This window comes from Panicum hallii, chromosome 5, assembly GCF_002211085.1.
Source record: "Panicum hallii strain FIL2 chromosome 5, PHallii_v3.1, whole genome shotgun sequence".
NCBI classification, from domain to species: Eukaryota; Viridiplantae; Streptophyta; class Magnoliopsida; order Poales; family Poaceae; genus Panicum; species Panicum hallii.
In genome coordinates, this window is record NC_038046.1 from 9,104,960 (window position 1) to 9,160,597 (window position 55,638).

The 55,638-nt window shown below is 50.6% G+C and overlaps 7 protein-coding genes across 11 annotated transcripts; 4 read left to right on the forward strand and 3 right to left on the reverse strand.

Annotated features, from left to right (window-relative positions):
* Nucleotides 1-3,931: 3,931 nt before the first annotated feature.
* Nucleotides 3,932-7,439, forward strand: LOC112896035 (CBL-interacting protein kinase 19-like). Its single transcript, XM_025964067.1, has 2 exons — nucleotides 3,932-5,605; nucleotides 7,057-7,439. Exon 1 carries the CDS (start codon nucleotides 4,071-4,073, stop codon nucleotides 5,595-5,597), a length of 1,527 nt encoding a protein of 508 aa, XP_025819852.1. The 5' UTR covers nucleotides 3,932-4,070; the 3' UTR covers nucleotides 5,598-5,605; nucleotides 7,057-7,439.
* An 11,682-nt stretch (nucleotides 7,440-19,121) lies between these two features.
* Nucleotides 19,122-20,638, forward strand: LOC112892377 (CBL-interacting protein kinase 30-like). The gene is made up of 2 exons (XM_025959557.1): nucleotides 19,122-19,688; nucleotides 19,784-20,638. The coding sequence occupies exons 1-2, from the start codon at nucleotides 19,122-19,124 to the stop codon at nucleotides 20,636-20,638; spliced, it is 1,422 nt and encodes a 473-aa protein (XP_025815342.1).
* Nucleotides 20,639-22,144: 1,506 nt separating this feature from the next.
* LOC112892378 (protein DOG1-like 3) lies at nucleotides 22,145-23,810 on the reverse strand. Its single transcript, XM_025959558.1, has one exon. It carries the CDS (start codon nucleotides 22,961-22,963, stop codon nucleotides 22,145-22,147), a length of 819 nt encoding a protein of 272 aa, XP_025815343.1. The 5' UTR covers nucleotides 22,964-23,810.
* A 3,305-nt stretch (nucleotides 23,811-27,115) lies between these two features.
* On the forward strand, nucleotides 27,116-30,309 carry LOC112895012 (tubby-like F-box protein 9). Of its 2 annotated transcripts, none has more exons than XM_025962871.1 (4): nucleotides 27,116-27,634; nucleotides 28,191-28,278; nucleotides 28,742-28,865; nucleotides 29,447-30,309. In XM_025962871.1, the coding sequence occupies exons 1-4, from the start codon at nucleotides 27,299-27,301 to the stop codon at nucleotides 29,997-29,999; spliced, it is 1,101 nt and encodes a 366-aa protein (XP_025818656.1). In that variant the 5' UTR covers nucleotides 27,116-27,298; the 3' UTR covers nucleotides 30,000-30,309. The 2 variants fall into 2 exon arrangements, with proteins under 2 accessions (XP_025818656.1, XP_025818657.1); XM_025962872.1 differs by having other exon boundaries at nucleotides 27,119-27,634; nucleotides 28,745-28,865.
* A 195-nt stretch (nucleotides 30,310-30,504) lies between these two features.
* Nucleotides 30,505-33,152, reverse strand: LOC112895013 (translation initiation factor IF-2-like). 3 transcript variants are annotated; one of them, XM_025962875.1, is made up of 3 exons: nucleotides 32,495-33,152; nucleotides 30,929-31,723; nucleotides 30,505-30,820 (listed from the first exon to the last, which is right to left on the reverse strand). In XM_025962875.1, the coding sequence occupies exons 2-3, from the start codon at nucleotides 31,637-31,639 to the stop codon at nucleotides 30,749-30,751; spliced, it is 783 nt and encodes a 260-aa protein (XP_025818660.1). In that variant the 5' UTR covers nucleotides 31,640-31,723; nucleotides 32,495-33,152; the 3' UTR covers nucleotides 30,505-30,748. The 3 variants fall into 3 exon arrangements, with proteins under 3 accessions (XP_025818660.1, XP_025818659.1, XP_025818658.1); XM_025962874.1 differs by having other exon boundaries at nucleotides 30,686-31,723; nucleotides 32,552-33,152; XM_025962873.1 differs by having other exon boundaries at nucleotides 30,686-31,723.
* Nucleotides 33,153-35,448: 2,296 nt separating this feature from the next.
* LOC112894346 (plant cysteine oxidase 4-like) lies at nucleotides 35,449-40,476 on the forward strand. Of its 2 annotated transcripts, none has more exons than XM_025962019.1 (6): nucleotides 35,449-36,017; nucleotides 37,203-37,437; nucleotides 37,721-37,884; nucleotides 38,018-38,168; nucleotides 39,675-39,875; nucleotides 39,968-40,476. In XM_025962019.1, exons 2-6 carry the CDS (start codon nucleotides 37,338-37,340, stop codon nucleotides 40,090-40,092), a joined length of 741 nt encoding a protein of 246 aa, XP_025817804.1. In that variant the 5' UTR covers nucleotides 35,449-36,017; nucleotides 37,203-37,337; the 3' UTR covers nucleotides 40,093-40,476. The 2 variants fall into 2 exon arrangements, with proteins under 2 accessions (XP_025817804.1, XP_025817805.1); XM_025962020.1 differs by having other exon boundaries at nucleotides 35,449-35,767.
* Nucleotides 40,477-42,085: 1,609 nt separating this feature from the next.
* Nucleotides 42,086-45,235, reverse strand: LOC112895246. Its single transcript, XM_025963186.1, has 3 exons — nucleotides 43,650-45,235; nucleotides 42,652-43,533; nucleotides 42,086-42,536 (listed from the first exon to the last, which is right to left on the reverse strand). Exons 1-3 carry the CDS (start codon nucleotides 45,198-45,200, stop codon nucleotides 42,498-42,500), a joined length of 2,472 nt encoding a protein of 823 aa, XP_025818971.1. The 5' UTR covers nucleotides 45,201-45,235; the 3' UTR covers nucleotides 42,086-42,497.
* Nucleotides 45,236-55,638: the final 10,403 nt, after the last annotated feature.

Below are 55,638 nucleotides of genomic sequence, written 5' to 3' on the forward strand. Positions count from 1 at the left end.
TGTGTAAGAGCTAACCCTGGCAATGATTCTGTTGCCATGTCCTTAAATAAAGAAGCAAGCACGATAACCAGTTGGTTCTGTTGCCACGCCGTACCTTATGCGCAACACAACTTCTTGAACTTGTGTTCGTGTCTTAAAAAGGAGCAGTTTGTAGGCTAAATATAATCCAAGCAATCACGAATAAGGTGCACCCAGATCCAAACTCATGAAGCATGGATGGTTACCAAGGCACCCCATATATATATTGTTACTCCTGAAGCACCCGGTGCCCGGACATTTTTTATGAAGTCAGACCAAGCACCTCGCAACTGAAAGTTACTGTGCACGGGAAGCTTTGAGTAGTGAACTTGATGGTAGACACACGGGCCTAGTTCTTCCAATCTTCCTCGCATAGTTTGTGGCTGTGAGCTGCGGAATAAACAAGATGTGGCACCAGCGTTTCCTAATAGGCAACCTGTCCATCACCCGTCATCCCAGCACGGTTCGGTTTTGTTTGCTCCTCCTATTGCATCATCAGCATGATCGGAATCCGGTACGGGCTGCCGAGAGGTTGGGCTCCCACTTGCTTAATTCTGCACCACTATACTAGCGCGGCATCTTCGCCATAAGCCATGTGGGCTTCCCATAACAGGCCGGCTCCAACGTCCAAACTTTCCTTTTAAACGAGGAAACCGCTCCAGGTCACACGGTCAGCTCCGAACTGGCAACCCTAGTGTGTGGCTCCGCCAGCTTCCCCTCTGCTGCCGCCACAAGCAGCTAGCTGTTGGGCGCTTGGAGCTCCCTCCTTTTCCCGTTAGGCGAGGCCTGTCCGTCCCCGCCAACACGTCACGGGCTCACGGCGAGAGGATCCGATCGGCCGCGCCGGAGACGGGCGGATTCGGCCGCGATCGAGATGTGCCCGCCGTCCCTTTCGCCGCGTATCTTTCCTGAACCGCGACGCCTTGCTCGGCCGTGGGCATGGCGGCGACACGCTCGGCGTGTGCCCGACTCGTTGCGTGGACGGGCGGGAGACATCGCTGTTCTCCTGCGGGGCATCATGCGCTGCATGCAGCGGGATGTTGCGCGCGTCACCAGGCGGGAGATATTTTTTTTTTCTGGCTGGTTGCTCGTCCTGGAGCGTTGTTTCCGTATGTAGCCTCGGCGAGTCGGCGTAGACCGGAGTGGTCACGCGCCCGTAACGGAGAGCTGGTTCGCTGAACTGCTGACGTCGTCGAAACGTTCTCGCGCCTGTCTGTCGTGAGCTGGAAGCCTACCTGTAACCGTAACGCTCGCAGTCGCAGGGCTGCCGCTTGCCGCCAGGCTTGTGCTTCTTCTCTCAGGCGCCGGGCTCCCCCACGCGAACCCCACGAGCTCGGTCACGACTTCACCACGCGATCCCCGCGGTCGCGCGCGCGCCGGCCCCCAAAGTCCCCCCAGGTCCCCGGTGTGGCGCCGCGCCGCGCGGCGCCACACGACGCGACGCCCATTTGTTTACGCACTTGCGCGGCGCGACGCGACGCCCCGATTTGTTTACGCGCTAGTAGTGCACAGGCTAGGTATGGCAGGAGGAGATAAATCAACGGCCACACCGGCCTGCCTGGGCGGCTGGGCGACCTGCCCTCCCGCCTCCCCACCCGGCGGCGTGGAGACGCACTAGCCGGAGCCGCGGGGCGCGGCACCTGTCCGCCGGTCTCGCCAGCTCCGCGACCGCGCGCGCTCCACGTACGCCGGCACGCCGCGGCGTCGCCACCTCGCCCGCTGCAGCGTCGCGCCTCCTTGTCTCTTTCCTATTTCTCCCCTCGAAAGCAACCTTACTATTGCCTGCCAAAAATTGTAGAGGTGGCGGTGGTGCCAGTTCTCGATTGCTTCAGGAAAAAGAACGGTCGGGAAGGAAAGAAGAAGGGAGAGAGGGGGCCGGATTAGCAGCACGCTCACGGCTTGCGCCCGACGCGTGCGCCAAGGTAAGAACGGGGCTGGGAGCGCGTGAGCACCACCTGGGATACGGCTGGCATCAGGTTAAGGCCTCTTGTAGCGTAGCACGCCGTTGAGCGGTGGAGTAATCGCGTGAAAGGGGCCGGGCTCTCGAAACAACGGCACCGGCTTTTGCTTGCTCGGAAACGTGAGTGGGAAATGGAGTCTTCGCATAAAAGTAAGGGATGCGCCGACTGTTGCTTGGCGAACTTTGATTCGTAGTTGGAAGAGCCATTGTGCTAGCATTAACGAATTGGCGAATATTGCGTTGTGGTTGGTTTTTTTCCGAATAGTGCATTTGCTTTAGGCAAAAGCCACTGTGCTCAACTACTCTTTATATTCGATCGGAAAGGGTAGAGCTTGAAAACATATGGGCAAATGGGAAAGTTCTCGGCAGCTCTTTTTGTGTGATTGGTTTCACTTTGATAGTGGGGGGATTTTGCTCACTAGTCAATGGCTACACAATCATTTAACCATATGTTGAACCCTTTGAATGCATGAATAAGGCTCTCCACATAGGGTTCTATGATTATAATCAAATAATCAACTTTATCTAATATGTTTATATATATAACTTGAGTTTTGACTCGAGGACTTGCTGAAGCTTTTTGAATCCAAATTTTCTATAAATTGCAAAACTTGAATTTAAAAGACCTACCTCTAATAGCGCATCTCAAAGGCATGGAAGTCAGGGAAGGTAGAAGTTTAGTTTCCACACACAAAAAATACTTTTTACCTGGTCCTATAAGAGATTGCGACTTGAAATAGAAAAAAAAAGTGAAGTAAGCAAGACAGAAGTTTAATTTTGACACGAAAATAACTTTTAACTCATCGTATAAGAGATATCAACTTATAGAAAAAAGATAATGGTGCCGAAGCATGATTCAAAGGAAGAGAATAAGAATGTATGTGATAATGCCCAATGGTGCACCTTGAACATGTTTGGAGAGGCAGGGGCAAGGTAAGAGGTTACAGTAGATTTGATGTTTTTGTTAGCATTTAGATGGTGAAAAATGTTTAATGAAGAAACATTTTCAAACCTAGGAGAATCCATGGCCACCTTTAGCGTCAAGAAGCTCAACCTTGCCTCTCGCGCCGATAATAAAGGCGCCACTACACGGAGCATCAAATTAACGTGCTCGGGTAATGCAATGATCAGTCAATCTGTCACGGTATATAGAGATGAGACAATCCACAATGTGCATTAGTTGTCAGATACTCGGATAGGATGTTTCTATCGGTGGATCAACCGATCAGTTTCCTGATAAGAAGACGGTTGGTGGATCGGGAACCTTTGACGTCGTCCCGAAATTTTCAACAACCACGATACACTAGCGCAATCTGTTATTAAAAACCATTACAGCTTTTATCAATTCATTTTGTAAAAAGAAACTTCCACCTAACACTCATCCTAAAAAACTATTCTCTAGCCAACAAATTCTGGAATTAATGGCAAGTAGCCAACTTTCCCTCACATGATCTTTCGTCACTCCTAGAAGCATCAAAAAGTTGCTTGCAGCTGTAGCGCTTTATTGTCCCGCAAATGTAGTGATTTACCATTTTTCAATTAACAAGTACTCTCTCCCTTCTAAATTATATGTCGTTTTGGGATCTCAAAATATATAATTGTTGCTATGCATCTAGATATACCCTATATCTGCATATATAGAAAAATTATATATTTAAATTTATCAAAATGATCTAAATTTGGAACGGAGGGAGTATTTAACTTTTCCCTTGGTTAATAGCTTGTACCCTAACCAGTACAAAAACGCACTAGTCACGATCCTTAAACTAGGGCAAATCAGAGAAAAGCTGTACTACACCGGGAACCGCCATCCACGGCCGACGCGGACCCATCCCAGCAAAACACGGAAACGGCGAGGGCGTAAAGCAAAAGCACCCACTCCCCCCAGCAAAATTACAAACCAGCCCACGAAAAATCTCCACCCCCAGCCAGGTTGCAGGACCATAAGAACGCGAACGGCGACAGACTCTGGCCTGTGGGGAAGAGAGAGAGGAGAAGGGGGAGCAGCTGCCCGGAATTGTTTTCGCAGGGGGCGTTTGAGCTGCCGGCCGCACCACCTAATCGCCGCCGCGCTTGTTCACCCCACCGCCCGATGGCGGCTGCCACGCCGCCGCCGCAGGCGGCTCGCCCGGCCCCGTCCGCCGCCGCCGCGGCCAAGCGAGTATCGGGCGGCGCCGGGGGGCCGCTGATGGGGAAGTACGAGCTGGGGCGCCTGCTGGGGCACGGCACCTTCGCCAAGGTGTACCACGCGCGGCACGTCGGGACGGGGGAGAGCGTTGCCATCAAGGTGCTCGACAAGGAGAAGGCCGTGAAGAGCGGGCTCGTCTCGCACATCAAGCGCGAGATCGCCGTGCTCCGCCGCGTGCGCCACCCGAACATCGTGCACCTGTTCGAGGTCATGGCCACCAAGTCGAAGATCTACTTCGTCATGGAGCTCGTCCGCGGCGGCGAGCTCTTCTCCCGCGTCTCCAAGGGCCGCCTCAGGGAGGACACCGCCCGCCGCTACTTCCAGCAGCTCATCTCCGCCGTGGCGTTCTGCCACGCCCGCGGTGTCTTCCACCGGGACCTCAAGCCAGAGAACCTCCTCGTCGACGAGCACGGCAACCTCAAGGTGTCGGACTTTGGGCTCTCCGCCGTCGCCGACCAGTTCCGCCCCGACGGCCTGCTCCACACCTTCTGCGGCACGCCGGCCTATGTCGCCCCCGAAGTGCTCGGCCGCCGCGGGTACGACGGCGCCAAGGCGGACGTCTGGTCCTGCGGCGTCATCCTCTTTGTGCTCATGGCCGGGTATCTCCCTTTCCATGACAAAAACCTCATGGCCATGTACAAGAAGATTTACAAGGGCGACTTTCGCTGCGCGAGGTGGTTCTCCAAGGACCTTGCCAGCTTGCTGATGCGTATTCTTGACACCAATCCAAACACTAGGATCACTTTGCCTGAGATAATGGAATCTCGCTGGTTCAAGAAAGGATTCAAGCCGGTAAAGTTCTACATCGAGGATGACAAGCTGCACAGCGTGATAGATGATGAAGATGGCCTGCTGGACATGGGACCTGCTGATCCACTTCCTCCTCCATTGCCACCACCACCACCACCTCTACCTCAACAGAAGTTTGATGGTGATGATTCGGGGTCGGAATCGGACTCATCGGTCTCATCCTGCCCTGCTTCGGTGTTATCTGATGAGAGCCAGAGGCCCCGTGGGTCCCTCCCTCGCCCAGCAAGCCTTAATGCATTTGATATCATATCATTCTCAAGGGGATTTAACTTATCAGGGTTGTTTGAGGAGAAAGGGGATGAGGTGAGGTTCGTCTCGGCTGAGCCCATGTCGGATATCATAACGAAATTGGAGGACATTGCAAAATTGAAGAGTTTCAAGTTGCGGAGGAAGGACTGGCGGATGTGCCTGGAAGGTACTAGGGAGGGAGTTAAGGGACCACTAACAATTGCCGCGGAGATATTTGAACTCACACCGCCCCTTGTAATGGTGGAGGTAAAAAAGAAGGCGGGGGATAATGAAGAGTATGAGGACTTTCTCAACAAGGAACTGAAGCCAGGGATGCAGCACCTTGTCCACCATATGGTTCGAACTCCAAGTATGACTACAGATGCCGAGTAGGTCAAAAGGTAATAATTTAAAATCATATGTTCTACTCTTGCTGATTCTGCCATGATGTTTGCATTGCTACCATGTGAGCATTAATGATTGTTCTGATCCAAATATTCTCTTTCTGACATGAGCAAGGTAGTTTCGGTAATTGCATGTTGCATTAAAAAAATTAAACACATGCTAAGGATACACATGAGGTCTGAAATTGGCTGTTGACGGATTTTAGCCCGATCAAAAGAAAAGTTAGATTTCAAGCGTTGTTCTAATTGTTCTAGTTAGTGGCTCTGCAACTGATTACTTGTTGAAAATACAGGTTGAGTCAATGACTTTAATCTCTGTGTACGACTCCATGTTACATACTGTTGTTGAATGTAGCTGTGAGCAATTCACACCTTTTTTTTGTTTTTCTTTCATTGATGTTATCACCACACATGGTAATGTGGTGTAAAGTGGAAAAAAATAGGGATTTCTTCCATTTTATTTTCATCGGAAAACTGTTCCCAAAAGCTTTTGAGCATATACTTGGTCCAAGTTGGGAATTTTGGGATAAAATGGCATCTCTCCGTAGACATATAATTTAGGTTTACGTGATGTATGGCTTTTCCCCTCTATCATAAATTATGAAAATGTTATGATTTGTTCTCCCATTGAAGTTGTTCAGGTTTACTTGTGTGATGATGACAGTAAGTTGTGTTTGCCATTTATTGTATGCTGCAAATTGACTTGTGGGGTTCATATGTTGGTGGCTTACTGGCTTTATGCTTAGTTTCCTTTGTGGTAACGTACTATTCCATCTCTGATTGTTGCATTATTAATCCGTAACCATCATCTGTTTCCTAATGATAGCATCTACCTTATTGAATTCATATTGAGCACTTTAATTTGATAAACACATTAGTCATAATTATAGTGAAAAACATGGAGCACATTAACACTTACCCAGATCTCACTCACATATTGAGAGTCGCACAATCAGGAGTTGCTGCTTTATGGGTTGGTTGAATGAATGATTAGATTGCTTGTAATCCTGTCAGACATGCAAAAAAAATGTTATTTTAGGTACTTTTTTTGTTGCTTGCCTTTTTGTAAACCTGAAGATGTCAAGATATCTTCTTACATCAGTCTACCTAATGTTCCTTCAAATGATAAAGTAGATCTTGTAGCATACTATCATCCAATAAGACTATATACTTCTTGGCAGTTCGCACATGAAATGTTTTTTATTGTTCACCTGTAGGTGTTTCTTTGTGGCCAATAGGGCATGGATCTTAGAGCTCTGCATGGTGATGTGATGTGTTGAGACATAGAAATTGTCTGATATTGGTCCTAAATAATTTGGTTTAGTTCTCACCAATCAGAATGGAACTGATGTTTATTGCGTCTACTATAACTTGTGATAGTACTGCGAGTAGGCGAGTAGCTGGATGGACTGCTGAACCCATCTGACAATTGCCTTCACTCGCTGCAGGCTCTCAAGGTAACAGCGGAACTTCACTTGGAGCTAATGGGCGCAGCAGAAGGCAACATTCGGAGCAGCAATGAGGCTAGTGACCGAGTTCAGCGCAGCTGACCGGTAGAGATCATGTAGTCAGACAAAAAAGGTTGACAGTTTTCGCGCTACCGTAGTTCCGCCGCCGTTGATGAGCTCCTCACCCCACCCTCATGACTGAATAAGTCTGTTCCTCCTCGAGGGAGGAAGGGAGGTTGTGGCTGTACATACTCCGGATGGTCGGTTGGTACGTATCTGAGAATAGGTGGTTGTTGAATGTACTATCGCAGGTGGTGCACGCCTGCTATTGGTTTTACGAGCAAATCCAATAATTTTGGTTAATCATATGCTTTCCTGGACCATCTGCTGTGTCCCTCCTGATTTCTGAATCGGGCGCATCCTGGGCTGCACATGCTCCGGTCGATCGGATTCCGGATCTTCCATTTCTGATGCCGCCCAATTGTATGGAGGAGCCCGGATTTGGGCAGGCGCTGATGTTTCGGACTGTCCAGGGGTCGTCGAAGGACGGGGGCGCGCCAGGAGGTGCGGCCGCGGTCGACCACGTGAGCCCAGCCGGCGGCGGGTGGCCTACCTACCACCCACGGCGCGCGTGGGTCGCCGGGCCCGGGCACGAAAGCGCCGCGTGCGGCTGCGCGGGGCTCGCAGCTGGCGGCGCGCGTCAGCGGGTCGGACCCCCCGCTGCTGTGCTGTTGCGCGCTCGCTGAGGAAAGATCGCATTGTCAATGGGTCTCGTGTCGCCGTCGTCTCCGTGGCCGTCTTCTTTTTTCCAGATTCGCCGATGGCCACAGGTGGGGGCCGGCGAGCGATGGGGAAAGGGACGGCGATGGGCGCGGTGTGTCCTCCTCAACGCTTAGCTTGGATGCTAGTATACACTATGTACATGGCATGGTAGATTTGCCTGCGGAGAAATGTTTTCAAACAAACATGTCTCTACGCTAGTTCCTTGGAACATGTTACAGAAGACAGTAAAGTTGCTTTCGAGAGACTGCCAACGTAACATCTGCAGAGTGAAAGCAGGGTATTCACTGTGTCAAATGTTGACCGGAAAAGCTCTCACTGGAACCAACAGTACATGCTATGACAATTGGCATCTGGTGTTCGTCCTCATCCACAGAGCTCTCTTTGTTTTTTGAAATTGTAGTACCCAGCAGGATGTTGAACATCAGGTGTAGTATGCCACCAGATGGTTTTCCCCTCTTTGAAAGATGAGTAACAAGCTGGATAGCTTATTACATGGGCGAATTCAGGATCGCTCCCTACTCAGACATTTCATGATTTTACAGAGAGGTGAGACATTGTAGTACCCGTGAAGCCCCATCTCATTCTTCACCTAGAAACAAAATTTGCTACTATTTGTTACTATTCAATCTGTATATGTTTCCTTCGCAAAAAGTTACTGTCAACGGTGAAAGCAAAATTTTCCAAGGAACTTCTCAGTCCTGATTGAGAATGTGAAAACTGACCAGATTTTGAAGCATTTAATCTTATTATTTGGATTCATGAAGCCTTTTTGTATTTGCTACAGAATTGTAGTATAGTATTATCGGGGGAATGGCCCAGCCTACTGTAGTACATGGATCTCATGTAAAGGACTGAGGGTCTATTTATGAATATTGTACTCACCAGGGATCTATGGGCAAATTGACACCTCCCTTTCCTCCTCTATATAAATGATCCAAAGGGTTAAGAGGAGGGAACTCACTTGAGCACTTCCCACGAGCTTATGTATTTTGTGCCTTCGGAACTCTCTTTGGCGGAGTTACATCCCCGACAGTTTGGCGGGCCACCGCGTGTTTGGCTCGAGAAAAAAAAATTGAAGAGAGAAAAGAGACGTGAGAAGTACCTTCGAACAAGACCTTTGGTCGAGAGAATACTTTCGTAGATTTGCATCCTTCGGTCCCAGTAAGATTTATTGAGTGGGTTGGTGATTCCGAGTTGTTTTCATCTTTCGGTGGGACTTGATTTTTAGCTCTTCGGAATTAATTTTCACACTTCAATGGTGACTTGATGGTGACTCGAGGGACTGAAGATTGGTTTTCTAAACCCTTCGGCATTTGGTTTTTACATTTTTGGAGCTAACGCGGAGGTGGTCTACAACCTTCGATGGTGATTCAGAGCTGATTACGGCTTCGGTCATCACTGGTCATTGGCTACTTGGCTTATTTTTGGCTTCTGTCCATTGGATCAAGATTTCAATGCCCAGCAATCTGTCCTGGGCCGGATTTCACATGGTGTGGTTGCGCACCTTCGGTCCAACGTCAGCCTGCACGACACGCTGCTGCCATCTTCGGCCGAACAACAAAATTCGGCCCTCAGCACCTGGTTCGCCCGCCACGGGCTTCGGGCTGACATTAAGCATCACCAACCTCGGTCCGTAGCGAGCGCAGCAGCTTTCGGCACAGGTACGCTCACTTTTTCCACCAGTGCCCAAGCGGGATCGATCCCTAGTAGACTCGGAACTTCGGAGGTAACTCGTCAACCAACCCAGCCACTTCGCTTTCTTAGTGCATGCTGCTTTGCAATATTCAATATTAAGTCGACCCGGCCAGAACATTATGCTGGCTGCATCAGAAGTTTTACTCCTTCGGCTATGCACAAAATAACTTACAGATAGACTTGTCATGCTATTTTAAGTATTTTATTTTATAACCCAAGGCCTTCGGTTTTGACGCATAGGAAAAGCCCCAACCGAAGCATCTTCTGTTTTACTCTTGGATACACGTGACTTCTCCAGCTTGATTGTGCCCAGTTACCACACGTTGCGCCCTGCTCTATTTTCCATGCTCACGCGAAGGAGGCAGCAAAGGCCGCTGCTGCCTTCGTTAGCCTGCATCCACGAGATTTAAATCATCCTGCCTGCCTTTCTTTTGCCGTTAGCTTTCATGTCCTAATTTACTCTCCCTCGGGAGTTGCAAGTTGCATCCGGGCACCGAACAACGCGTTAGAGTGGAGGAACAGATTAATTCTCTCACGACCACCCAGCAGCAGGGGTCGTCGGCCTATACTATTTGGCTTCGGCGTGTACATGTTTATGGGCCTCATCGACGGAATTTTTGGGCTTCGGCATATCAGCAGTTCAACTCTCAGCATGGCTATTGTTTCTTGCTGAATTATACTCCGGAGGAGCAGTATATTGGGCTTCGGGCCGCATGCCAAAGTTTCTGGCCGACCCGGTTACTGGGCTTCGGGAATCGATCTCCAGGTAACAAAAATCAGGGTTTTTTTTAAAAAGGGGATAAAAAAAAACAAAATTCGAAAAAGGGGTGCCAGTTGGAGAAATTTAGGGAAATGGGTGCCTCCCGCCCGCTGGGAGGGCGGAAAGAAGCATCCCGCCCAACCATAGGGCGGGATGCTCAAAAAAAATTTCCAGGGACCTCTTCGCGAATAAGAAAACTTTTTTTATTCGCGAAGTGGTCCCTGAAGCAGGCCTCCCGCCCGGCCACTGGGCGGGATGCCTCCCGCCCGGCAACTGGGCGGGATGCCTCCCGGTGCACTGTTATTTCATGTGTATGTGTTTTCTGGCTTCCAAAATTCGTAACAATTCACAGAAAAATCCAAAAATAGCAAAACTAGTTTTGTTAGAAAGTAGATTTCAAACTCTATAACTTTTGTTAATGGAGTTTAGTTTGAAACAAAATACTTTTACTCCTATTTTAAAACTAAGATTAAGGAAAGTTTATGCATAACTTTAGGATTTCATGCTTTGTTGTTTATGAAGTTTGGTATGACTATTCTATAAACTCTAGGTACCTTTGTGCAAAGTTTCAAACTCAAATTTGATGTAAATTTAACTTCTTTTGTCTTGAATTTTTCAAATTTGAAATGTTAACTAAACCTAATTATAACCCTTTTCTAATTAAAATCTATTGTTATTCTCTAATGTGATATTATTTAATATCTAATATATAGTCAAAGTTCTAAAACCTATAAAGTTCTAAAACCTATAATCTTATGCTCCTGGTCCATTTTTGTTATATTTTTTCTTAGATTATTTGTTTCAGAAACTATTTGAAATTCAGAATTTTTTCAAATATAAGATTCATTCGCCATACTCTTATGTATGCACATAAAATTTTAATTCAATTTTCCAAAGAAGATTAAGGTATCTAAAACTCGTACGAAGATAGTTAAACGATAACGTTTGCAACGTAGAATCTAAATATTACGATAGTACAATACATGAAGCCATTTAAAATAAAATAATATGATAATGAACATTACAAATATTACAAATACATGAATCCAAATATTGTGTCTTCAGTCAATGCGGCAAATATTACAAATACGTATCTAGGTCTGATAGAATCTCAACGCAGCAAATATTACATATGAGCAAACAACGTTTAAATAAAATTACAACTAAATGATGCCTGATGACGTACTAGCACTCGATCGGCGACGTCTCCCACTTCTTGATGCAACCGGAGGTCTTCCATCTGTAGCATCACCTGTAGGGCCAGCTTCAGCACAACTGGGGCCAGCATCATTGGTTGGACAACGTTTATACGTGTGTCCAATCTGATTACATGCACTGCAGCGTTGTATTCTCGGACGGAGCTCTGACTCATCCATATCATTACGAATACGCCGTGACTGACGGCGTTCTCTCTTAACCCGTGATGATCTTGGGTCTGGAATATAGATAACAGGATTCGCTGTCTCAGTGAACGATCCAACCAAACGGAACCCATAGATCTCATACTGCCAGGTGCTAGCAATTGTCTCTTTTCTGAAGTAATGTGAAACATATATATCGACAGGATGTCCAATATCTGCACAAGCAGCCATTACATGAGAACAAGATAAGTGCAGCAACTTGGGCCTCATGCATGAGCAACAACAAGTTCCATCGAACTTGAGAATGCACTCCTTTACAGGAGTTTGACGCCTCATGCCATGTCGCGCCCTATCTTTAGGAGATACCTCAAACTTGAGCTCCTGTGTTCCACATTGCCGTACATGGTGTAGCCGGGCGCTTTCTGCCTTCTTAGTCATGTATTCTGTTACCTTGAATCCAAAATTTCTGTCTGGATCTCGCATGAATATTTGATTTTTATTGAACCGCTCCCGAAAGTAATCGGTACACCCGCGGACAATGAATTCAACAATTGCAACCAGTGGAAGCCCACGAACACCTCGCAGCACCCAATTGTAAACTTCGACGAAGTTGGTGGTCATTATACCATATCTTGCACCATCGGTATCATAAAGTAACGCCCACTTCTCCTTAGGTTCATTCTCAATCCATTCAGAAAATTTTTTCACCGCTGACCCAGACCTTCTGCGAGTACGTGCAGTATCTGTTGGCAAAGAGCACAAAGCCTCTGCTTCATCCTGTGCAGTTATGTTTTTTGATGCGTCCTCGGCTCTTTTCTTCCCGGTCAGTTCATCAAGTTTCTGCCACTGCTTGTTAAATTTTTGCTGATTCGTTTCCTTGCATAGCCTCTTGAACATATCCATAAGGTGCTTGTTCTTGAATTGCCTGAAAAAGTTTGCACCGATATGCCTCATGCACCACCTACTGCGAATATCACGCCACTTGGGCGGCTCTCCGGTCTCCACACACCCCTGCTGCAAATCTAGAATTGCCTTCAGTATGCCGGCGTGACGATCATGAATCAGGCAGACATCTTCCCTATCCCGAACGACTGCAAGCTTAACCCGTTCCAGAAACCAGTACCAACTGTCTGTGTTCTCACTCTCAACAAAAGCAAAAGCAACAGGCAGCAATTGATTGTTTCCATCCACTCCAATAGCTGTCAGCATTTGCAATCTATACTTTCCTGTGAGAAAGGTCCCGTCGATGCACAGGATAGGCCGGCAGTGATGGAATGCGTTAATGCATGGACCCAAGCTGAAAAAGACCCGCTGCAATATGTGGGGCGGACTTTCTCCTCTGTCTAGAGTTTTCAGGTCATAGTAGCTTCCAGGATTTCTCTGACATAGGACGGCCAGCATTCGAGGAACATTATCATATGCAGCCTCGAACGTACCAAACATCATCTCCAACACCTTTTGTTTTGCACTCCACGCCTTACTGTATGAGATGGTATACTTGTACTTTTCCTGAATGTACCTGATAATAGACTTTGGTTCATATGACAAGTTCTGTACTATCGTCCCGTACATCTCATTTGCGATGTATTGCGACGTGAGGTTGCGATGGCTCTTCTGCACCCCAGGCAAATGACAAGTGTGCTGAGTGACAATGGAGCATTCCCAATAATCTTTCCATTTACCCTTGTAGGCATGCACCCGCCATGGACAGCCATCCTTCACACATACCACATCGTACTTACGAGATTTGCACTCGACTGTCTTAAACTCTCGCATAAGAGAGAGAGACCAGCACTTAACAGCTTCCTTCACCTCTTCAATTGAGTGGTACCTTGCACCCTGGATAATTTCATTCTCCCTGCAATCCGAAGGCCAGCTACATCCGTCATCTACGACAAGATGACTGAAGTCGCTGCTTACCCAATCTTGAGGCACATCATCGTCATCATCAGACGAATCGGCATTCATTGCTTCATCCAATTCACGTTCTTCGTCTTGCAGCTGTTCAACAATAAAGGGTATGTTCTCCCCCTCATCAGCCACGCATTGAGGTGCTGCGGTGCCACCTGCCTCAATGTTTGCCTCCTCGACTTCTTCATCAATATTTTCATCCCCCGGACCAGCTTCAATGTTTATCAAAGGAGGGTTTTGGTGCACACTGATAAGGAGTACCAGTGGCCACTGCCAATGACTTGCATTTTGCAGATAAGTTAGCCAGTTCTCGTTGCTTGCAAGTGGCATAAGCTCCCAGATCAAAGCGTGAGTGGTACGATTTATGACGCATTGAACAATCACAGTGTGTGTCTCCTGATTAATCCTTAGTCCCCTCATTAACCAGTTGCATAGGGATTCAAATGTCCTCTCGTGCGGTCTGGTAATTCTTCTGACCGCACAGTTGAATTCACTTAAATCTACCCCATTCGGCCCATAAATCATATTTCCTTCTCCGTAATATATACTGAAAATACCCTTCTCGGAAGACATATCTATCAATCATTAATAAACTAGTTATACTACATATTAATACACAACGAACGACGATCCTAAATTTCAGCGACTCTCAGATTATATTTTACAGATTCTAAACTATTCAGATTATAAATTATACTAAAAACAAATGAAAATACTAAAACTATTCAAAACATAACTACTCTAACAAATATTTCCTAAATTATAGTTATTTTCAAGTACTTATATGGCTAGAACGAGAATATACCTCAAAATCGACGCGTGGACAGGGCTTCGCCGCTTCCTCTTCTCTCTTCCTCTTCTCTCTTTCTCTTTTTTCTGATTTTTGCTGGATAAAATGGTATTTTTGGGGCAGGTTGGGGCTTAAATAGCCGGTGGGGGGACCTCCCGCCCGACCAAAGGGCGGGATGCCTCCCGCCCGCTAAACGGGCGGGACGCGTGGGGCCCGGGACATCCCGCCCTTTGGTTGGGCGGGATGCCCTCCCAGGGACCTCTTCGCAAATAATTTATTTGCGAAGAGGCCCTCGGGTGACATCCCGCCCTCTGGGTGGGCGGGATGTCCCGGGCCCCACGCGTCCCGCCCGCCCGTTCAGCGGGCGGGAAGCACCCATTTCTCTAAATTTTCCCAACGGCCACCCCTTTTTCGAATTTTAGTTTTTTTTATCCCTTTTTTAAAAAAAATCACAAAAATCATGCCCCGAGCGAGAATTGATCTCATGTCTCGGAGTTGAAGTAAGTGCTCTTCGCCGCAACTGCAATACGAAAGCACCTCCTGTATCTCATACAATATTTATCTATTTGCTCCGCATCAGGGGTCAGGGAGCACCTCATCTTGGCCTTCGGTTTAGCTACTTCGTTGGCTCCAAAAAGGCAATTTAAAGCCTTCGGAGTGCACCACTCTAGTGGGTTTCGGCCCATGAACCAAAGTTCGTTAAAAAAAAAAGCAAAATTTATACCTTCGGTAACAGCCTTTTTATCTGGCAGCAGTCAGCAAAAGTAGCTTCGCTCTAGGAATAAATTTAATATAGATTCGGTTAGCTGAACTAATCAGTTGGCATGTCGTTGCTTTCTTGCATAGTAGTTCTTTTATTTAACCGGTTCTCGCATATTTTCTTCTCAATATGAGGGTCCGGTGACTTTCACACCACAAAAGTAGCTTCGGTCTGGCCGGATGGGAAAAGTCCCAACCATGGGAGCTAACCAACCGAAACATCTTTGTTTTTCTTTTCCTCAATATATATTTCTTTATTGTTACACAGCTACCGTGACTAACCATGCAGAGATACAAAAACTTTTGGCTCCGGTGCAACCATTTATTTACCTTCGGTTACAATCAGACTATTGACTAGCTCCGGTCCACATATATTGCACTTTGGGATTGGACAGTGGCCCTCGAATACACATGGTATTTCAGTATGCCTAAATGTCACCCAGGAGCCTTCGGTCTAACTACGTGGCTTCGGTTGCCATATCTGCTATTGAGCTTCAGCATCCAAGAAATAATTGAGCTTCGGCAGGTGGGCTTCGGTTGATTCACAAAGGAACTGGACAGACGTCTACCCTCTAGGTCACAAGAGTTTTGGATTTTCATTTCTTTGTGAAATTAACTCCCGTTTTTAAAAAACGGAGGACTTGCAGCGCCAAAGCAACCTACCCCTTCAATTTAAAGGGGTGTTGCCATCGGCGAAAGGGGCTGAAATGCCCAAGATAAGCGGGCAGAGTCCATCCTAACGACGTCCAGTGCCCTACTTAATCATGAAGCGGATTGGATCTTACTATCGAGTTATTAGTTTTCTCCCCGAAGTAAAAAGTTCTTTATGGAGCCTCGGTTATCTTATTCTATTATTTACCCGGAAATGGCTATGCCATATCAATCAGTTTTCCCTATCTATTACATTTCATCACATTAGTCCTCTGGAATTTTATGGGACTTCGGTGCTGTGTGATATCAGTTAACTCATGGGGTTTTCATCACATAAGAAAAGTAAGACTCAACTGAAGGTTGAGCCTTGAGTGTCTTGCATTTTACCCTTCGTTTTACTCTCGTTGCAATAGCCTACGTACATTCATCCATCCATTCATTCATTCATCTCATACTTCAATCTTTGCATCACGTTGCATTGCATTGCACCAGAGCGTGGAGCCAAGAGTGCTCGCGCTAAAGACGGAGCCCTCTTGAGCTAAAAGCCGAAGGCATCTGCAAAACAAAAGGTAAAATCCTCTCGAGCGAAATGTCGAAGGTTGTCGCAGAAACAAAGACGGAGCCCTCTCGAGCCAAGAGCCGAAGTCATCCGCAGAACCAAAAATGAAACCTTCTCGAGCGAAAGGCCGAAGGTATTCGTACAAATAAAAAATGAAACCCTCTCGAGCGAAATGCTGAAGGTTTTGTAGGTATTTTAACTATCAACTTCGGAATCGGAATGGTGAAATTCTATCCATAGCCTTCGCATTATTGTTGAAAAAGAAATAAATTATCAGCATCATGGGCCTTCGTCAGAAATTGACTTCATCAGTCATGCGCCTTCATCACAAATTGACTTCATCAGTCATTCGGCCTTCATTAGAAATTGACCTCTTTGGTCAGGGGCTTCACCAGAAATTAATCTCTTCGGCCAGGGGTTTCATCAGAAATTGACCTCTTCGGTCAAGGGTTTCATCAGAAATTGATCTTTTGTTCAAGGGATTCGTCAGAAATTAACCTTATTGGCCATGGGGCTTCGTCGGAAATTGACCTCTTCGGTGCAAGTGCCTGGCTTCGCATGTCCTGTGGAAGGGATGTGCGGCTTCAGCCCGCAAAAATATAGTGAGCCATAATGGCTTCCCGCCGTTCGGCTTCGGTGGAGGGCTTCGGGAATTAATACACTGGCTTTGATTTAGCTTTGGTGAATGGAGCCAAGCGTGGATGATTCACGTTGCATGTAGATGTGTTCGTTACCTATCGCTTCTAGCGTCTCTAGCTTGGATATTAATTTCTATGATGCTTCGTTCCTGGACGAAGGACATGATATGAAGGGTATATAGGATTCTTCGTTTGTTTAGCGAGCTTCGTACAGGAAAAGTTTAGTTGCTTGATAAATGGTGCATTTTCATGCGACTTCTCCGGCCTTCGGCACGAGGCATCGGCACCTACTTCAGCGACGACTACTCCTACACTCACCTTCGTCGACGCAGTTCGACTCGAGGGGCTGACGTCTACTTCGGCGACGACTACTTCGGCCTTCTTCACCCTCGTCGACATGGTTCGAATCGAGGGGTTCGCCATCTACTTCGGCGACTACTACTTCAGCATTCACCTTCGTCAGCAAGTTCAATTCGAGGGGCTCGCCGTCTACGCAGTTCGACTCGAGGGGCTGATGTCTACTTCGGCGACGACTACTTCGGCATTCACCCTCGTCACCTAGTTCGACTCGCGGAGCTCGTCGTCTACCTCTACCATCACTTCACCTTTGACCTCGCAATTCGGTTTGAGTGGCTCGCCGTCTACCTTAACATCATCTGCTTCGACTGCGAGTGAAGCACCTTTTACGGCCTCCGCCGCGAACCCCGGACAAGAGGGGCTATGGCGGGACTATGGTGGACTAGGACCTCCAAGCGAATAAGTCTTGCCCGGCGCTCACAAGCGGAGGCCCGAAGGCATCATTGACCAATGCAATGTCGTTTTCTGCTTCCTCTACTTCGACTACGCCGACTGCACTGCTTCCTCTGCTTCGACTACGTTGGCTACGCTAAAGATGGGTTTTCTACTTCGGCTACAATGAAGAGGAATTACCTGCTTCGACTTCGGCAGCACGGCGGGAGGAGGTGATGAAGCTCGATCAGCTCCGAAGATGTGAGTGCTTGGGAACCAAGGCTCCGAAGCCTATGGGATGAAGTCAAATGATGAAGTTTTCTGCCTTCGTCATCAACGAAGGCCCACTTCATCATAAGACCGAAGTCAACCACTAGCTGGTTTATTGTTGTCATGTATGTGTGGACCCGCGGGGCGTGCGTGCTCTTTTCTCCATTTGTTTTGTCCACTGGGTTCTCGGATGGAGTTTTTAGCGAGGCGTACGAGCGGATGGTCATAAGGGCATTCCTCACGGCCGGGGTCATAGATAGGTCTGAGCTACTTCCTGTATATTCAGCTACTGTGCTTTGTTGCACCAGCCAAACCGCAGTAGTTGACGGGATACTGTTAGGGGAATGGCCCAACGCATCGTAGTACATAGACCTCATGTAAAGATCCGAAGGTCTATTCATGAATATTGTACTTACCGGAGACTGGGGGCAAATTGTCATCTCCCTTTCCTCCTCTATCTTTCCTCCTCTATATTAATGGAAGAGGAAAGGACTTGCTTGAGCACTCCTCACCAGCTCATATGTTTTGTGCCTTCGAAACTCTCTCTCGACTGCTTGGCGGAGTTACATCTTACCATTATATAATAGTAATAAAGATTAAAAAATTATATGAAGTACACTTTGGGTCATGATTATATGATTGTATGATTTGATGCAACATCATATATAGTTCTAGATTTTATCACCCCGCACAACTGAATGTCTAGCCTCATAAACACCATAATTCTACAATTGACCAAAGTGGGCATAATCCTTTCATCAATTAACTACTAGTACTACCAACGAGTAACAGCCTTCCAAGATTAGAAAAACAGAATGAGAACGACTGCGTGTACTCTTCATTAAGAGATGGGACAGATTCTCATACGGGGGCTGTCGCTGGGTGAGAGACCTTTGCTCCCAGCCATTGCATCCGAAAGAGTTTCTCTCCTAAAGTTAGTGAAAAGAGGCTCCTCATCTTCTCCCCTCAACACCACTGGACAGTAATCGCCTAGCAGCTAGCACCTCCTAGCCTCAGATCTCACCGAACCGAACACATCAAACCCCAACCTCTCTTGCCAATGGTCACTCACCATCTCAACCGCCGCGCAGCAGGGTACTGTCTCGGTCCGGCTGGGCATTCACCCCCATGATCACCTGGAGAACATCCCTTGCTTCCCATGGCCATGGAGAAGAACCAAGACACCCAGCTGATCATGGGCCGGTACAGGCTCGGTCGCCTCCTCGGCTGCGGCAACTTTGCCAAGGTGTACAAGGCCCATAACGTGGCCACCGGCGAGGCCGTGGCCATCAAGGTGTTCGACAAGGACGCCGTGCACCAGTCCGGCATGTCGGGGAAGGTGAAGACCGAGGTGCACGTGATGCGGCGCGTGCACCACCCCAACGTCGTCCGCCTCCACGAGGTGATGGCCACGCGGTCCAGGATCTACTTCGTCATGGAGTACGCCGGCGGCGGCGAGCTCTTCGAGCGCCTCGCCCAGAGCACGCGGCTCCCGGAGCCCGTGGCGCGCCGGTACTTCCAGCAGCTGATCACGGCCGTCGAGTTCTGCCACAGCCGCGGCGTGTACCACCGCGACCTCAAGCCCGAGAACCTGCTCCTGGACGCGCGCGGCGACCTCAAGGTCTCCGACTTTGGGCTCAGCGCGCTCCAGGACGCCGGCGCCCGCCTGCGCGGCGACGGCCTGCTGCACACCGCGTGCGGCACGCCGGCGTACGTCGCCCCCGAGGTGAAGAAGATCTGACCATACGACATGTGTGTTGTGCGATTGTGTCTCTTCGACGCACTAGGCTGACGAGAAAGTGTAACGTGTTCTTTAATCAGGTGCTCCTGAAGTGCGGCTACGACGGCGCGAAGGCGGACATCTGGTCGTGCGGCGTGATCCTCTTCGTGCTCCTGGCCGGCTACCTCCCGTTCAACGACACCAGCCTGCCGTTGCTGTACCGGAAGATCACGCAGAGCAACTACAAGTGCCCGCCCTGGTTCTCCATCGACGCGCGCAAGCTCCTCGCCAGGATGCTCGACCCCAAGCCCAGGACCAGGATGACCATCTCCAAGCTCACGGCCCATCCCTGGTTCCAGAAAGGGCCCTGCCCTCTCACCGACCGGCCTCTCATCGCGCGAGAGACCCCCGTGCTCCTCGGCAAGGAAGCCTGCAGGTGCCACCACCACCGCGACGACGACGAGGAGGAGGACGCCCGGCAGCGGAAGCGGTCCAAGGTGACCGCGTCGTCGCCGGCCGTCGCCGTGATGAGGCCGTCGAGCATGAACGCCTTCGACATCATCTCGCGGTCGAGCGGGCTGGACCTGTCCAAGATGTTCGACGAGGAGCACCGGCCGGAGGAGGCGCGGTTCGCGTCCAGGGAGAGCACGGCGGCGATCGTGTCGAGGCTGGAGGAGATCGCCGAGGCGCGGAACCTCAGCGTCAGGGTGGGGGAGAAGGGCAGGGTCGAGATGGAGGGCGGCCGGAGGGGCGCGCTCGCCATCGAGGCGGAGATCTTCGAGGTGGCGCCGTCGGTGCACGTGGTGGAGATGAGGAAGACCGGCGGCGACCCGCTCGAGTTCCGGGACTTCTACCGGCAGGACCTGAAGCCGTCGATAGGCGACATCGTGTGGTCGTGGCAGGGCGGTGACTCGCCGCCGCCGGCTTCCGTAGCGCGGAGACGGGCCACCATGTAGCGTTCCTTCCTTCCTGGCTTGCCGATGTTGTTGTTGCTGCTACCGTAATCTATCAGGACGGGCTGTCGGCCCACTGGGCTTTACGATCGGGCAGGATCTCGGCGCGTTGTGACCCTAGTGTCTACCATCACATCAGACGGAGCAGCCACCCGTGTCCTCCATCAAAGTTTATTTGCTGACAAACTCAGCCGGAGAAAGACTAGTGCGCTCGCACCCATGGACTAGAAAATCTCGTTTCTAGTGTGGGGGAAAAAAGGCCGCGGACCGTAAAGGCAAATGCACGTCTCAAGGAAGACATCAAGAATATTGGAGTTCTTGCTAAGATTCCATTAAGAAGTTAGGTTGTAATTTTTCACCTAAAATCTACTCCCGGGCCCGCAAGAGTTTCCTAACACAAAATAAATAACCCCCTTTGAACCACTTATAATCCCATAAAAATTCATGTCTGGAGAACTGGATTATTGAACTGAACTCGCGTAACTCGCCTCGTCTGTCTTACTGGCACCACTCGACGACCATTTCCTCCCCTGCTCCGACTCCCACTGCTGCCAGTAAATCAGCCGGAGCACAAGCAGAGGCGACTAGGTGAGTCACCGGGCACGATCCACGCGGCGCGCATGCAGGCACGCGGTAGAGAGAGCTGCCGGCTGCCCCGGCACTCTCGGCTGTCGCCCATGCGCCCGCCAGCCGCGCCGTGCGCGGCCAAACGGCATGGCGCTGGCCCGCAGCGGCCGACGGACCATGCGGGCCTCTGCTCCAGTGTCTGCCTCGTACGCCACGCTCAGCGAAAGCGACCGGGGACTGAAGGCGACGCGAGAGAGACGAGCCGAGAGCCCGCCGCCCCCCTAGCTCGTCCGCGCCGGCTGCTCAGTGCTCACGTCCCGGCGCCGCTGGCCGACCCCGTCCCCGTCCGTCCACCTCATGTCCGGTCGGTACATGGAACTCGGACACAAGAAATGGAAAGGTGAGCGCCGGTGCGGCGCCCGAAAGGCCAACGCCGCCCACTCGCTATTGCGAAGCCGGGCCACAGCTAGACTGCCATTGATGGGCAGCATGCAACCCAGGCGGCCATTAACAAAGATAAAAACAAGGAGAAGACGAGACGTCCACGGCTTCCTCCCAAGGTTTTTGCAGGAAGAAAGGAATCACGCCGTGTATATAAGAGTGTGGTTCACCAAAGGCCTAGAGAACAGTAAAGACAAAACGAAGAACAAACTGGTGGAGAGAACTGAAGAGAGTGCACACATGCAAGCACAATACCACACACATAGGAAAGTGGTTACAGCGGTTATAGGTTCTTAGAACACACATGCATGCAAGAGCTCTGTACAGATTAATGGAGGAGGATAATATGTGCTAGGGTGATCGGTCTATAAAAGGGCAGGCGGTACTAGAGGGTGGTTGTTTCAGGACACACACACGGGGATGTTGCCAGAAGGAAGCAAGGGTGAGAGGAACGGCGAGCCTGTCATGGGGTCCGGCGGGCGGCGGCGGCGCTGGTGGCCGTCACGGCGCGCGGCCGTTGAGCCGCTGCTGGGTGCCAGCGCCTTCCGTGCGGCGGCTCCAGTCGCGGACGGAGAGGTGCAGCTGCTTGGCCGCCGCCAGCATCTCCACAGCCTGCCGCGGCGTCAGGATCTCCGTGGCCATCGCCCGCGCCGTCTCCATCCGCAGCTCGTCGGCCTCCGCCACCAGCTGCGCCAGCCCGGCCCTGTAGCTGCTCAGCGCCGCGTCCACCTCGGCGTCCACGCCCCCCGGCCCGACCGCGCCGTCGCAGCCGCCGGCCGCCAGCTGCACCGCCGTCGCCGCGGCGCGCTGCCGCACGATGGGGAAGAGCGGGCTGTCCGCGACGTCCTCGTGCAGGGTGGCGAGGCGACCCGAGAGGGCGTGCTCCTGGTGCAGCGTCCGGCGGTGGAGGTCGTTGATGAGCACCAGCTGGCCGGGCGTGATCCCCATCCTCCCTCTGGGAAGGGGCCCGCGGCCGTTGACGAACTCCTGGACCTGCACCTCTAGGCCCTCCCCGGAGAGGTTGTAGAGCAGGCGGATGGTGAGCGAGGGGCGGCACCCCCCGAGCCAGAGCACGGACCTCTCGAAGGCGGTGCACCAGGGCGGGGCGACGAAGGCGGTGCCGTCGCCCGGCGACAGCGCGCGCCGGCCAGCGACGTAGTCCTGGTACCCGAGCATGCACCGCGCCACCACGGCCCGCAGCTCGGCGTCGGTGGCCCTGCCCGCGGCGGCATTGGCCGACGCGGCCACCAGCTCGGCGAGGCCCGCCTCCTGGCCGGCGATCCACTGCCGGTAGCACGCGACGCTCCGCTCCATGTCCATCCCCCGTCGAGGTGCCGCCTTCCAGCAGCACCGGTCCGTGACGCTGGACCGACTGATGAGATGACGAGACGAGAGCGAGTAAGCACCTGGGCCCTCCGTGTTCGAACTATATGTACATGCCTTCCTGTTCTGACCTTTCCCTCGTTTCGGTTCTCGGCTGGCCCTGTGGGCTTGTTTGATCCTTCAATCCGGTTCGTCAGATCTTGCTCGTCTGTATGGGAGAGCGGATGCGCGCGCGCGCGCACGCATGCGAGTGGGGACTTGGAGCCTATCCGACGTGGATCCCTATCTGATGACGGGTGCTTGGGCCATGCGGCTCTGATGTGGATCTCAATCTGATGACGGCGACGAAGCCTTTTCGGAAGCAAGAGGACAGGGGAGATGACACTGATCGTGGAAGGGCGCGCTACCCGCCTGCTAGATAGGGCCTTTCTTTCCCGTGGGCGGCGAAGGGAACCGGATATCGGAGGCCGGAGCGCGGAGGACGTGGGGGGATGGCGGCGGTGCATGCCGGAGAGCTCCCGCGACTTCCAGGTTCCGACCCCGTGCAGGTACGGCCGTTTCGTGTGTGCGTCCCACCTGGCTCTGGCGTGGACAGCGACGCGCGCGTGGCTCCCGGCTTGGATTTTGTCTACCGGTCTCCATTTCCGCTCGGTGTTCCACTTGATCTGGCATGGTTTTCCATAGATGGCATGTGTTTTACTGTTTAGTCGTTTGTGCCCGCCAGAATAGTGCACATGCCGTAACAGGCAGTCGTCGGATAATGTCATGGCTTTCCGCATGCATGGAGCTGTAGGATAAGATATTCCTTTTCCATTTGGAAACCGATCTACTACTGGAATGGCCACTGTGTTTTGGGATTTAAAATGTCTTAACTTTGTAAGCTATGATTATACTTTGCTAAAGTTTATTTTAAAAACTTCTTCTAATCCTAATACGTCCTGCACCAACACAAGGAGTAGTACGTATTTTTGTGGCTTGATTGTTTGTGCTGCGCGGGTGCACTCTTGGTTGTATTAACGTTGAAGAGTTTACTATTGCGTGTAGGCTACGAGTTAAGACTATAAAGATAGATCCTTGCAGCCAGTGTCAGCGGTCCGCTGTATTATTAATCTTGCTCTGAAGTAGGAGAGCATCCGCCCTAAATAAATGGATGGAGGGAGTTATACGGACGGATCCCCTCTGCAGTAACTGTAGAGGCACTGTCTATTCGTCAAAATATAACTTTGGCCATGTAAGGAAATTATATGAGTGCTAGTCATCTTCATAGTTTCTCATGCGTATCAGCCCTAAACTACATAACCACTGCCGTTGCCATTGTGCCCGAGCAGCATCCAATAAATGGAACATCCTTGCACAACCGTAGCGATCAAAAAATTATAATAAATTGCCATAGTAACACACAGTACATTTCTCATGAACCGTTTCGTTTCTGTGTTTTAAATTTGGAGAGTACTGGGAAGTCCCTCGGAAGGTCAGAGTATGTCACAAAATCAACCATCTATGGAAGAGGGCTCATGTTGGCACTTCTCCATTTTCTGTATATATGCTTCTCCACTTTTCCGCCTTTTCACATGATTCTATATTCTGTCGCAAATTAAAATCAACCATTTATAGGAGTGATAAAAAGATAACGTCTCTCCCAATAGTTTTCTAGGAGCGGCCAACACTTTTAGTTTTTATCATTATTCTCTCGTGTAGCCGATAATTTTTTTAGTATACTCCCAACAGTTTTTCAAGTAAACTGCATTGTTACCCACAATTTTATCAAGTCACTAACGGTATAATTCCTAACAAACTCGTTACGCTCTGTTATGGTGTGTAGTTACCTAAACTGCTAAATATATTAGAAACATTGGTCACTTAATTTTTTTTAAAAAAGAAAAAGTTCCGACCTCTGCGACGTATAGCCTGATTCTTACATCATTCTCAGCATAAGCACGGAGGATACATAAATTAAAGAGAAACGTTGATCACTTAAAGAAAGAGATTGTTGCAAAATCTTACTAAGTCTCCTAGTATAAAGGGTTATAGAAGTCCAGCTTAACAAAATTAAAACAACTTACTTCTTAAAATGGAGGGGGCATGTTCGATACGTTACCCATCGTGTATACTTTGTACGTCCGTACTAAATTATTTACACGGATTTTAACTCAATTTGTAGTTCAATTTCTTTTAGAAAATCAGTAAAACCAAAGCAAAGAACATGTGGTGGTGCGAGAACAAGATTAGCGACTCCAGGCTCTTATGCCTTAAGACTTGAAGCATCGGTTAAAGCATTGTCTCAGCACTCAGGTACAGAATCTCTCAGCATGCCATTTCATCGTAGGACGCAATTCCGGCATGTCGAGCTTGATCAATCGACAGAACTTGGTCCACGGCTCTTACACGGCGGTTCGAGCTCCTTCCGCTCCGAAGGCCTCGGCCGGAACAGCACGCCAAGATGGCGAGATCAATGTAAAAAAAAAAGAGGCTGGGCGCAGAAGCTCTCAGCCTCTCACAATATCTTCTCTGCGTGATGGCACGCCGCCCTAGCGGCCCAAGCTTCGAGTGCCGAGCATACCGCACCCCCGTGCGCCGTGGCGGCCTCGCGCGCGGGCAGCGCGTCGACTAGGCACTGGCCACCGCGCGTGTCCGCGCGCGTAGAGGGCAGAGCACCCTGCCCCCGGTCCAGCGCGCCCCTTTCTCCGGCGGCGACACGCCGGCACCGCGCCTGCCGTCGTGCCGAGACCCCGGGACGACCGCCTTCCGCGTTCTTCCAAAGGTCTCCCACGCCGTGCGTGCCCCGAGGAGCGTGGCGCCCGTTTTGGGCGCTTCTCCTCATCGCGATTGGCCCCCGCGCGTGGACCGGACCGCGCCAGGCGCGTCTCCTCCCGCGCACCAAGGCTGTGCGCCACCGCGGTTCCACGGGCCACGGCCGCAACGTTCTCTGATCTGGCGGAGCGCGAGGCCGGATCAGGATTCGGGAGCTGGCCACATTGGCTAGGGGGGGAGAGCTGTCGCCTGCGGAGCTGCTAGTGGCCAACCTTTGGTGCGGCGCGACGGCTGCTCTGACTAGGAGTATTTGGGAGCGTCTTGAGCACGGAGTCCGGAGCTCTCGGTGGTGCGCACCGATTGGATGGGGTCTTCTTTTCCTCTGGAGCGTCGTGGAGCTCTGCCTCAGAAATTTATGGGTTCCAAAAGGAAGTTTTGTCTCTGTCTTGCTGAAGTCGGCAAACTCCCGTTCAGGGAAGACCTCTAGCGACGCACCGCTGCATCGCTTCCATGCGCGTTGTCGAGGTATGCTTGGGCCTTGAACCCTTGATGGATGGAGATGTCACGGAGATAACTGTGTGATGCTTCGGATCCCTGAGCCGAGACCATTCGTATTTCTTATGGGCACCAGCATAACAGTATCTGAAGAAGATGGCATCAGAATCCTAATCACATCTTGAGCAATATCGCACGCGAAGAGAAAAGCAATACATGAAGGAAATTCTCAAAGCCCAGTTGCAATAGGGCGCGTTCCTGGCTGCTTTGGTCGTGGGCCGAGGCCCAATATTTTTCCGGCTTCCCGGTTTCCGCGTACGGCCCAAGCAGTGTGTCAGGAAAGGATATTTTGTTCCAGTGGAACACAGAAATAAGAAGTGATATTTGTATCACACTTTTGGCAGGAAGTACGCAAAGTTCTTAATAAAAACGTGGCGCTAAGAGTAACTATAAAAAATATACCTTAGCCCAAACAAGATAAGCACATCACAAGCTCGACCTTTATTACTTTAGAAAAAAGCTCGACCTTTGGCTGCCTGTACATCAATCTACCTAACAAGCTGTCAATTGCAAAAGCTATCTTTTTGGGGGCAAATCTTGAATGAACAATATAAGTGTGCCGCTGCACTAGCCTCACGCCTTACAAGCATTTGCATTAAAACAAATAAAGTTCCTACCTAGCTCCCGTAGCTTCAGTCAGCTTGCATGTCAAAAGATGTCATTGTTCAGCGTAGCCACGCGCTGCGAAGGAGTGAGCACGAGCGCCCTGTGGTACGGCTGGCTGGCTGGTGCGGGACATGCAGCCACAGAAAATGCATCCAGGAGTATTTTTCATGGATTGATCCACAGCCGTGGCTCAAACGGAAAGGGCAGATGTGGCTTCGCTCAAACGGCACCGAGTACTATCTCGCAAATTCTAAACGAAAAAGTATTCGTGCGGCGCAACGGAATCTCGGATTTCAGTCCATTTGTTTCCGCTATCCACCGCCGAATCGTGGATTCCGTATTTCCCCCTCTCTTCTCTAGTGTGCCCCGCACCCTCCGGCTCCATTCTTTCCCATCTCCCGTGCCCGCCGCCGGCTCGCGATGCCCCCGTGGCGCCGCGCCTCCGCCGCCGACGCACCTTCCTCGGAGGAGCCCGCGCGGCCGCTCGCCGGAGGCAACGCGAGGGTCTCACCGGAGCTCTCCGCTGAGCGTGATGTGGAGGGGCAGGAGGGGGAGGAGTGGCGGTGGTCGGCGCTGGTCCCCGAGCTGCTCGCCGACATCCTGCGGCGCGTGGACGCCGGCGCCGAGAGGTGGCCCGGGCGGCGCGACTTCGTGGTCTGCGCCTGCGTCTGCCGCCGGTGGCGCGAGGCGGCGCTCGCCCTGGTGCGGCCGCCGCGCCTGTGCGGGGGGATCACCTTCCTCGCCTCGCTCAAGCAGGTGAGGGCTACTGCGCCGAACCCTGACGGTATGCCGACGTCATTGCTTTTGTTGCGGCTTCAACGTCAGGCAGTCAGCCAGCACTTGTTTCGCCTTTTTAAAGAATCCAATCCAAAAAGGCCGGTGGAGCATGCGATTCTGGTGCCGCACCTGTTCCTTTAAGGACAAAAAATGTGAGGCATCGGTAGTGCTCTAACGTCGAAATATCTTTTAAAGGATGCCGATTCCACTCCCTTTCAATTACTTTGACGCATCTCCGCATGATTAAAGTGCTCGCGGTCCTTTTCTTTTTATCGAGTAGCTTGCGACCACATGTTAGACACATTTTCTTTGTATGGATAGAAAACTTGACCGCTTCTTGTTAACCTTATTCTGTTTCTGAACTGTTGTTACTTGCAGTACATTAGTCAACTAGGGTAGAAAGGATGATGTTGTTGGTTGTTAAACTCAGTTTAGGTAACTAGTGCTGCTTTGCTACTGTCCTGAGGAGAATGCACTTATATTTTGATTCTTATTATGTTCTTGTTACTTGGTGGATGCATCCGATTTTGCACAGCCTGGACCTAGGGATGCACCAATACAATGTTTCATCAAGAGGAACAAGAAAAAATCAACTTTTCACCTCTATCTCAGCTTAACACAAGGTATGTTGGTTTCCTGTCATATTGGGCGGTACTCATTATGATGTAGCTTTTCATTTTGACTTGGGATCTGGAGAATTATCACATATATTACAAAGAGGACCGCAATGCACCTAGCTCATGGTCTATTTCTATCAATGATGTGTGTCATCGATATGTTTTGAACTTCAAATGGTTCTGTTAATCCTCTTTGAAAATTAAGGAATTTATCACTGTTTTGCTCTTCTGATAAGAATGCACTGAGCCAATGAGGAGTGTCAGATGCTTAGCTGTTAAAAAAAATCAACAATATGCAATGTTGCAATGAATTCAACCTACATGTTTTAGTTCTTAGCCCTTTCCTCTTTTGATATCACTAGTAGCTGAATTGCTACAGGCATCATAGTAATGTATCTATACAACTTTTTCTAAACAAATAGATGCATATAGCTTTGTGATACTGTGTTCTCACCAATATATGGTTTAGCAGCATTAACAGGTCAAGGGAAGTTTCTGTTGGCAGCTCGTAGGAACAGGTGTGGGTTGCGAATGGAATATATTATCTCTATTCGCGATGATCTCTCTCATGGAAGCTATGTCGGAAAGCTAAAGTGAGTCCTAAATCTAATTATACAATAACTTCTAATTCTGATTTTTTTTTTCGCAATTGCATTTTACTGGGCGTTTCTGTTTCCTTTATGCCAAAAAGAACACCTTAAGTTAAGGTCATCTCAATTCAATCTACTACAGCTGTTGATGTAGAATCGTAGATGTTAGCTATCACAGCATTGCTGAAACATTTCAAGAAATGGCTTTCAACTTTGTATATTTATATCTATTAATATACTCATGGTTATACCACCTTGTTTCTTTTTCATCAGACAAGATGTATATGTCCTTGTATACATGTTTTCTTTAGTTGTGAAAATGGTCACAAACCATGCATCTGCATCGGAAAGTGCTTCTAATTGCTTGCAGTTACAACTTTATCCGCTACCTATAATTCTTTCAGCAGGATATCATGTAAGATGCACCTTTTGATGTGCTTTACACAATATTGTTCAAATGGCCCGAGATGTAGTATTATTTTGACCTATAATTTGAACTGCGTATTAGAAACTACCTTCATCCGCTAAGGTGAAAACAGGTCAAACACCCTAGTGTTATATTGATCGAGTAACTGCACTTGTAGGTCTGACTTCACGAGAACAAAGTTCACCATTTATGATCAGCAGCCCCAATATGATGGTGCTAAGTTGCCAACCAGCAGATGCAGACGCTGGCTTGCAAGCAAACAAATAAACCCACTTGTTTCCACTGGCATTGTTGACACCGGGGTAGTGGCCTACGAATACAATCTTCTCAAATCAAGAGGACCAAGACGAATACATTGTAGTGTCCAGTGCCCTGCCGATGATGGTACCGCGATAGATCCAGAAGAGGCTAATCAACCCAGCACCCCTTTGGTTTTGTACAATAAGCTTCCACGATGGCATGAGCATTTGCAGTGCTGGTGTTTGAACTTTCATGGCCGGGTTCTGGTTGCCTCTGTGAAGAACTTCCAGCTTATTGCTCCTGCAGGCACCGGAGAGCCATGGGGTCTTCAGGATGACGAGACGGTGATACTTCAGTTTGGAAAAATTGAGGATGATGTTTTTACGATGGACTATAGGCAGCCTCTGTCCGCATTCCAGGCATTTGCAATCTGCCTCACCAGTTTTGGCTCAAAGTTAGCTTGTGAATAGGTGTCTATGTATTTTAGCGTCCTTCTGAATTTTACATGTAGCCATCAACAGAGCTAGAATATCTGCTGATTCTAGGGAAATGCCCTTTCATCAGTTCATGTTCTCCCCATCACCCCATCAGTTTGCTGTAGGTCTGTAACAGACATGTTCCTCTATACTGACGATAGTGTCCAACAATGAGGTTTAATTAGATCAGATCAGATGGCAGCTTTTGAGAGTGTCCCTTTGTGTATGTAGATGTCTAGAATGGTATTCTCAGTTCTAATCGATTCTGCACTTTGCAGTCCATCCACGAGTTGAAACTAGTCAACTTCTGTAGTTAACCTGAATGGACCAGCTCACAAATTTTATTTCCCGGTTTTCTAACTAGTTAACTTCTGTAATTAGGCTCAATAGACCGAGCGCAGCTCACAAATTATAGTTTTTCAGGTTTCCTAACGCATTCCCGGTTCAACTAATCGACCTTTTATGGTTTTACGTATGGTACCCAAAACTAGAGCCAAAGTGCATCAGTTCGCAACGTAACGCGAACAGGCAATCTCAGGTCATTTCGAATTCAAGTTATGAAACAAAATGGGCACTGAACTCCTGACAATTTCAAAAGGTAAATACTACTAGGAGGAAGCTAGCAATCCATGATGTCGAGTGGCGAACTCGGGATATTCAACAATGTGATGATCATCGAGGTGAAGATGCTTGAAGCATGTTGCCCCCTGTTACCCTTTACCAAGGGGGTTGAAGCTCTACGATCAGGGTACCTCCATTTCTACGCTTTGAGAGTTGTCGACTTGATCAGAAGCGCCATCGCTTTCAGAGCTTGCCTGCATTCAAAAAAAAGAAGAAAAAGAAAACACCGAATCATTCAGGCATTCAGCAATCAGGCAAGCTCCAGCCTCCAAGGGGACAGGACCCCGGTAAAATGTGCTTACCGGCGGCGGCGCGGTCAGGCTTGCGCTCCATCCGAGCAGCCGGCCGACGGCGTCGGCGAACGCGCGGTGCGCCAGCCTCCTCTTGGTCCGGGCCACGGACCCGGCGTGCTGCACGAGAGCGGCGCAGCCCGCGAACCTCTTGCCCAGCCTCGCGCCGCTCCCCTCGCACACCAGGCACAGGAACTGCCCATTCTCCCGCTCCGCCTCGTACAACCCCCTCAGCGCCGCGTCGCCGCCCAGCAGTTCGCCGAAGAACCGAGCCGCATTGCCTTCGTCGTCCTCCTCCTCCTCGTCTTCGATCTGCGCTTCGAAGAACGCGCGGCAGGACCTCACGGCGGTGGCCTGCGGGTGCAACGGGACCGCCGCCGCCACTTCGACCGCGGGCTGGGGCGCGGGTACGGCGGGCGGGCCCCAACTCCAGGAGTCGGCTTCCGCCGGGTGCGGAGGTGGCGGCGGGTCGCACGGCCACGGTATGTCGGGCTGCGGGCTGGCGGATCCGGTGGCGGCCGGACGGGGCGGCGGGGCGCCGAGAGGTTCCCACCGCGCGAGCTCGTCGGCGAGACGCTCCTGCCGCTTGCGCTCCTTGCGCTTGCGGCGCTCCTCGCGCTTGAACGCCGTGGATTTGGCTGGCCGGAGGGTTTGCTGGCGGTGGCTGCTAGGGTTTGGGGCGGGGGAGAGGATGGGGACGTCTCGCTCGGTGTCGGACTCCATAGCCGTGGCGGCGCGGCGCCGCGCTGGAGGGCTTCGGATCGGGCCCCGTCTTTCCTCGTCAGGCCCCGGCGGTGTGACTTGTGCCTGCGATGAGCACAGGAGTCAGGAGCAGGAGCGATGAGCACAGGAGCCGTCTGATCGCGGCGCGCATCACCAAGGATGAAATTTATCTCGGATCGTGCAATGTGTCCACTTGGCATCGGACGCCCCGATTATGTCCTCTATCGATCATTTTTTTAGAGAAAAATGCTTAAAATTACTTGAATTTGTGATTTGCTTGTGATCCTTTATGAGCTGATCTTTGTGTATACATTGATGTAGGTGTGGTGGATCTTTGTATGAATTATGATATTGATACGTGTGTCTTGTGAAATGAAAATCATACATTTACAATAAAAATATAATTGATTAGTAAATACAGTGTGTCCCCTTGAGATCCGGTGCAAGTACTTAGGTCAATCTATCTATTCTATACTATAAAAGTTAAAACAATTAAAACCATTTCTCACCAAAATTAAATCAACTACAAAATTTCCATATATTTATATTACCTGTATCTCACAAAATTAATGCTGCAAAAAAAGTATACATATATTATAGGTAATGACATAGAAATAATAAAAAGAATTTTTTATTTTTTATGATATTTTTTAGTAGTAGTTCTATGTAATTCAATCAATTTTAAATAATTTAACTTTAAATACGTGCTTGTGGCACATACATCTCCATTAGTGTCTTGTAAAAATTCTAACAGTACCGTACTAAGAACATCTTCAAGAGACTAGGTATAATTCTAGCTAAATATAGAGATTAAGAAGGATAAGAAAGACTTCCAAAGAGATAGGGTAAACCAACCCACTCTTCAAATTTTCTGACTATCTATATTAAAAAACTCCAAGTTATCCTAACCACCTCACTTCCTCAGCCTCTTCCATCCATCGCCGCTGCCCATCCTCTTCCTCTGCCTCATGTCCATCCTCCCAGCGCCCCCTTCCTTCCTCTGATCTCTCCCCCTCCTCCAAATCCCAAGCAGCCCTGTGGCGCCTCCACCTTCCTGCCCCCTTCCTTCCTCTGCTCTCTCTCCCTCCTCCAAATCACGAGCAGTCCCTTGGCGCCTCCACCTTCCTCTCCCTTCCAGCAGGCTCCTCCGGTCCAGCTCCAAGCGTCTTCACCACCTCCTCTGCTACTCTTGCCCGAGTGCTACCACCAGCAGCCTCTCCAGCAGCCACACCACCCTGCCTCTCTCGGCTGGTGCCAGGGCGGCGCGCGGCGGGCTAGGCCCCTATGGCCAGGCGGGCAGTAGGCGCGGCCGGCCACAGGCGGCGGGAGCGCGTGGCCACCCAGGCCAGCGAGCAGGGCGTCCGCACGACGCAACTCCTGCAGCAACAGGCCGGCGACCCAAGCGTGGCCGGCGCGACGGTGACCCAAGCGCGGCCAGCTCGACGGCCACCACGCACGGGAAGGCGAGAGCGCGAGGGTGGGAGGGTGGGAAATCGAGGCCCGAGGGTGCGGGAGGGCGAAACGGCGAGTTGGCGCGGCTCGGTAAGTTTGCCAAGTGAGGGGAAGCGATGGCGAGGTGGATAGCGACGCGAATGAGATGGCTAGTCTGTTGGGTGCCGATTTCTTTTTTTCTTTTTTTACCTATCCAACCAGGTTTGGCTAACCTCCTGCGGATGCTCTAATAACGTGGTTTTCGTTACCCGAGCTCCGCTAGCTCTCGTATAGATATGATATATCTTATTTATCATATTTGACACTCTATATATACTTAGTGTCCATTTGGCTCACTCAGCTCGTCATGCTGGATAATGCATAAGGCTAGCCTTGTAAGGGATTGAGAGAGAACTCGGCTTTGCTTTGACGAGGTAAGGAAAAGCTTGAAATCACGAGGACCACAGGCGGCGTGCGAGCCAAGGAAGCAATCCGAACAAACCCTATGTTTTGGGCTCAAGTTATGGCTCAAGCGCATGTCATCAGACAATAGCGCTTATGTGCCAGTACAAACGTTTAAAAATGCGCAATAACAGATGCACAATGGAGCATGTCAATGTGATGTCTATCTCGTCGTCCCAAGCTCCAGGTCTCGGTCCTTTTACGGGCTCAGAGATTGACAGACAACTCGCGAGCAGAGACCACCCACTACTCACAGACCCCCTCTGGTATTGCCGCTATTTTCAGGTGTCGACTCTTGAGCATGATGTGCCGTCACCACGGTGAGAAAGGGGCTGTTGGGAGTCAGGAATCCGGATTATTTGGTTGACAATTAGCCGTTCTAAATATAAATATAATAAGATAATTGTAAAATTAATTGCATAAATAGATACTAATTCACGAGATGAATCTATTAAGTCTAATTAATACATCATTAGCATATATTTACTGTAGCACAACATTATCAAATCATGAACTAATTAGGTTTAATGGATTAGTTCTTGCGAATTAGTCTCCATTTATGCAATAGGATTTGTAATTAGTCTATATTTAATACTTCTAATTGGTATTAAATATTCGATGTGACAAAACTAATTTAGTCCCTGGGAACCGAACTCGCCCTAACTTCATCTCTCAAGGATCAAAACATATCATTTTTTTTCTTTTTTTAAATGACATGACACTGATATCACCTTACTGTTATTATTGTATAATCTCAAATATGGATCGCTAAGATATCCAGAGAAGTATATGGCGGACACAATCTCACAGCCGAGCGCACTGCACTCCAGAATCTAGATCCCCGCTCGCTGTTCCCCTTGTGGTGTTGACTGTTTGACCCCCGGCAGTAGCAGTGCGCCATCCGGATTCGACGAACCGATCCGGCGGGCCACGGAGGCGGAGCCAGAGGTACGGGTGTTGCCGGCTTGCCGCTGGGGCCGAGCGCACATTTCCGCCGTCCCGGGGCGCCCACGTTCAATGAACGAAGCCGTCCGCCCCTTCCCCTCGAATCTCGATCCCACCTCCACAGATCCCCGGCGCCCGGCGGCCCAACCAGAGGCCGCCTGGCCGGCCGGCCGCCCGCCACCCGAGGCGGGGCGCCACGACGCAGCGCTCCTAGCCGTCCGTTTCCGCCGCGCGACACCTGTTCGCCCGCCTATTCTAGCTCGGCATCGTACCGTGTGCTCCACTCGAGCCGCTCGCCCAGGTGCCAGATGCCATGCCGTCCTCTTTTCCACAAGCAGCGGGGGGTGGGGTTCGCTGCCGTATGGGAGGGACGGGCGGCGGCGAGCGCGCCTTGGACGAGGCCCGCCCGGTGGCCGGACGGTTGTGGTGGCGCCGGCCCCGGCTGCACGAGGAACGCGTTCCGATTGTAAAATGAGCCCCGAGATCACGTCGACAGGTTCGACATGGCTCAGTGTTTGGTTTGGAGCCATGCTGCCCGTGACACGCTGGCCCCATGCGGGTTTGGTCCCACATGTCATGGACCGAGACGCTTGCAGCCTCCCACTGTGAGCTCACGTGCCGCACCTGCCCTGCCCCACGTGCGCCACCCACCGTGCCCCTTCAGCGTACGGAGGGGCCGGGGCGCCAGCGGCGGCGGCTCCTCCTGGACCGGGACCTCGGTGCACCACCTCACTGACCAGCTCGGCCTCCCCTCTCACAGGCCCGCATGCACCGCGCCTACGGAGGACCACGCGATCCCGGACCGGGCCCCGCGTGTCATGTCACCGGCGTGGGCGGCGCATGTCGACGGGTACATGGCACTTGGCCTCCGCGGCCGCGCCGCTGCGCCCTGGGGCCCACACCGCCACCACCTAGTACACTCTCGCCGGCTCGGCGCATAAAAAAAAAAAAGATGACGCAGGAGCAGGGCAGCAGAAATTGCTTAGTGCTAGCGAGTAATTACCCGTTTCGGGCCGGGGCATCCATCCTTAAACTCGCGTCTCCTCCCTCGTTCCCCCCCTCCGCCTCGGCGCCCCTCCCCAGAGCAGTAAGCCCTGCCCTACCTCCCCGACGCGCGCGTGCCCCCCATGGCGCGGCGGCGCTGCTGATGCCTCGCGGCGTCGGATCGGGCGCGGCGGCCACCAACCCTAGCCGCGTGCGGAGGCGCTCGCCGATCCCCCGACGCCCAATCCGTCGGCGCGGATCCTCCCCCGCGAGATTCGGCGTCTCGTCTCGTTTCGTGCTGCCTAGGTGAGGTTCTGGCCCTCTGGGTGCGTTGAGGGGATCTGCATCCGTTTGCGTGTCTTCGAAACCGGCCAGCCCATACCCAAGCAGCCACCCACTCGACTGTGCAAGTGCCGACCCACCTGAAGGTAGCGTGCGTGCGTCGCCTCGATACCGTGCGAGCGCGCGCTGACGCTAACCCTGTCTACAGACGGAGCGGCGGTTCAGTGACCACCTCCGTGCAGCAAAGGGAACACCCGAGTCACCCGGCGGCTAGGTATTGGCCTCCCCTGTATCCTCTCCTTGATGATGTGTCCTTAGATTAGTCGATGAGGGACTGGTTGTTTTTCACCAGAGTATTGGGCTAACCAACGCTACCATCTGTATTAATAATCTGATCAAGCACTTCCTGAATTATGAACTTCTGTTTTGTATCCTTCCAGTCAATGAACCATATGATTTTTGGTCTGAAAACATGGCACTAAGGTTAGCCTGATTTAAATTATTAAGATTAATGCAGTCAATGTGTCTTAGTATAAGTTGAATGTTTTTTGGCATTCGGCTGCGGAATGTCTGCACCCATAGTAAAATATCTATGCGTGCCACCGTTTCTGGGTACGTGGACGGATCTGTCTCATTATTTTTGTTATTTTGGTTTAATGCAATCCTGTCAGTATGATCTTTGGCTAAATACCAACCATGTCACAATAATCTTTATAATGATTTTGATCAGAGATGGGTGTTATATGGTTAATGAATAATGATGATGGTTTGTAGTGGTAGTGATTAGGCTCCTGTGGTCTTTAGCTGAACCTTGGTGGTATATTTCGAGTGAGTGATTGGACCTTGTACTTGTAGGGCGATCAGCTACCTAAGAGCAGTTGTTAATTCATATGCTCATGGAGTTTTCCATTTATTTTTCTACATGAGACCTTTTGTTTTTATCCTCATGTATTGTTTGAGAGATTAGTACTTTCGTGTATTAAGATAGCCTGCAGAAATATGTGCCTAAAATCTATAGAAGTTATAGTTTGTTGACTGAGGGTGGGGTTATAAGTTAACCATCTTCCAGAATAAATGCACTCAATGGTGCTAGCTTTTTGGTGTATCCTCTACAGGGGGGACAATGGAGTCAATTTGTAAAACAAGCAAATCTCTGTGGTATCTATTCGCTTGTAGACTTGATGTATAGCAGCTCCTACTACGAATGCTATTGCAGCATAATTTAGTAATTTATATGATCTTGATTTGTGGTTGCCTTTTTTTCGCAGTCTACTTAATTCTCATCCCATCCCATACAAAGTGCGCATTTGTTATACTATTCTCAAAAAACTACACTGTAATGATTTATATATCAATCAATCTGTTGAATCTACTATAAGTTCCTTTTTTCTTCATAATCTTTGCTTTGAGGAGACTGTTCCTGGGTAATCTCATGAGATGTACTCTTGTTACTTCGCAGGTGCAAGGATAGGCGTGCTTGAACAATACATCTGTGGATCAATTGAGCTGTATTTTAGTCTTCCTGTTGTTGATTAAAGTAGAGGTTAAGAAATTTGACAATTGTTATCTTTTCAAGAATACATTGAAGTGCAAGATGCCAAAAATAAAGAATCTCTCCAATGCGTGTAAAGTCTCATTTTCTCCAGATGGGCCCATATCTGAAGAGGCACTTGAGAGAGTCCGTGCACTGTTAGGTGAGTCAAATTTAACTTGAAATCAGTGCTAAAGTATCAGTTTCTTATAGTTCTAAATTGCTTAGAGATTTTACAAAAAAAATGCAGTGCTGGTGTTACCCTTTAGCTGGGTTAATTTACCCTTATAGTTCGGGAATGTGTTGTTTTGCCTGCATGTCTGATATAAAGTTTTGTTTGTAATTGCTGTTTTAGACTTTATTTCAGTTCGACATAGAGTTCAGATTGGTTCTTATAGATAAAACCATCGGCAGACATGAAGTATCACTCACGTTCCTTTTCACAGATGAGATAAGGCCTTTAGATGTTGGCCTAGATAATGAAGCACAAATTGCACGCAATTGGAATAGTTCTACACGTCCATCAAATGGGAGACGGGGACGTAATGGGGTTAACCAGTTCACCGCTCCAATCAAATATTTGCACATTCATGAATGTGAAAGTTTCTCTGTAAGATCTCTTGTCCATTCATTATTTCATTTTTTTATGTTAACTATGTGCGGCTTTCAGGAGGATGGATAAATTGGTTCCTCTGCGTGCTCACTGCATTCAGTATTTACGAAATGTACTTACAATTTTGCAGATGGGTATATTTTGTATGCCACCTTCTTCAGTTATTCCACTTCATAATCATCCTGGAATGACTGTACTTAGCAAGCTTCTTTATGGAAGACTGCATGCTGAATCTTATGATTGGATTAACGTACCTGATCATCCAAGTGATCAATTACAAGGTGTGTTCTGTCATTTTTTTCTGTCAATGAGAATATGCTTAATGGAAGCACAAAGTTAATAGTTTTGATAAAAGAATGAAAAGGCATACCTTGTAGTTTGAAGGTGATACATTTGTCCCTAAAACTCACAATCTTTTGTTTCTTGCACATCCTTATGTTCAGTGATTGGATAAAACAGCAATCCAAGGATGGATCAGACAAATATCATGTGGAACGATGTTAGAAACTTAAAAAATTGTTACGCATTAATTTATAGATGCCAAGAACAGCAATGTGGTCAGCGCCAAACTAGGAGAAACTTGGTGGCATTGCAAAAGAAGAAGAAATAGGAACCCAAATTTTAGCGAAGAGGACTCAGTTCCTACAGACCCACATCTCTGGCCACCTATCATATTAGGGTGCGTTTGGTTTCCCGCAGATGCCCTGGCCAGGCTCCGGGGATGCAGCAGCATGGTGTTTGGTTGACTGCGTGAAGGCACGAGCCTGTCTCTCAGCATGCAAAAGCAGCCAGCGAGCCTAGTTCCCAGGGAACGAGAATGAAATACGTTTCTCTAGAGCCAGGCTCACAGGATGCAACATATTAGCAAGTGAATGATGGTATTAGGAAATTGTTAGCATGTTTTAAGGCATATTAGTATATTTCAAGGCAGATTAAAGCTTAATATGTTAAAAATAAGTACTATACAGCCTATCAAACAAAATAATTATAACCTTAGTAAAATTGTCTTTGTATTTCAGCTTAATATGACATATGCTAATGCAGCCAACCAACCTGCTGTTACACTCATCCTGTGCAAATCGATCCAGTCAACCAAACATCAGGTTGTTGCATGTCCCAGACCTGTCCCAACTCAGCCTTGCTGCTAGGTGCGAGCCAGACTCCCCTCGACAGCGAACCAAACACGCCCTTAGTAGGCCTAGGCTATCTCATATGCTGTACTATAGGATGTCTAGCCAAAATGAGGTTCTCCATACTGCAGGTCTTTCGTGTGTACAATGCATAAGCATTACTTTCGTTTTTCTTCAACTTATTTAGCTTAATTCCTCTGTATTTTCTGTATTGGACTCGGTTCCATATGAACTGGCATCACTAAGAATTGGCTTTGATTTGCTAAAAAAAACCTGTATCATCCACCAAAAACTATGATGGCGACTGTTCATTTCTACTCTACCACCTTATTTTCCTTTTGCCCCTATGTTAATTTGTTACCAGCAGTTTTGAGTTTGTCCATTGGTTATACTGGTTAGTATAAGTGTTTTTCTTCCTCTGAGTTTGGAGTTAAACAAGTAGTGGTACACTCCCACATGGGAACCTTAGAGGATGCTGGGAAATCTAACCTCTAGACATCGCTGTTTGCTTAAATACTGCTGGAGGAGCTAGAGATATGGTTATTTATCACAAAGATCCTATGCTATGGATCATTTGACTAACCATGCCATTATTCTTTTTGATAATTTTGTACCTACATGTTCCTTGATGCAAGCCTTGCCCATTGAAATTTGCAGCAAGACCAGCAAAGCTTGTCAGGGATTGTGAAATGACTGCACCAGAGACAACCATTCTTTACCCCAATAGAGGTGGTAACATTCACACTTTCAGAGCCATCACACCTTGTGCTCTCTTCGATGTCCTTTCTCCACCATACTCTGCTGAGGATGGACGGCATTGTTCTTACTTCCGAAAGTCTCTAGTGAATCAACCACCTGGTACATGGAGCCCTCGAAACTTGAATTCTCAACTTGTATGTTTAATGCTCATGACGAGGTTTCTAACTTTCGTTAATTTTTTTCCCTACCAGTTGTTTTCCCGACTGAGATAGATAGCTCACAAGTAGTCTGTTTGGAGGAGTTGGAGGACCATCAACCCCCAGAAGGCTTTGTGGTTGCGAGAGGTCTGTATAAAGGCCCTGTAATAAGGAGATAATTTGGTTGGAGCATGGTATCCAGCGAACTACGAATCACCTGAAAGAGGATGCAGGCTTCTAGTATCTAATGCATGTGAGTTCTAGTATGGCAAGCACCAAATGGTCACTGTGCAATCCATGGTTTACTTTGTACATGTCAAAGTGATCTGTGATAATTTAACAGCAACTTTACAGAACAAGAATGGATGTTTATGGTTTGACCAGAACTTTAATTGTGTGCGCCACTGCTGGAGTATCTCTGACCTAGCTATGGAGCTGTTATCAGATCAAGACCTGTACGTACATAATTTTGAGCTTAGTGTAGCATAGCAGTTGTCATGCTGTACTGAGGAGATCAATGGAACATGCTTTTTCACTTAATGGTGTGGCGGTACTATTTTGTCTCTCGGCGTGTTGCATCATTAGAAGTCTCTGGATTCTTGTCTATACAGTCTGGGGAAGAAAACGTCACATGAGTTCTTAGTGCACGAAGTCAAGACCGAACACGACTTATGTGGGTGGCACTTCGCCACTTTGGTAAACAGATGCAATATTTAACAGAGCATAAGAAAATATCTTAGAAACAACAAATAAAAAGGCACATGAGCGTTCTAGCTGAGCAGCCTTATAATCCACTCAGCAGTTGACCCCCATCCCAAGACCAATATTCATCTCAGTGCACGAAGTCAAGACCGAACACGACTGATGTGGGTGGCACTTCGCCACTTTGGCGAACAGATGCGAACTATATCCAGATAAATTCTAGTGCCACCGGTGTCTGCCATCAGGTTAGCTCTTTCTTTTAAATAAGGAGAAAATTCCCCGCAAGGCCCTCAAACAAATCATGCTTCCTTCTATGGTCCTGCAAAATTGCAACTTGCTTATTTGACCCTGATTTCATTTTCCTTCCCTTCCATGGCCCTGCCCTTACATCTGCGGTGCCCTTACATCTACGGTTAACTCCCAGTTAAGTGACTGTGAAAAGATAATAATACTCTTGGGGAGCCCTCCGCCGCGCCCTAGGGTGACTCTGCTCCCGAGTCCGTACGCCGCCGCCCGCCGCCCGAACGCCGCCCGCGCTCCGTCTGCGCGCCGCCTGCGCGCCTCCTGAACGCCGCCCGCCGCCCGAGCACCGCCCGCCGCCCGCCTCTGCTCCAGTCGGGGCTCACGGGATAGGATGGGGGAGATGGGGTCGGGGGTGTGTGTGGAAGTGGCAGGGGTAGTTCACTCCAAGAAATTTTTGCTTCTCACCTCAAACATCAAACCCTAACAGATTGGCCTAACGGGTCTAACGGAAGGGCCATGGAAGAGAATGAAAATAAAAAGAAGGCCACAAAAGGGTGTTTCAGTTTTCCAGGATTATAGAAAAAAGCGTGATTTGTTCCAGAGCCTTCCAGAGAATTCTCCCTTAAGTAAGAAGGTACGCACTTCCTCGCTCTGGGTTCATGTGGTGAGGTCGTGCTTCAATCCATCATGGTAGTTTTGCTCGTCGCATGGCAATGGCAACACCGTCTGGAGAACCTCTAAAACCTTCACAGTTGGAAGCTTGTTTTTTTCTCTCCCCAAGACGAGGCCCGACACCATTTCCATTGCTGTAACGGAAATACAGATCGTTTTGGTTTAGAAACAGAGATGAGAGAGCGCTACCCACCTGACTTGAGAGCTAAAGGCCTAACATTATCGGCATCACAGAACCAAACAGGAGGCAACGATACACACGCCAAGGATTGCATGAAAAGTGGGAAGCTTGTTGGCTTGTTGCTGCTGTATTAGTACCTTCCATCTCAATGCCAACCAATGATAACAATGTATAGCAACTAGCAAATGCAACAACTAGATATGAAATAGGATGAACAAACTTACTGCCAGACACAATCCTTACCGCACCTGATAAGGCAATAGTAGATGCAGTTCTATGTTTGTATCAAGCACTACTACTGACATATCCAGAAGAAGAATGGCAAGACTGCTGGGAACACAGGATGACAGGAGATACAGTTATGCATGGAAAAATGTTTCAGGAATGGAAGGCTGACCTGTTTTGACATTTTATTCTATGGTGCATCTGATGCAATTACATTTTGCAAACAACTCAACCTTTTCATTGGGTTGAGTACTATTACATGATTTCACTATGGACAGTAAAGAAGCAAGCAGAAGTCATCCTGTATAAATATAAGATTTACATCAAACCGAAACCACCACCAGACTGACCATGAGAAACCTACAGAACAGTCTACCAGACATGGCATGCGAATTCCAATTGCCAACAGCATGGTAGCCAGCAGCTGCTTCAAGTGACTGCATCAGCAAAAAGAGGAGGGGCATCGTAGGAGCCATTTGAGTGCTGGTGAGGTATATGACCCCGATGGACCTCAAGGCATCAACGTCATGAATGGATAAATACTGGTCTTAAGTTAAGACATCATATCTCTGAATCCATTGAAATTGGCTTTTCTACCACCTAAACAAGAAATGCACACAAACATATGAACAATGGCTTCATGATGCGTGGACACATAAGCAAAACATAATGAAATAACACAAGACATGCAGAATAGAGGAACATTAAGTCTTACATCTGCAAATCTTATTTGCCGTGGCCTGGAAGGTTTATGATCATTCTCCTTTGGATGCGCTGCGGCCCAGGGAGCTTGTTTCTTCGAGTGTACTTGAATTCCAAGAAAAGATGGTGGAGGTGGCTTATTCGTCACGGATGGCAAAGTGCGAGAAAGCCATGATTCTGAAGGTGATTTCGGGACAGGTAAAGGGAGCAGAGATTGCAATGGTATGATTTCCTGTCTAGCAACATTATTGTCTTCCAAATGTAATGGAACCTCCTGATTAGCATCACGCGTCAAATCTTTTCCATCATCCAGTGGGAATGTGGGTTCTCTAACTTCAGAGATCTTTTCGGTCAACAGATCATTGACTTGATCTTTCACAATAGAGTTCTTTCCAACTATCTGTTGCCCACCAGGATGAGAATCACACATGTTTGCCTTCAGAGCTGCCCTTGAATCCACAAGCACACCCAAGTGGCATGTTTCTGAATCAGTATCTCCATGGTGATCCATTGAATCTTCATGCCCTGCTAAATCTGGTCCTGAGCTCATGGAACTTGATCCCTTAAAACTACTATGATCTGATCCAACCAACGAGGTTCGGTCGTGGTCTCTCCCGAGCGAACCAGAACCATTGCTCCTACTTGCCTTATCATCCCTATCTCCTATTCTAGATGACCCATTTGCTTTTCTTGATGGTGACGTCACAGCATAGTTCCGATATGGCGACATGCCACCAGCTATGGAGGGGTGATATGGTGAAGATCCATCCCTAGTCTGTGAATCACTCCAGAAAGTCAGATGATTCGACTCACTTGTCACCTTGCTCCTACCATCCTCTCCTTGACCAAGATATTTCTGCTCCAACTTATGCTTATACACGTCCTCCCAGGATTGCTGCCACACAATAAAATTCAGAAGGTTAGAACAAATCATTCCTAACACCAAGAACATGAGACAAAACTATAGAGCTGAATTCAACAGCATGCAATGTGCACTGGTATTATTAGTACCCCGTTGGAATCGCATCCTAGTTGCTTGTTCTGCGAGCTCCGGGCAAGCGGACTCTGTGCCATTTGGCCTCTGCCTCTGGATGGAAACTGCCTGCCTCGCCCTCGCCCTTGGGCCTTGCCACGCTTCATCGCCGGAATTGGATTCAGGAGCAACAAGGAGGTTTTCACACACAATCCAGGGAGCAACCCACATCCCTTGGCTGAAAACCCCCGGGTACTATGCACGTCATAGTCATCGTCATCCTCTTTATCGTCCTCTTCATGCTCCTCGCGTCTGGGATAGGCGCAGGACAAGTAATTGGGCGGCAGGTGCTGGTACGGCAGCTGGACAGGCGCTCTCCTCATCCGATCGTCGCCACTGCCCGCGCTTGCCTTCACCGCGGCCGCACGCGCGTGGGCGTGGGCGTGGTCGCGCCCAGAGTTGCCCGTGCCACCGGCCTTCCGGAAGGTGTACTGAGGGGAGCCCACGGCCACGGCCTGCGCGGCCGGGAGGAAGCGGTCCATCATGAGGCCCCGCGCTTCTGGCCCGGCGCCCGGTCCGGGCTCCACCGCTCCGCTGAGGCCGCTGACGCTGCAGTTCATGGCGAAGGACTCCGTGCGGGAGAGCGTGTCGAGCGCGTCGGAGAACCTCTCCTCTTCCTCCTCGCCGTCGCCGTGCGGCTTCCGCAGCACCGCAGCCACCGAGACCGCCTCCTGCTTCCTCGCCTCGACCGCCACCACCTCGCGCGACGCGGGGGCAGCCCGGGAGCCGCGGTCGGCGGCGCCGTGGAGCGCCTGGAGGTCGAGGTCCGCCAGGGCGTCGTGGTAGGGGGTGCCGCCGCCGCCGCCTACCTCCTCCGGCCGCGCCCGGGCAGGCTCCCGCGGCGGCGTCGGCGGCGCCGCGCGGCGGGTGCGGACGCTCTTGGGCTGGCCCGGGCGCTGCTCCCAGACGAAGGGCACGACGCCCGGGTGCCGCACGGGCCCGGACTTGAGGTCGGGCTTGTACCGCGGCGGCGCGTCTCCCCGGCGCGCCGAGCGGAGCGGCGCGCCCAGGTCGATCCGCCGCTGGTCGCCGCCCCGCTCCCCCATCGCGCGGTCCGCCCGCATCGCCCGAGCGCTGGAGCGAGACCCGGAGATCAGGAAAAGGGCTCGCTTCGCTTCGGCCGCCGGGAACGGGCGGGGAAGCTCCGCAGCTCGCGAGCGTTGGAAGCTAGCGAGCGAGGGATCTGCCTGCGTTGCGTTGCGTTGCGCTGCGCTGGCCGCGCGCCGCCTCTGCCGTGCCGCGGCCGATGGTAATAACAGGAGCGCCCCGGCCCGGCCGCGAGCGAGGCCCAGCCAGCCGCCTGCGCGGCTCCACTTCACTGGTGCGGAGTGACACGGTGGGGGTGGGGCGGCGCCCGGTGCCGCAGCCCGCAGGTTTAATGCTGCGCGTGCGGCGCGGGGATGGCGACTCGGGCTGGCGCGTGGGCAGACCGCCACGCCCGACTCGGGAGTGCGGGGGAGAAAGTGCGGTAGACTTCCCGGGGGCGATCCGCATCCGCCTAAAAAGGTGGTTGCCTTGCCCCCGCACATGCACGGGCCGGTGGTGGATCCCTCCTCTGACTTGCTACTACTGGTACTAGCGCCGCCGTGCTTCAGGGTTCACACGGACGAGGGCGTGACCGGGTGGTCGCGTCAGCGTTGTCACGCCGGCGGGAAGGAGGGGCCGAGTTAGGCAGGTGCTGGCCGCCGTCTCCGTCAACCAAAACTCGGTCTTGCGAAGGGGAAATTCGGTCGCCTAGTACTAGCAGGATACAGAAGATACCATCTCCACAGTCCTGTGTAGCAGGGAGCACTGATTTTCTACTAACCATTTTGCAAATTGCATTAGGAGCAACTGCTCCCTTTGGATTCCTAACGAGCGAGCAGCTGAGCTGCTTTTGCAGAGGAACAAAACAAAACCAAACAAGCAAGTGGGAGAGCCTGCTCCACCGTACGGCGCGGGGAACGCGACAAGGACATGCGCCTCTGCTGCCAACTGGACGGCCAAGGATCACCAGCGTCATGTGGGATGATCGGCCGCCCCTGGGGACTGGCTCCCCATCGCGGCCGCACGCCATTACTGCGGAACCTGCAGCGGCTAAACCACCTGGGCAGGTGCGTCGCTGTCGCTCTTCGCTGCAGCGGACGCAATGTCATCGTCGGCTCGTCGCTTACCCGTCGTTGCCCATGCAGATCATGTCGTGTCAGGTCGCTCTCCCCGACAGCCACCGCGAGGACGACGGGGGATGGCCTGGCCACCAAGAACTCTGCGGCGACCATTGCCACAGCTGGGACTTCAGTGGATCAGGAGATGAGGGGGCCAAATTCAGACAACAAACGGATCCGTTAACCTCATCAGAATTGGAAAAAAGAATAGGATTCTCCCTTCCTCAAGGAGAGGATAACTTGCCTAATTAAACTGCTAGTAGTAGACCAGCAGCAGTAGTAGTAGCATTTGACAAATCGAGTGAGGCGTCGATCGCTCGCTTGCATGGTCAACAATTCCAGCGCAAGGCGATGGCGTGATGCCTTCGGTAGGCGTTGACCATGCATTCATGCTTGGCTTGGAAACTGATGAGAAGTCAAGTAAAAGGAAGCCGACCGCTCCTGATTCCGATCCAAGTAACTTAGCGCTTAGCAGTATGAGGCTTTAAGCCACTCGTGTCATGGTGGTTGATGCTGCAAATAGCACATTAGCACCACATGGCTCATCTGCAGCCGGCCTTCAGCCAAGGGCTGAAGCCAAGGGCGACGGTTCTGAAAAGTGAGAACCACAGGCCTACAGAGTGACTGCAGTGCTGTAGACGGTAAAAGTCGCACCGATCGTGAACACAGGCTTAACTGCACAGGACGGAGCAATGCTGGATCTCATGTGAACATCGACCCAAGGCGCCGTAGCTCAAGCAGTACAGGCACGGCAATCAATCCTTCGCCATTGTATACTCCGCAGATCTTGCCCCCTGTTCATGCATGGTCGGAGCCCGGTGTAACTAGCACGGTCCACCGCTGGCTAGGAGTAGATGAGCTCATGGGCAGGCGGCGATGGTCAGTGCAGTGCAGGGCGAGCCGGCATCCAAGGGATGGGATCGGACATCGGAGGCACGAGCGCACGGCCGAGCGTATGAGCCCTCCTGCACCATGCACGGGGCAAAGGGATGGAATGATCGCGGTGGCGTGTGAGTGAATTCAAGATCAGTGCGCCCGGCGCCATGGATGGGGCACGGGCCTTGTGAAAGCGAGCGGGCGTTCCCCACCTCCAGGCCCCCGTTACTCCTGTCGGCCGGGCCGGCCGGTCCCGGCACCGGCAGGGGCGTCCGCGCCATGTGCGCCCGTGAGCTCCTGCGTCCCGGGCCGACCCCAACCCGCAGGCTTCGATCGGCCTCCGGCGATCCGTGGCCTGAACTCTGAACCGGTCGTTGCTTCCATTCATCAGTCTCGACCGTTTCCTCTCCACGGCCGTATGCGTAACTGCGTCCATCTACTAGAGTCCGTACGAGAGGTACGAGTGGTACCGGCCAGTGTTCGGTTGTTGAGCAGACCACACTTTAGCTACGTGGGCACCAGCAAGGTTATAGGTGTCCCGGCGTGCCCACTGGCTCCTGTACTGACACGAAGTGTTTACTCTGTGTCCATGGTGCTGCACGACTATTACTACTACTGATTAAAGAGCTTAGCTACAGTGTTAGAAGAGCACGGATGCTGGACGCCTCACTGAACGAACAACGAATCCAAGAGCCGGCCGGGCAAAAAGGTTCAGGCTTCAGATCCAGTACATCATGTGTTGCGTTGTGGCCTCTTTGCAAATGTTTCCAGCAAACTATCTCCATCCACGATCGTTACCCGGACTGTACTTGCTTGCTCTTGTCTTCAGCTCGCGACCTTTTCGCCTGATCGAATCGGGTGACGAGGGGCGTGCTCCAATCATGCCGCCGTGGCACCATGCATGTTGAAGGCGTGCTTCTTTTTGTCAGCCTTGGAACTTGGATGATCCACATCTCTCTCTGCCTCTCTCTCTCGTGTCCTCCAGCAACCGTTCCGGCAGCGTAGCGCTCCCCGGGCCCGAGGGGTTCATGATACCTCATCACGTAACGTCGAAGCAAAGAGGAGACCCAATGTACTAGGAGCAGTGCTCCAGGCTGTGAGGGAGCTGCATTATTAAAGGCTCTGTTGGACTCTTCCTTCTCACCAAATGGTTTTGTAGAGGCGACAGGGCATGTGGTATCGAAGAACCTCCAACTGTTGAAAATCAGAAGACGTTTTTTCTCTCTCATTAAAACAAAACTTCGATCAACAATTACCCTATTATAATATTTTATTTATATGGCACAAAAGTATACTTTGAAACAAAAAAGTGTATTGATAGAGTAATTATCAGTCAAGAGATTTTCCTAACAAAATGTAATATACATCTTGTCATTTTAGAGGGAGGGAGTATCAAACGAATCATGAGAACGACGCATAAATCAATGGCTAATTGGCGATACATGTAGGCTTATAAATTGTAGTCCGAGTTGGACCTTTCCTGGCCCATGGTCTTCTTTTAGAAAAAAACGATCGGCCGGAAATCTCTGTGAAGTTGGCCCATAGTCTGCGAAGCCCATGGATTTCCAAGCCCATGCGGTTGTTGTACTAAAAGCGAACTATTGGAAACTAATGATGACCCGTGGGTCTCAAATAGGTAGGCCCAATTGCCCAAAGAATCACATCCTTTATATGGGCCGTTGAAATGGGCCCTTTCGACTGAATGATATTCAAACTTCCTGTCCCAGGTAATCACGCGGATGATATTCCAGACATGGCATCTTCAACCCTGATGGTCACCTTTTAAGTAACTATCAGAAAAAAAAACTTTAAGATCAGGATGCCACGTTGTAGTATTGTGTGATTCTGGTCCCATGCGTGGCTCATGCGCGCTAGGCAAATCCAGAACCGTGTGGCTTAACAACACCCACACAACGAGAGAGGCTTCACTGTTTGGTGAACGAAAGCGGATCCAAAAGAAGGCCCGCCAGATCTAATCCCAAAAGGCCTGACCAGATGCGATGTTCCACAGCATTTTCCCTTTGCGGCTTTGTCTTTAGGTCGACAGTACCGATGCGTGGATGCCTGAAGAAACAGGAAGATGCAGATAGAGTGCACACAAAGAAGAAGTGCCGAAAAGAGAGATGGCATTCTCCATTTTAAAAGAACCAGATGTTTAGGAAGCAGCTCATGACATCAAGGCAACTAGGCAAGGCATCAAGGCATGCAGCCAGAGCCAGACTTTACAAAGCCACGTCTAGGTTCCTCCGCGCACGGGTGGAGCAGGCACTCGCTGCGTGTTTTTACCGCTTTTAACCCGACCCGACGAAACTCATCTCTCCTGCGTGTTCTAGAAAATTCAAGCCCTTTCTATATCCACCCTGCAAAGTTGCAAACACAACAAGGCAGCAGGCACTCGATCGGTAAGACGGAGGAAGAGCCAGAACACAAGAATGGACTGCCAGTTTCTGGTCTTCGTTCAAGGAAAAAAAAGGCCACATGCGGCACGCACGAGAGGCGTCCGCGGGGTAGGGCCGACGCCATGGAAACTGGAAAGCCGGAACTCGCGCTGCCAATTCCCCAATCGCTCCCACCGGGTACGAGGCGTGTGTCTAACTGTCTATCTCGTACGCGCGCGGGTAGCCACGCCCACGCCCACGCGCGCGCCCCCACCACGATCTCGAGTGGAACTGCAGCAGGTAGGCTGCCTTTCGACGCCGGGGCGCACGAACGAACGAGGAGGAGAAAGCCGACCGCCCTATATAGGCACAGCTTTCTAAAGTTTCAGACGATGTGCTAAAAAGATATTTTTATATTATTTTATTTATAAAGTATCTGGAGAACTATTTTCAGCTTATACCGGGAGGATAAGCTGGAAATCGTAGCTTCACCCACCTTCTCCCGTAGTTTTACCTTTCGCCAACAATTTTCAAAATAGCTTTAACTTTATTAGAGAAATTGCTTCATCGGAGAAACTGCTTCAGAAACTATTTTAGAAAAAGCTGAAGCTATACCAAATTACCAAATAAGATCTAAATATGGATACCCGAAAGATCAAAAGCCTATGACAGCCAATCATGCATCGAGCTTACTTACTCGATGAGTGAAAGGAAAGGAGGAATCACCGTCGCCTACTCGATGCTTGCAGTCCAGGTCCATTCCGTGCCATCACTCTCGGCGAAAAGCACCGAGCTGGGGAGTTGCACGAAAGTTAAAACTCTTCCGTCCAACCCTTCAACTCACCACAAAAAGGAGATTCCGCCGGCGCCATCGCCTCGCAGGCCACATTGGCATGCCCCATATAGCAACAGCACGGCTCCATCACCAGTTCCCGGCGAGTCGTCCGAGTGCCGAAGTGGACCTCGAGTTGATGTAAAGCAGCTCGGCCCTGGCCTGCGATCCCCAATGGCAATTGACCGCGACACCATAGCACTAACCCGGCTGTAAAGAGGGAGAGAGCCCCGGCGTTGCTCGGCCGTTTGACTTTTGCCGGCCGGGGGTACGTGAGTCCGGCCGGTCCCCCATGCGCACTCGCTCGCCGCGTATCTTTGCGTCCGCGGATGAAGTGGAGAGGTGGTGCTCTCTTTCTCGGACGCTAGAAAGGAACTCTACGGCTGGGTACCATGCACGGCCCAGGCCGGATAAGATCGGATCGTGAAGCATGTGGGAGGCCGGCGGGCCGGCTGCGCAGTGGCAGGGCGCCCAGGCGTGTGCTCTCTGCGACGGCGGCCGGCGGCCGGCCTGGGGATGGGGATGGGGACGACGGAATGGAACCCATAATTGGCGCGTCATGAGGGTGAGGGGCCGTGTATGCGTGTCGCCGCGCGTCATGCATCCCACCGGCGAGATACTTGGCGAGGGCCGAGGTGGGCTGGACTGGACGGGCGCCACCGGTCATGGGTCTCCAGCTTTCCGGTGACAGTGACGGCGCAACCGGGGATCAGATCGAGCCGGGAATCATTGGCGGCCTTGTGTGTGCGTGCCAGGAGCCTGATGCCTGCAGGCGGAATACCTGGACGGCCGAGTCAGTTCGCTGTAGCCGGCGCGCAGGTTGCCATGCCGCGGGCGTGACTGACGCTTGATCAGGTCAGGGCGGCACACGTATGTCTCGGCGCGTATTGCAACTCGCACGCCGTTACTCATCTTGGCCTAGCGCCTAGCAGTACTTGCTACGAGTGCGACCTGCTCTGTTCAGGTTTGTGTGCAGCGACGCTGACATGAAAGTACCAGCGTTTCGGCATCAGATGTTCTGTGATCCCCAACTGCACAACTGTTTGGAACGTAGCCTGCCATCAGATTCCAAGAAGAGGCTAATATTTTCCATATTTTTTTTAGAAAAGGGAATATCTAACTTTTTTTGTCAATGAAAGGGGAAAGGAAAGGAGTAGCAAAGTATAAACTTAAACAGGACGAGAAGATTTCACCAAAACGTTCAGCATCATGACCAGGAGAGACGTTCCACCACGCACCCATAGCTCCTGCGAGTCTCTCTTCGTCCCCATTCCATGCATGGCCGCCGGAGATATTCCAGGGGCCCCAGTGTGATGATCCAGCACAAGCTCTGGTGCCCCGTTTCTCAAGCTGGTACTGGTTGCACATCGACGAGCCGACCGGCTGGCCATGGCAGTCGATCGATCGATCTGTCCGGGATGCGAGCTGAAGGCAGGCACCGCCGCACCGGTCGATCGAATGAATGAACGGACGCATGCGACCCATCTGTCGTTACGAGTGAGTTATCTCCCTCTCCTCTCGCCTCCTTCTGTGTGACCACAGCCACCTAACTGTCTGGTTCGATCGGCCACCCCTAGCCATAGCCTATAGCTAGCTCCCCCGGTCCCCTTCCTAGGGCGGAGACAGACGACACTGTGCCTCCAGACCCCAGCACAGTACGTTTTGCTTTCCTGACGCGTACATGCACGCAGCATTGACGCACGCGCGCCAAAGATGTATCGATCGAACCCGTCCGCAAGGTGGTCCGCCCTGTTGTTATGCCACGAGGATTGATGCCCTAATTGTCGCACTGAAACTTGTCAGTTTGCGTAAGGTAAAGTCTCAGGTAAAGTGTATCAGGGATACACACGGACGGAGCTACGTGTAGTTATCGTTGTCAGCTGACAATGACGATATTTCCATAAGCAAGTGGAGTCCGGAAGAGCTTAGTTTCCTTCTTCATTTGTTGATCTAACTTTATTAGCAAATGCAAATGTCAGGTAAACGACTAATTGTTTTGATAACTCATTATAGTGGTTCTTGCATGTTCAGATATTCCAAATGATGATGCTAGGTCAGTCTCGGTATATGGTTTCATCGTATATTACCAAGGCTGAGAACTTGGTAACTGTGCCAGAGGAGTATTATGATGATAAACTCCTCTCTCATCCTATGAAATCCTCCCTTCTTTCTCCTTACAATTAGTAAGCAAATTTGCTGATGTCATACCATGAAACTTCATGTGAAACCCCATTGAGACTAGACGCAGTGCATAGTTTCATTGTGCAGTTACCAAGACTGAGAAGTTGGTAACTGTGGTTGAAGAGTGTAATGGTGATGAAACTCCTCACTCATCCTATGAAACTCTCACTTCACTCTTCTTATAATTACCCTGCCATATCAACAATTTTGCTGATGTGGCATAATATTTAGTACCCATGAAACTTCTTATAAAACCTCGTTGAAACTGGCTGTAGCGTATAGTTTCATTGCATAGTTATCAAGATTGAGAACTTGGTAACTGTGCCAGAAGAGTGTAATGGTGATGAAATTTCTCTCTCATCCTATGAAACTCTCCCTCCTCTCTCCTTATAATTACCCTGTTATGTCAGCAAATTTGCTGATGTAGCATAACATTTAATGCCCATAAAACTTTTTATGAAACCCATCGAGACTGACCTTAGTGTTCGCTTTTCATAAGATGGATGGCTATAGTGGTAGCGAAGAATTGGAATTGTAAAGGATAATTACTATTGTAAACTTTAACAATCTTATAATATGTCATCATTTAGTTTTTATTGTGTTATCCATAAAATTATAGTTTCAAAAATACGGGTTAAGTACATTGCACCGACACCGGCGATAAAATTTTCTAGCCTCACTCCTGGGATATACATATATATACTTTTTATATATAATAGGTAGCTTAGCTGGCATGGCTGGATGATGCAGTGATCCGCAACTGGCCAGAAGGAGTTCGATCGACATGGGCGACACATTGGATGCATGACAAGTGCATCAAGGATTCAAGGGTTCAGGGCTAGCCGGGCAGCACTAATAGTATATATTATGGTGCACTGTTTGTTGCTTCTGCCACTTTCGAAAGAACAAAAGGAGGAAATTAAAGGGCCCGGGCAGCAAAGCAGTAGAGACAACTTGCACAAGAAAGGACGAAACAAAGAGGACGAGAAAAAAGGAAAAGAAAACCAGACGCACGCAATCATCTCTCATCTGCGCCATTATTGTCGCGCCACGACGACGACGAAGCTCAAATGCAGAGATCTTCTTGCTGGTCTCAGTTTTGCCAGATCAACAGCACACGCCAATCAGCCGAGCTATCTGACCGGTCATACTATTGGACACCATAAGGATTAGGGTGGAGGGCATGCATGAGGAGCTGCCAGAATCAAGAGCGCTAGCTTTGCGTTCACCGTTTCTACGAAAATTTGTCCGGATCAGGACGAGGAACAAAAAGAAAGAAAGGTTTCAGATGATGGCTGAAAGCCTGTACTGTTCGTACGATCAGATGGGGAAGCGTGGAAGCTAGCGTCGGGGCGGAGAGAGTTGCGATTCGCCACGGCAGATCGTGATCGTCCCCTGGCGGAAAGGCGGATCGCGCGCGCAGAAAAGACACCGGTTCCCGGCTCGGATTCGGATGATCGAGGCAGCCTTTCGGAGCCGGGGATTTGGATTTTTGCTAGCACCAGCAGCAGTGGATCTACCACCGAACGGCATTGTCCCGCGCGACACCGCCGAGAACAGTGACGCCGAGCACGGGCCTTATCGTGTCGACTTTCGAACGTCGAGGAGGGATCGCTTTCTTCCTAGCTCTCTTTTCAGGCGCCTGCTGGCTAGCACATCAACATGTTCTTCGCAGTGGCGACTCGACGCGTCCACGAACGATCATGGACGTCCTCAATTATCCTGCTGCCCCTGAAGCAAGTGAGAAAATATTTATCCAAGCCCGCGAGGAGGACAAATCTCCCTGGCCGGATGCTTCGCGAATCGCGAGCGCAACGGCCAAGCGTCTTCGCCTGCCCTGCGCGCTGTGCAGTTTGACACGCCACGAAAAGAAGAGAGGACTACGGCTACGGGGCGGGTAGTCCTCGCGTCGCTGTCGTGAAGCACATGCACATGCGCAGCGCTCGTAGGCACGCGGCGCGCACAGCGTGTGATCTGATCCGATCCTAGCTAGGCTAGGGCACTCGCTGATCTACCCGTCCGGGTTCCAGGAGGAGGGGAGGCGCCGGCAGCAGCGGGGCAGCTGCACGGTCGCGAGCCCCGACCGCTACCAGGGGAGGAGGGGGATCCACGCGCCTCGCCCGACGCGGGGGGTTTGTCTCGCCTGCCGACCACGCCAAGACGCCTGCACACCGTCCCGTCTCCCGCGGCCGACACGTACGCCACAGCATACGACTATTACTACTGGTACTCGCGCGCAGGCTTGCCCTGTTCGCGCGCCACGTGTCGTGGACAGGAGTAAATTACTGCGGCAGGGCTTCTGTTTGACGCGACATCCTCTGACGTGGCGCATGGCAGGACGAGGATCGAGCTAAATACTTACTAATAGTAATCAGAAGACATTTCCCAATCCGTGTGGAAGAGGTGCCAAACGCACCCTAGAACTCGAACGACTTTGGCCGTGCAAGAACCCAACCAGAGGTTATAGCGTACGGTCTCATCTCATGTGCAAATTATCGAGGCCGGATGCGGGCCCTACGGGGAGTTTGGGTCCCGTCCAACCGTCCAAGCCGTCAAGCGTATCCATCCGCGGCACGTGAGCGGTGCGAGCCATGCTGTAATTAGACCTGCCCGCGCACGCGCAGAGGATCCCGTCCCGTTCGTCTTCATCCCCGAGCGGTCTCGCCGTCCCGTCCCGTCCCGCGCTGCTCCGCCGGGCCGCTCCGCCTCGCCCTATCCCGGAGGCCGGAGCCCCTGTCCGCACGCTCCGCCCACGAGCAGCAGCAGGAAGATCGACGACGACCGGTGCTGGCGCTGCTACTGGCGCCCGCTGTTCCCGGGGCCAAGGCGGGATGCGCATACACAGATGCACTACGCATGTGGACGCGGCGCGGGTGGCGTTGCGTGCGCCTCCGGCGTGCGTGCCCGGCGCCTAGCAACCCTCAGGCCTTTTCGCGGCCTCCTACGCGGACGTACTGGACGGCACCGGAATATCATATGATTGCCACCACCAGTAGTGTATTGTTCGCACGCGGATGGATGCACTGGATGCTAGCGACGGCCTTCTCATACCTTTCTGCCTTCCCCCTGGCTTTTGTTTAGAGGAAGTAACGTACTATGTGACCTCTCAATTATCATCCGGTGAAGAAATACGAGCATGTTATGCAGTTACGTGGCTCATTTTGCCGTGATAAAGTGAGAATGATGCATGCCGATTGGCTTCTGGACTTTCTGGCCAGTCTTGGATGTGCCCAGCCTCTGCATCCCAGATACCAGTGGCTGCCCGATTCTGTGGACGGCTTGGAGCACACGCTCGGAGACATGCGGGTGCCATAGCGATCGGAGACATGCACGCGCAGGTGTAATCTGGGTTCAGAGCACAATCATTCCCCGCGCGATGCTAATTGTCCCCCCTAATCAGTCGCGCACCTGTCGACGGCATTACGCGCAGGTCGCCGGAGCAGGGGGCACGACACGATCGGGCTGGCCTCCATCCATCGCAACAGCGACGGCACGGGCCGATGCGCGCCTCCGCGGTCCATGCCCGAGCGGCCGAGCCAACACATCATATGCCGCC

Coding starts and splice junctions, on each gene's coding strand:
- LOC112896035 (XM_025964067.1), top strand. CDS start 4,071: ATGGCGGCTGCCACGCCGCCGCCGCAGGCGGCTCGCCCGGCCCCGTCC.
- LOC112892377 (XM_025959557.1), top strand. CDS start 19,122: ATGGCCATGGAGAAGAACCAAGACACCCAGCTGATCATGGGCCGGTAC. Junction 19,689..19,783: donor CGGCGTACGTCGCCCCCGAG/GTGAAGAAGATC, acceptor TTCTTTAATCAG/GTGCTCCTGAAGTGCGGCTA.
- LOC112892378 (XM_025959558.1), bottom strand. CDS start 22,963: ATGGACATGGAGCGGAGCGTCGCGTGCTACCGGCAGTGGATCGCCGGC.
- LOC112895012 (XM_025962871.1), top strand. CDS start 27,299: ATGCCCCCGTGGCGCCGCGCCTCCGCCGCCGACGCACCTTCCTCGGAG. Junction 27,635..28,190: donor TCCTCGCCTCGCTCAAGCAG/GTGAGGGCTACT, acceptor GATTTTGCACAG/CCTGGACCTAGGGATGCACC. Junction 28,279..28,741: donor CTATCTCAGCTTAACACAAG/GTATGTTGGTTT, acceptor TATATGGTTTAG/CAGCATTAACAGGTCAAGGG.
- LOC112895013 (XM_025962874.1), bottom strand. CDS start 31,639: ATGGAGTCCGACACCGAGCGAGACGTCCCCATCCTCTCCCCCGCCCCA.
- LOC112894346 (XM_025962019.1), top strand. CDS start 37,338: ATGCCAAAAATAAAGAATCTCTCCAATGCGTGTAAAGTCTCATTTTCT. Junction 37,438..37,720: donor GAGAGTCCGTGCACTGTTAG/GTGAGTCAAATT, acceptor TCCTTTTCACAG/ATGAGATAAGGCCTTTAGAT. Junction 37,885..38,017: donor ATGAATGTGAAAGTTTCTCT/GTAAGATCTCTT, acceptor ACAATTTTGCAG/ATGGGTATATTTTGTATGCC.
- LOC112895246 (XM_025963186.1), bottom strand. CDS start 45,200: ATGTGCGGGGGCAAGGCAACCACCTTTTTAGGCGGATGCGGATCGCCC. Junction 43,534..43,649: donor TAGGATGCGATTCCAACGGG/GTACTAATAATA, acceptor ATTGTGTGGCAG/CAATCCTGGGAGGACGTGTA. Junction 42,537..42,651: donor GGCAAATAAGATTTGCAGAT/GTAAGACTTAAT, acceptor TTTCTTGTTTAG/GTGGTAGAAAAGCCAATTTC.